The sequence below is a fragment of the Artibeus jamaicensis genome, unplaced genomic scaffold, assembly GCF_021234435.1.
Source record: "Artibeus jamaicensis isolate MK-2021 breed Jamaican fruit bat unplaced genomic scaffold, CSHL_Jam_final contig_944, whole genome shotgun sequence".
In the NCBI taxonomy this organism is placed as follows: Eukaryota; Metazoa; Chordata; class Mammalia; order Chiroptera; family Phyllostomidae; genus Artibeus; species Artibeus jamaicensis.
The window spans coordinates 4,791,322-4,860,547 of NW_026522020.1; the positions used below are offsets into that span (position 1 = coordinate 4,791,322).

Genomic DNA, 69,226 nt, shown 5'->3' on the forward strand with positions numbered 1-69,226 from the left:
GGGACAAGTTTGAGAAAGAAGAGCGAAGCCGGGGACTCCCGGCACCTTCTCCCAGGACCTGCTGCGGAACCACAGAAATCAGGATCGTGCGTGGTTTTTGTAAAGACAGACAGCTACGTCAACGGGACAGGATAAATGGTCCAGAAACAGGTGCGCACCATTTTGGTCAATTGATTTTTGACAAACCTGCAATGAAAGCTCAATTGGGGAAAAATACTCAGTTGGGGTTGCAGCGACTGGACACCAGGCAGCAGGAACGACCTTCACCTCTACCTGGGACCTCGCCTGGTGTGCAAAAGTGACTGTGGGTGAGTCACGAACCCACCCGAGGGGCTGCAACAACACAGAGTCCGGGGGGCGGGCAGGAGAAGGTCTTCCCGACATGGAGGCAGGCACGGATGTCTTAGGCATGACGTGAAAGGCACAAACCATAAAGAAAAGTGACAAATTTGACTTTCTCCAAGTCGAACACTTTGGAGCTTTGAAAGACACTGTTCAGAAAATGGGGCGACAGACTAAAGCGGGGAGATAAACCCTGCAAGCCACAGATTAAGGGAAGGGCTTGTATCCAGAATTTATTAAAAATTCTACGATCAACAATAAGGACCCAGATGACCCAGCAAGGAACCGGGCAGAATACCTGCGCACACACCGCCCCAAAGGCCACCAACGGCGGGTGGGCGCATCGAACGAGGCCCGTCAGGCGGGGCGTTCCTGCAACGACCGGCGTGAGGAGGTGCCGAGGGGTGGTGAGGCCTGCGTACCGTCCGAGCTGGAAGAATGAACCCTGCCCTTTGCGACCGCACGGACGGCCCTGGAGGGTGTTGCTTGAGCGAAATACGCCAGACAGAGAAAGACAAAGACCATGTGATGTCCCTCACGGGTGGAAACTAAAACACAAAGTGAATAAATGAAAAACCAGCTCTCGGATATGAAGAAAAAACGACGGTTGTCAGAGGGGTGGGGCAGGGGCGGGGACCGAGTGACACAGAAGGCTGGGTTACATAGCTCCTGGGATGTGGGGTTCAATGTGGAGAGTACAGTCGCTGACACTGGAGACCGTGTGTGAGGTGCGGGGACGGGCCCCGGACTTCTCCGGGGAGCCCTTCACGGGGCACAGCGACGGGTGATTGCTCCGTGGTGCACCTGAAACTAGCACAATATTGTCACCACCTGAATTGCATTTGTAAGTTAAAAAAAAAAGAGAGAAAAATAGGGGCACGTCCCAGGAACGCAGGCGGGAGCCCGTGGACCGCCCACAGGGGGCGCTGTGGTTTGTGAGACTGGGCCCCCCTGGGCAGAGGGCACTCGGGAGCCCGGAATGATTTTTGCAACTTTCATGTGATGCTAAGGATACTTCAAAGCAAAGGTGGCGTTTGGCAGGAGAGAAGGCCATCGTCCTTAGTCACTGTGAAAACACAAATGACAAGCCCAGCAGGGCCAGGCGTGCGGGCCCGGCAGGTGCCAGCCAGGACGCACACAAACCGACTTTTCCGGCGTGGTTGCGGTCATTGTTGTCATCGTGCTAGAGGACACTGTGACGATGAACTTCATGTGCTGACCCAACTGTGCCGAGGGGTTCCCGGGTTACACACTGTGTCTGGGTGTTTCTAGGCGAGCTCAGCATTTGACGTGAAGGGGTCGGAAAAGTGGCCGCCTCCGCTCTGCCAAGAACAGGAGAGGCCGGAAAAGAAGAGTTCATTCTGTCTGCTTCCTGTCTGCCTGCCGTACTGGGACACCCGTCCCCTGCCTTTGGACTGAAGTGACACCAGCAGCTTTCCTGGGTCTCTGGCTGGCAGAAGGCAGCCGGGCTGTACTCACGCTGGCCAGTTCCTCACGATAAATCTCTTCACACCCCCCCCGGCCCGCCCAGCCCTCTGTCAGGTCTCTCTCCCCATCTCTGCTTCGTTCCTCTCTCCTGCTGGTTCCGCTCTCTGGAGACCTCTGACACACACACACACACACACAAAATTTACCGCTGGGACAGTGAGCACGCTCACAGTGTTGCGTGGCCGCTGCCACCACCTCATTCCAAAACGTCTTTAACCCCCCAAATGCCAACCCGACTCTCCCCGCTGTTGACAATGTACCTGGGGTTTGTCTTAATCGGCTGTGGTAAGGCACACAGACACAGAAGTGACTGTCCTTTGAAGACGTTTTTATGCTTGCTCACAAAAAGAAAGAGGAGGTGGGGGTGCAGGGGAACCCCGGGCTGGGGCAGGAGGCAGAGGGAGAGGGGACGTGTGGGCAACACTTTCTGTGGGTTTCCTCAGGCGAGGCGGGCAGGGGAGCGAGCCGGGCTTGGGGTGGTTCCGTGCTTCCAGCTCGCTCCGGGCCGCAGGTGGTTCCCGGTTGTCACGACTGGCCCTGGGGTGACTTGGGGTGGGGGCGTGTGTCCCCCGCTGCGGGGCCAGAGGGTATGAGCTGGGCGAGCTGTGCGGACCAGGGATTGGTTAGTTCGCCCATCAGGGGCGTGTCCTCGGCACGTTGTTAGCCATCTCGAGGCATCAGGGAACTTCGGGAGGGCGACCCCTCTCTCCGTCTATGGAACCCCAAGATGTCACAGCATCGTAAAAACCAGAAACCGAAACGTGTGATTAACACCCCCTTCTCTCAGCCCGCACTGTCCTGTGTGCTTTCAGTTTCTGCGGATTTGCCTGTGTGTGTGTGGGGGGGTGAATATTTCACATAAAAAGAGCCAGACAATATGTTGCCGCTTTTCCGCCTCGTTTTATTTTGCCTGCTTTCAAGATGTGCCCGCCCGCAGTGCACATCGGCAGGCCGTCCTCTTCCTGGCAGAACGGCTTTCCGCCGTGCGGAGGTCCACCCTGCTGCCCACTGGGCCCCCGGCGGACATGGGGGTCGTGCCGCGGCCCGGCGATCGCAAATGCGGCCGCTGCGAACGTTTCTGTTTGAACGCCCCACTTGAACATCGTCTTTCACTCTTTCGGAAGCGGAGTGGAAGGGCTGGGCCCCGCGGTCATGCTGCTGGGGAATCACCAGACTCGCTCCGAGTAGCCGTGCGGGTACTCCGAGAATCCAATTTTAGTCTTCGAATGGGCGCATGTCACGCCTTCAAAACGTGGTCGATTGAAAGCTATGAGAAGACCCTGTTCTCTCTCTCCCACAGAGACCCCCCTTGCTGGTGGGGTGGGCGCGTGCTTGCCTGCCGGTGGCTGAGGCCCAGGTGCCAGAGGCAGACACCAGGGAGCGGCGAGGGACCTTCGAGATGCTGCGGCTCCTTCTCCTTCCTCTTCATCAAGCTGTTTTCCTTAAACTTGAGCAGAAAGATAATATAGTTATTGGAAGATTCCCACGACTTGCATTGTTATTGATTATATACCAAAATATTACTTGTGGCATTTTCCTAAAAGAAAATATGATTTTTCAGATTTCTTACACAAAAAAATTTTAAGAATTAGACTTCTGGCCAAGGTGGAGGCGTGAGTAGACACACCGTGCCTGCTAGTACAACCAAAATAAGGACAACAACGATTTAGAAACAAAATAACAACCAGAACTGACAGAACATTGAACTGTATGGAAGTCAGACAACCGAGGAGATAAAATATACACATTCATCCAGACGGGTAGGCGGGGCAGAGTCGGGCAGCCAGGTGGAGAGGGGTTGGGGCACAAAAAGTGGTGGCACCAAGTGTGAAAGGCACTCCGGGCGTGCAAGACAGTAGCAGGCGGACCCTGGGCAGGCAGGCGGCAGGTGGAAGACTCTGGGCACCGGGTGGCAACGGGCAGACCAGCGAGGCGGCGATTGTGAAGTGGGGCACTGTGTGCTAGGCGCTGACCCAGCGGTCCCAGTGCTGGGAAATACAGCCTCACAACACCGATTGGAAACACCTGTGGGGGCTGAGGCGCAGGGAGAGACTCCCAGCCTCACAGGAGAGTTCGTTGGAGAGACCCACAGGGTCCTAGAACGTACACAAGCCCACCCACTCAGAAACCAGTACCAGGAGGGCCCAGTTTGCTTGGGGGAAGCAGCGGAAGGGACTGAAGTCCAGCAGAGAGCGGAGCAAGTGCCATTGTTCCCTCTCGGACCCCGCCCCCACATAAAACATCACAACCCAGTTATGTAGTTGCCCCGCCCTGGTGAACACCTAAGGCTCTGCCCCTCATACGTAAAAGGCAAGGCAAGACAAAAAAAAAAAAAAAAAAGTGGACCAAATGAAGAACAGATCAAAGTTCCAGAAAAAAGACAACTAAGCGATGAACAGATAGCCAACCTATCAGATGCACAGTTCAAAGTACTCACGGAATTGGCTGAATTTGGTTGCAAATTAGATGAAAAAATGAAGGCTACTCTAAGTGAAATGAAGGAAAATGCACAGGGAACCAATAGTGTTGGGAAGGAAACTGGGACTCAAATCAATGGAGTGGACCAGAAGGAAGAAAGAAACAACCAAACAGAAATGAAGAAACAGAATTCAAAAAAATGAGGAGAGGCTTAGGAACCTCCAGGACGTCTTTAAACGTTCCAACATCTGAATTATAGGAGTACCAGAAGGGGGGAAAAGAAGAGCAACAAGTGGAAAACTTATTTGAACAAATAATGAAGGAAAACTTCTCCAATCTGGCCAAGGAAATAGACTTCCAGGAAATCCAGGAAGCTCAGAGAGTCCCAAAGAAGTTGGACCCAAGAAGGCACACACCAGGGCACATCATCATTACATTAGCCAAAGTTAAAATGAAGGAAAGAATCCTAGAAGCAGCAAGAGATAAGGGGACAGTCACCTACAAAGGAGTTCTCATCAGACCGTCAGCTGATTTCTCAAAAGAGACCTTACAGGCAAGAAGGGGCTGGAAAAAAGTATTCCAAGTCATGAAATCTAAAGACCTACAACCAAGATTGCTCTATCCAGCAAAGCTACCATTTAGACTGGAAGGGCAGATAAAGTGCTTTTCAGATAAGATCAAATTCAAGGAGTTCATTATCACCAAGCCCTTATTATATGAAATGTTAAAGGGACTTATCTAAGAAAAAGATCAAAAACATGAACAGTGAAAGGACAGCAAACTCACAATTATTAACAATCACACCTAAAACAAAAACAAACTAAGCAAACAACTAGAGCAGGAACAGAACCGCAGAAATGGAGATCACACGGAGGGTTAGCAACAGGGAGTGGGAGGAGGCGAACAGGGGAGAAGGGACAGAGAACAAGTAGCATAGACGGTGGGGAGAAAATAGATGGGGGAGGGCAAGAGTAGTGTGGGAAACGGAGAAGCTAAAGAACTTACGACACATGGACATGAACTAAAGGGGGGAATGTGGGTGGGAGGGGTGTGCAGGGTGGAGGGGAGTGAAGGGGGCGAAGGGGACAACTGTGATAGCATAATCAATAAAATACGTTTAAAAATTTTTAAGAATTAAAAATGAGTCCAGACGTTTTCTCCCTTTTCCATTGCACACCTCCGTGCGGCCCAGACAGGCCCGAGTGAGGTGCCTGCTGCCGTGGGTTCCGACATGGACAGAGGGCTGGGGCACGGTCACCAGTCACCCTGCCACTGCCGACAAAGTGCCCCTGTGGGGGCAGGGGAAGCAGGGGACAGTGTCACCCTCTGACGCCGGCACTCACCGACCTCTCCTGGGACCAGCGCTGCTTCCCCTGTACTCCCGAGTTTGGAGAGCACCTCCTGGGAAGGTGAAGGAGAGGGAGCCCCCGGGGCCCGGGAGAGGACAGACGGACTCTGAGGATGGAGCAGGGAATGGTGCACGGGGTGGGGACCCCCGGGCTGCTATGCACTCACCTTCCTTCCCAGGAGCTAAAGAGTTAAAGTAGGAAAATGGAAGCAAATGAAATAGTTAAAACCCCTGTAAACCCCGTGTAGCCCAGAGCAGCACAAGCCCCCACATCCGTACGGAAACATTTCCTTCTCAACTAGGACCTCGGAGCCTCTGTCCCGGTGGGCGCGGCGGGCCGTGCCCACTGCCCCGAGACCCCTGTGAGGGAGGAATCGCCGCACACCCCGAGTGCGCCCCGAAGGCCGCTTTGATGCGTACTCACACCGAAGATATCATCAGGATTTCATTGATAATTCCAGGTTTATCCCCTGAAATGACTGGGTTAAACCTGTACATGTATTTAAATACGTGCTGGGGATGTTTTAGGTCCAGGTTTCGACAGACGAGTTTGGAGCTTTCTGAAGCACATTTAAAACGTGCACTGTATAGCTTTAGATTGAGATCTGCTAAAACTCAACAGGGTCCTGCGGCACAGAGACCATTACTTCTCAGTCTAAAGGGCGGCAGACGATAAATTCCCACGACCTTTTCAGGGAAGTTTACGAGCAGGCCACAGCCGGGCAGGGGCTCTGTGAGGGGTCGGGTGTGAACCCGGAGCCCGGAGTCCTCGCCCCCGCCCCCGGGTCTGTTTCTGCGCAGCCAGATGCCTCAGTTGGGTCCTGCGGGTGTGTTTCCCTACAGGACAAAGCAGCATCTAGTCACGTGTCTCCTGGGCCCCGAAGAGGGCACCTAACAGCGGAAACATAATGGGCAGAGATGGACGGCTGTGCCCCCCGGTGAACCCCAAGCCTGACTCCAGGTTCACGGTTGCACTAGGAGGAGTCAGGCCCCTAAGCTTCTCTCCCTCAAGGGCCCTCCCTCCTCGCAGGCCTGTGCACCGCCGGGCCCTGGCCCCTGGGCCCCTGGTTTCCTGTCTCGCAGGTCCCCTGGCTCCCCGGTCAGCCAGCTGGGCTGTGAGACTGCTTCCTATGTGGCTGTCATCCTGCAGCTTCGCACGGTAAAAACGTCAGCTGGTCATCGTGTGCCCCAAGAGCACCCTGTCCTCCCCCGTCGCCGTTAGAAGAAAACCTGAACTCAGCGTCTGGTCCTACGAGACCCTTGAGAGTCAGGTGTCAATCGTCCTCCTCGGGCCTTTGCCCACCGTGGGACTCGCCTGGTTCCGCAGCCCGACATTTTCCGGCGGGCACCTCCCCACCCGCAGGGCCCCAGCCTGCCCTCCGGCCCCGCCCGCCCCGGGAGCAACCCCACAGCACAGATGGCTGCCGGGGCCCCCGCGTGGGGGGCTGCAGCCTGTCGGGGTCCCAACTCCTCTGCTTTTCCAGGGGGTGGGAGGGCCTCCTGCTGCACACGAGGGTGAGGCCTCCGCGCAGGGAGAAGCCAGCTGAAGGGCGGGGTGGGAGGGGGGCACAGGTCCTCCAAGCCCCTGACGCCTGCTGAGCCTGGGCCCACGTGGTCCCGTTCCGTGCGGCAGGTGTGGGTTGCTCTCACCCTCTTGGTTGCTGGGGACACACCCACACCCGGCAACAGAGAGGGTCCTGGCCACTGAGCCTGAGCACCTGGAGTGACCCCCTGTGGGGCACCACTGCCCTCTGGGGCTCAGCACTGGCTCACGGGCTCACTGAATGTCCCCCGACTCCTCTGCCCCAGGACGGGCTCGTCCTTCGGTGATGCCTTTCCCAGCATTCGGATACTGCCCTGCTGTCCAGCCTGCCCCGCAGCTGGGCATCCGAAGTCTGCCCAAGCCCCGGCAAGCAGTGTGGCTCCTTCTGCCCTCGTCAGCACCCGCGAGACACTCCGTCGGTGACGGTGAGTGAAACGGCACCGTGTTCACCGCTCCCTGGCTTTGACTCCCTTCTCCCCACCGCGTGCAGTGAAGCGCGAGTTCTTCTCAGGACAGAACCGCAGTCGCGCAAGGAGTGAGGTCGGCACAGAGCCTGCCTGAAGGTCGAGGGCGGGAGAGAGGGCGAGAACCGGGAACGACAACTTGAAGGCTGAAAACGCACTGGGCAGGGCAGTGAAAACTGGGAAGCGCATGTTCAAATCAGAGGAAATGACGGAAACGAGGTGTCCATTCGGGTCCTCAGGACTTGGGTGCATTTGTTGCTTTTCTTGCAAAGGGGTGGGGGGCGCAGAAAACGGCCTTCCTGGTTCACAAGTCACGGTGGAGCTAAACCGGGTCCAGCCACTCCCAGGACAGCGCTGGACGAGCCGTGGTGAGGCCTTCCCAGCAGGACGGGGCCCCGGGCGTGCGGGGCCCAGCACCAAGCCTAGGGGCACGGGAGCTGCTGTTGGACTAGGAGCAGGCCTGCCGGAGAAGCCGCGTGGCAGACGCCCGAGCTGCCCCAGCCCACGGCCTTCTGACCACCAGGCCCATGGCTGAGGCCTCCCGGGGCTGGAGCTCTGCAGATGGAGGTGCTCTGGGCTTGTCTGGTCCGTGTCCGGCCCAGGCCGAGAGCCAGCGTTTCTCCCAGGAGGGTCCACGACCAGCCAGGACAGGTGCTCGTCACCGGGCCGCTCGGCGTTGCTGGTCTCTCCAGTGGTCAGGGACAGGAGGTGCAGGGCTCAGGAGGGAACGCATCAGGTGTTCACGCCGATCTTTGCTGTGAGTACGGATGCTGGGGCCCCCCTGGCCCCCTCACTGCGTGTGGGCCTCTTTTCTCTCCGGCGGGGACCTCGGAGGCGGTCAAAGGTGGAAACGTAACGTTTGTCTGCTCCCGCCTCCAGTTCCGGAAAAACAACAGCGATGCTGTTACGAAAATGCCAGTACAGTTAATACTGTTCAGACCTTTTTCTCTCTTTTTTTGCCTGTGGAGCGTGGCCCATTCAGGGGGTGCAGCCACGCTGAGGTGTTTAAACCTCTCTGAAATTATTCCTGTCTGCAAGGGGAAGCCACCAGAATGATACACAGTCAGGTGCTATTGTTGGGTTTTGCCTTTGGTTCTTCAGGGACTTCCACTGTGTTCATTTTGATTGACTTCTTTGTAATTACGTAAAACACTTACGGAGTCCACGGTCTGCACATGCTCACGCAGGGGCCTGGCTTCCCTGCAGCCCGCACCCTGCTCTCTTCCGTTCGCCTTGGGCCGCGGGTGAGTTTCCATCATCGCTGAGTCAAGGTTTGGTATATATTCCAAGCCCCGCCCCAATATTCGTAATGTGAGTTTGGTGCAAGAACAACTTTGAGGAGATCTTACAGGCATTTGTAAGCGTGTGCAGAAGGCCGACATGGGTTGCACGTTATGAGTGGGACTTGGGGTGTCAAAAAATGCACCCTAGGGAGGGCCCTGGTATGCACCTCCCGGGTCACGGTCGGGTGGGTGCCCCAGGCAGGTGCCGCTGCAGTGGGCAGGACCCCGCCGGCCAGTGCGGGGGGGAAGCAACCTGCTCTGGGCCGTGCTGGGGCGGTGGGGCACTGAGCGAGCAGCTCCCGGCGCAGCTCCCGGGGCTGACGGCCGACAGAGCTGCAGCAGAGCGGTGACTCCGGGAAAGCCCCTGACCAGGCAGCAGCCGCCCCAGCCGTGCCGCGCCTGCTGGGCTCTACTCAGAAAACACTGGTTCCTGCCTCCAGATCCCGTGGCCAGGTGCCGTGTTGCCACGGAAACCACACATCCCGCCGTGGCCTCCATGAGGAGGACCTGGCCGAGCGCTGGGTCCTCTTCCCCCACAACAGGCCAGGGCTGACTAAGAAAGGCCATTTGGAGCCTCCTGTTCCCTGCAAGTCAGGCAGGGATGGTAGGGGACGGATGGAAGGATGGTGGGCACCCTCCCACCAGACACCAGGGGTTGGAATGTCACCGTGACACTGACCTCTGTGCAATGGCACCAGAAAGCTTGTCGCATGCCACTCGGCTATTTTTAAGGGGAATCTTTAAAGGGGGTTTTAAAAGAGAACCTCGCCCACATGTGGCCTGGGCCTTGGAGGACCAGTGTCAGCCCTTTCTGAGCGCCTGGGCTCCGCGCTGGCGTCACTGCCGTGTCTCAGGCAGATGACTGGCCCCCGGACCTGGCTCTCAGAAAGCCCTCTGATGCCCATCGCCAGCAGGAGACGCGGACTCCAGCCGGGAGTGGGCGGTCTGAGACCCGGTTCGTGGGGGCGGGTTGTCACTGCGCTCATTTACAGTGGGCGGGCAACGGGGGTCTGGGTCCTGCATCTCCCCCACCCAGTGACCCATACAGTCGGTAAAAGACCCTTGACTGGTGGCTGTGAGCAGACTGTGAGCGGCTAGTGGGACATGCAGGCCCATCTGTGCCGGCCCAGGAAGGGCTGAGCCCCGGGGTGGGGGCGGGGGCAGGGCCACAGGGGAGCAGGCTCCTCTCACTTCCTTTTTGTTCTTAAGTTTTTTACTTCAGAAGGTGAGAGAAAGGGGCATCCAAAAGCGATTTCGCTGCGCCGGTACCCGGGGCCTTCCCAGGGTTCAGGCGGGGGTGGGGGGCAGGCAGGCGGGCTGGCTGCAGGGACTCCAGAGGACCCTTAAGTCTTAGGGTCGCAAGACCAGGGTCAGGAAGAATCCGGAAACAATGGGCTCTGTTACGTGGCCGTGTTTATGCGAGGGCCTGCTCTCCTCTCACCAGACTGTGGGGAAACGTCCCCTCGAGCGGCCAGGGGCCCCTCGCAGGCCGCCCTTGAGTTTCCTGAGGCCAAGTCCCGCCCGCAGGCCAGAGGAGCCCCTGAGGCCGAGCGTTCTGCCGGCCTGGAGTTCAACTTCAATAAAGAGGGCCCAGCCCGCCCTTGATCTCGCGGCTGGTCTGACAGCCCAGCTCAGGCCCCGGCCTAATTGAGCCAGGGCCACCTGGGAATAGGTTCAAAGGCATCGAGGCCGTAAACCACCTCCAGGCCCCGAGCCAGAGCAGCCCTGGAACAAAGAGCCCCCCCCAACCACTTCAAACGGCCCGCGCTCGGCGTCCAGATGGCGCGGGCCGGGGTCCACCGTGATGCCCGCCGAGGCCGGGCCGCCGCCGCCCTGCGCCTTCCTGCCCGCGGCTATCCGTGGGTGCCCAGCGAGGGGGAGGTGCGCGGCCGCCCCGCACACCCTCTGTCCACTGCCGACTGACAGAGGGAAGGGGGGGCACGGAGGCTGGGGCCCTGCACCGTGGGCCTAGCCGGCGCCCTCGGCTCCCAGCCTGCACCGGGGCAGGACCATGCAGGTGGGCGAGGTGGGCACCGGCACTTCGCACAGAGGCTCGCTGCGGCGCTGAAATGTTGAGGTACTGAGGAGGAGGGTCTGCGAGGGGGTCGGCGCCACGGCCCCCCAGCAAGTCGTGGTGAGAAATGCTCCCCCCACGGGGCCTGGGCACAGCAGGTGGAGACTCCGAGGGCCTTACGTGCTTGGGGAGCAGCATCTTCAAGGGCACCCGAGTGTCCCCACACCCTCAGTGGGGGCTCAGGGATCCCCGCCCGCGCGGGTCCCAACCCAGGCTGAGCGTTCGCCCCGGCGAATACTCGCTGAGCGCCCAGGGGCGGCCAAGGCGCACCCAGGGTCCCCAGAGGCTCCCCGCCGTGTCCTCACCTCCTGGGAGCGCATCGAGGGTACGACTCGCCACCGGTGCCCCATGCGCCCCGGGAGAGACCCCGCAGCCGGTGGGGCCCGCTTTCCACGTCAAGAAGCAGACAAAGCCCGGTCGGCTGAGCCCAGGAATCGGAGCAGCCGGAGAGCGGCCAGAGCCCGGGGTGGAGGCGCGGGCGGTGCGCGAGGTCCAGGCCTCCGAGGTGCCCGCCGCGGTCAGGGCCGAAGGGGGAGGCAAAACTGAAAGTGCCGCGCCTGGGGGCGGGGGCGGCGGGCGAAGGCCCCAGAACTCGTCCGGCCCCCGGCCGCGGCGGCCAATCAGCGCTCCGCCCCCGCTCCTGACAACTATTTAGCAACCCAGCCCGGCTAGAGTTTCCAAAAAAGTTAGAATAACTTCCTCTCCCGGAGACCTCGGTTTCGCACAAGCCGGCCTTGAAATCAGAACCTCTCCAACAGCCCGGGGAGCGTGCGCTCGGCGACCGCGGGCTCGGCCAGCGGCGCGCGCTCCGCGCCCGGCGCCCCCGGCCCCACGCGCGCCGGGCGGGCGCCATGGAGGAGGGCTCCAGCTCGCCCGTGAGCCCCGTGGACAGCCTGGGCACCAGCGAGGAGGAGCTCGAGCGGCAGCCCAAGCGCTTCGGCCGGAAGCGGCGCTACAGCAAGAAGTCGAGCGAAGATGGCAGCCCGACCCCGGGCAAGCGCGGCAAGAAGGGCAGCCCGAGCGCGCAGTCCTTCGAGGAGCTGCAGAGCCAGCGCATCCTGGCCAACGTGCGCGAGCGCCAGCGCACCCAGTCGCTCAACGAGGCCTTCGCTGCGCTGCGCAAGATCATCCCGACGCTGCCCTCGGACAAGCTCAGCAAGATCCAGACGCTGAAGCTGGCCGCCAGGTACATAGACTTCCTCTACCAAGTCCTGCAGAGCGACGAGATGGACAACAAGATGACCAGCTGCAGCTACGTGGCCCACGAGCGCCTCAGCTACGCCTTCTCCGTGTGGCGCATGGAGGGCGCGTGGTCCATGTCCGCCTCCCACTAGCGCCGCGCCGCCCACGTCCGGACCGGCGCTCCAGGGTAGGTGCCCAGCGCGCGGAGGGGCCCTGCGCCCCCGGGGGCGGGGGTCGGGGGTCGGGCCCCCGCGTCCCTCCTTCCGAGGCTGAACTGGCGTTGGCGGCGGCGTGGGGTGCACTTTCCCTCCGGCAACAGATGGGGATCGTTGGGAAGGTCCGGAGTCCCAGGGGCACGCCGAGTCCTTTTACAAGCTTCTAGTCCGGGTGTCAGACGGATAAAGGCAGATCGGGGACAGTCGCATTTTCCATTCTTGGTGTCCCGTGGGGGCCCCTGTGGGTGAATTTTGGGGCAATAAAGCATCAGAAGAACGGACTGGGGAGGTCCAGGGCAGAGAGGCGGGGACCAGCTGCCCGTTGGGTCCCTCTCAGTGGTAGCCTGGAAGCTGCCCTCACCGGGTCCTGCTGGGTTGCGGCTCCGCACTCTTCTGGGAACGAGCACCCAGTTCTCCCTGGCAGCTCCTGCGTGGCGTGCTGGCCAGTGCGTCGGCCTATCCGGTGGGTCCCGGGGCGCGCACGGGGAGCGCCCAGGTCTGCCTGGAGAGGGCAGGAGGACAGTGCCCCGTGCCGGCGGCTCCGGGGCCAGGGGAGTGGGGACAGCCCCGCAGCGGAGCGCAGGGGAACTGCCGAGGCTGGCGTGCGCCGATCGCAGCGCGGAGGCCGGGAACCCTGGCTGTCCGTGGGCAGGTGGAACAGACCTCCGAGAAGCTGGGGGCGTCTGGTCCAGCCTTGACCTGAACAGTGGAGAAGGGGCGCCTCCGCGCCGCGTCCCAGCCTCTCACACGGCGGGGAAGTGCCCGGGGTCCAGGCTGGGAAACAGGTTTGAGGGGATCGGAGCCCATGCTGGTGGGTCCGCGGCGCAGGCAGAGGGGCACGGCCGCCCTGGGAGCCCCGTTCTCTCTGAAGAGCGCGCAGGGCTTCCCGCGCCGGCGCCCTGACCTCAGACACCTTGGAAGTCCCTTCGGTTCTGACCGCCTGGCGCCTCCTTCCCAGAAGACTCCGAGGGGCAGTGACTTCCGCGGGTGATGGAAGGGCGCAAGAGTTATTGGGGGGATGTTAAAAAATCCTTCCTACGCAGGACATTTGGTTTCTTGTTCACCTCGCAGAGTTTCCCCGTGAAGTCTCCACATTCATTGCACAGCAGGAGTTGAGATTACTCAGGAGCTCGCGGCCGCCCACTCTCCCGACAGACTCCTTTCTTTTTCACCCGGTTCTAGATCCGAAAATGGTTTTGTTGTGCCCACGGAGAGCTGATCTAGCACCGGTGGGTTTTATGTTTTAACTTTTATTTTTATTTCCGTGCCACTGAAAATTCTCCCGATGAAATCGCCTTCTAAAATAGAGATGGGCGCTCAGATCCCGAACAAAGAATTTTAGCAGGAGAATAACCGAGGGGAATCTCCTCCCGTCCCTGTCAAACGCAGACGGGAGGCGTCTCGACCACGTATTTCTCTAGGAAAGCGGGTGCGGACCAGCTGGGTACGGACATGCTGGCGTAGGCAATACGTGGATTCTGGGTGTTGCTGCCTCAATCACCAGCTTCCATTCGGCCAGTCCCTCTTACCCATTCATACACCCGCAGTGGATGGCGCATCTGAAATAAGAGCAGAGGAGGAACATCCTCTGTTAAAAATATACACGTACAGCTTTGTGTAAGGAAAACACCAGCAGAATTACGGTTAAGATTTCCCTCGAGAAAATTACTGAAAACAAATACCAGGAGATAGGATTTAGTGCAGAGTTTAGTAAGTTCATTTAAAATTCATTACAAAACAACGTCATAGCTAGAGCTACGAGAATCAGACAGAGGTCACAACGAGAGATGACATAAAAATAAAAAGCCATGCTCGTAATAAGTAAATGATGCGTTAAAGAGTTTGTTGTGGAAAAAATCCTTAAATCGCAACAGGTAACACATTCAGCTGGAGAACACATGATCTCCAGGGGGCCCGTTTATTTTTATTTTTATTTTTATAAAATTGTATCTAGTGAACTAGTTCCAATGAACAGGTTTCTTTAAGTAGACGGATACTCACTCTGCCTGGGCGGAGGGGGCAACAGGATGTCCCCGATGTAGGCCCGGCCCGGCAGCCCTCCTGTTTGCTCCTGAGGCCGACACTGCATAACCCTAGTGTCTCTTGTGCGATCAGCATCGGTTCTATTTCCTGAAAGTGTTGCTAAATGGCATTTGTTACTTATTTGCTGACATGTTAACAGATTTGTAGCAGGTTAAAGAAACATTAGTTAAGAACTGCTAGACCTTTCAGGAGACGGTGTGTGATTTTACTGACTAACGTGGGGAGTCTGTGTTTCCCCCAACACACGCACACACGGAACCGCATCTGGGTGAACAGCGGCCGCGGTAGAAGGTCGAACACTGCCCTCTGAGTCACAGAGAAACACGGGAGACCGTAGGGCTGCTGCCGGTGCTTATCCCGACTGTCCTCTCTGGCCTGGTGTTTGAGAACACAGACAGACAGTAAATCTGACAGACAGACAGTAAATCAGGTGTCTTCGGGCCGTCAGCTGGGCTCGTCCAGCGGAAAACTCTCTGAGGCCTTTTCAGTGTTTCCATTAAATGCCTGAGCTTCGAGAGCAGCGTCCGAGGCACCCGGTGTGGAGAGGGGGAGGGAGGCGGCGATTACTTATCGCACCGTTCTTTCTTCTTCTTCCCTGCTTTGTGGTTAAAAAAAAAAATCTCTAACTTCTGCAAAGTCCGCGCAGATTTTCAGCGGGTTGGCATGCTCAGCACACGACCCCGTTTTTCTCCGGGGGCTGGAGTTTCTTCCGAGAACGGAGCGTGACCCTCTCAGCACCCAAAATACGCCCGAGTGTTTCCTCCCTCCCGAAAATTCGCTTCTTGGAGGTGTTCGTTCATGGCTGTGATCTGAATGCCAGCTGGTCTCAAAAGAAACTGAATTCCCCGTGGAGAGCGGACTTGCAGAATCTCAGCCGAGCTTTTGATTGGCCAGGAGCAGCAGAATGGAGGGCCGAGCTACCTGCCCTAGAAGCCGTGTTTTGGGATGAAATGCCCATCAGTGAGAACAGATGCGGGGAGGTGACCTCGGCATGTGGCTATTGTTCCCTTCCGAAGCCCGGGGACCCGTCAGGCCGGAGCGGGGCCGGGGCTTGGAGGCGGCGGTTGGAGGTAGACTGAGCCGGAAGGCTGTGCTGAGCTGCGTGAGAAACGGCACCCCTTCCGGGCAGGCCGTGAACCTGAAACCCCGAGTCCTCGGCATCCCCGCGCCGCCGCGTTCCTGACAGCGGCGCAGATGCCAGATTCCCGTTGCCTGGCACGAAGATCGTAAAGTAAACTCTGCGAGCAGAGCACTATAACTCAGAGTCTCAGTTTAAGTCTGGGTTTTAAAAAAACAAATATTTTAATAAGCCAATTTTAAAGGCTGAACTTTTATGACAGTTTTTAAGCTCCGTATATATATTAATCTATTCTCACTGGTGTCTTTAAAACCCCGCGAATGTGCGCTGGAATGTCTGTTTATATTTGTGTCTTTTCATGGGAAAGGATAAATGAGCTGCAGAAGGCAAACCAGAGACACAGCTCTCCCCAGCAGAGAGCTCGGGGATGAGGCCGTAAAGCTACGAGACCAGACGAGCCTGTTACCGGAGCCAAGAGCCAGAAAGCCGCACAGGAGAAGTCGATTCTAAGAGATACAGGCACGGATACATTCAAAGCCAAGCAAAGATGAGGCGCTAAAAACAGAAACTGCTTAAAAAGATGTTCCCCGTGGCCGCCCGAGTCCACTCCTGCCACAGGGTGGTGGGCCGTGTGCACACACAGGCGGATAGCGCTGGTGGACTCGGGGTGCGGTCTGCAGATGGCAGGGGTGCTCGCTTCCCGGCTGTGACCCTGCACCGCGGCTGGGGAACCGAGGCTCGAGGGCGGTGGGTCCCTGGATGTTGCTTCCCACACCTGTGGTTGAGTCCACAGGGGTCTCAGAATAAGTTTTAAAATGTTCCTAACCCAAGTAAATTATACCAGGAATTACTATGCGTTATCTTAGAGTAATGCACTAAAATATGTATTTTTGAGCAAAAGTCCAGTTTTCCCTGATGTCATTTGTATCGTTGCACTTGTGTTCAGAATCTGAGAAATCTCGACCTATGTCTTATGGGGAATTAATTAGAGGTGGCTCTTTAAAATCCCCAAATAGTAGAATTCCAGAAATCTGAGAAAAATGCCAATCCATACATTTATTCCCATTCTAATGAAGAAAATGATTTTTCGAAGAAATTTCGGGAAGTGTTTACTCGAAGCTGGCACAGTTGCTTTGCGCGGAGTCTGTACGCACTCACCCACATGGCGGACACACGCCCTCCTGCAGGCGGTGGGTATACAAACCGCTCACTAAGCAGTGTGCACTCTGAAGGGTTAGCATTTAAAGTGATCCCGAGTCAGAGGGCGTGGGTGGGGCAGACAGAGGGGGAGGTGGAGGGAGGGAGAGAGAACCCTGGACTCGGCCGTGGTCACTTTAAATTAACGGCTGTCTGTCCTCGGGGCTTATTTTGTGTTGGGTTCAATAGTGAACCTCTGTGTGCAGTTCAGTTTGGGGAAGCCTTCATTTCGCGTTGGTTCCGGAATGAGATACAGTGACACGGGATTGGGACACAATGTGGCTTGCACGCCGAGGTGGACCAGAGCGTCGTGCGGTTTCTCTTCAGTGACTACTGATGGCTGTCACGTTAGAAGGAGATCGGACTCAGAAACTGGGAGGCCACCGTGTAACTTTATCCTGACATGAGAGGAGCCCTTAGCAGTTAGTCGAAAATAGAGTCATTTGGAGTCAGAACTGTTTTACGTGCTTTGAATGTCTACACCGCTGGCCCCGAGACCTGACCGTGTAGAACCCTGAGGTCCTGGGTTGCGTGTGAGAGGGTGCGTGACCGAGCGCTGTGCGTGCCCGCCCACCCTGTTTCCTGCCACGACATCCTTTTCCTCCGTCACTCAACCAGGGAACGGGTCCGGTGCCCCAGTACAATCGTAATCTCGCTTCTCGAATCCTAGGAGTCGCCAGTGCCTGCAGCGTGGGCACGTCCCTCCCTCCTTAAGGTCAAACTTTCTCTATCAGTTAAACGAAGGGTAGGGTTGAACCCGAAGAACTTTCAGTTTTCGAGTTCAGTGATTCTGGAAAACGTTCTTTCTTCTTAGCTCACATTCAGCCTTTAAAAAATGGCCTTCAGCGTCTTTTGGGGGGAAATTATAAATTCAGTTATGTTGTCTGGCATTAGATCTGTGTTTCTCACAAGCTTGACGGGGAGTTCACATTTGTTTTTCTGGCTGTGCAGCTCTGGTGTGTGACGGATGGGAAAGATTTTGGGGGAAAAAAACCTCTTGATTTTTATTAACTCTTCGATGGCCAGCAAGCATCAGGCCCCAACCTCGAGGCGCAGGTTCCTGGTGTGGTCACCGAGCAGCTTGATCGCGACGCCCGACAGTCAGCTGGTCGCAGCCTTGGGCTGGTGGGGGGGTTTGTGGGGAGCCTTTGTCTGACCCCCCCACGGAGAACAGATGCCCAAACTTGGGTTGTAAATGCTGGTTTCCTGTGCTGTACAAATAAAATGCCACACTAGCCTTTTTGTTAAATTCTCCGAATGTCCCTCTTCTGAAGAGATCTGAGAGAGTCCTGCCTGCTCCAGAGGTGAGCGGAGGCTCTGGGAGAGAGCGCTTGTAAAAGGAATACACTCCCTGAAAGAAAACAGGAGCCGTGGCCTCCACAGTCCGCCGGGGCAGCCGGGCGGGCGTCACCGTGTTCTGCTGCGAACCTTCTGCCAGTCCCACCGCAGGCAGGGCAGGGCGTGTGTTCCCCGGGCTGCAAGGCCGGGAAGTCAGCGCCCGGTTGCCCCCCTTCATGAACCTTGGCGCGGTCCGGCTGGCGCTGCGCCCTGCAGGGGTGCAGAGGGGTCAGCAGGGAAAAGCCAGGCGTGGGCCACTTTCTGGCCCTGGGCGTGTGAAGGGCATGCCAGCTAGTCCTCGGTCCCTCACTTGAGTTCGGAGGAGCAATAACCGGGCAAGCCGGCCCTGCAGGGTTAGCCACATATGAATACTCTCGCTGGGTCACTCGTGGAAAGCCCATGTGAATTTAAAGCCCCATCCTCGGTGAGATGGCCTTGGCCTTGGTGATTCCCAGCCAAGCGCTTCCGGTGTCTTGGGGACACACCCGCACTGCTGGAAAGGGGCGGCGGGAGGGAGGGTGAGCGTCTTGCGTCTGTTGGGTTTGGCGGGATGGAGCGTCCTGAGTCCTCAGCCTTCCAGGTCGTGGGCCCCGTAGACAGCGGTCCGGAGCGATTTCCCAGAACGCGCAGGGCCACGTGACGTCCCCTCACTCACGACGCCTGTGCTGAGGTGGAAGCCTGGGACAGGAAGACGGGACCTGGTGTGGGCTTCCCCGTCTGGCTCGTGGCGCCTCTCCAGCCCCACCCCGTCTTCAGCCGAGACCTCATTTTGTCCGTGGTGGTGGTCACAGAGGTCGGGTGGGCTTTCTCGGTGTAAGAAGTGACAAGGGACGAACAGGAAGCCCAGTGTCAGGTCCCAGGCGCAGCCCCGTCACAGGGGGGAGTTGACAAGCCATCGGGACTCTCTGGGCAGAACGTTTCTGGGGATTCTGGGGTTGGGGGGCTGCTCAGGAATGGACGTGCCCCACCTGTGTGCCCAGTGACGGGTGCTCCTTAGTCGCCTCCACTCGTTTGCTAAGAAAAGCGTTCCCTTGTCACCAGGCCAGAGGGTCCCCAAGGGAAACCTGTGCCCGGGAAGCCGGTGTGCTATTTTTGTGGATTTCTCTTGTGCAGAAGGACCACTTGTGGCTCGTGTGGGGACCCCAGGCCTGTCCGGGGTGCCTACCTCAAGGGGCTTGGGGTCCCTGTAGCAAAGGGTCCCGCAGGACGGCCCTTTCAGGGCAAAATTAACGGAAGGCTGCTTTGCTGGATGTTCCATTATTACCAGTTCCAAACCCCAATTCGAGGGTTTGTTTTTCCAGGATCCAGGTTTTCCTTTAATTACACAACAAGCAGAGACGAGGACTGGGGAGCCTTCCCCTGCGCGTCTCAGCTGCCACTGTTACACAGCGCGCACCTTAGTTCTCCCACGTTCTGGACGTGCATGGTCCCATGCAACTGTGTCGTCAAGCACCGTGACCTCCGTGTGTGTCCCGGTGCCGCTGAGTGCGGGCCTGTGACGTGCGCAGGGTGCTGCTGTCAGGAGGACAAAGCGAAGGAGAGAGGGAGGGTTTGGCTGGGAAGGGCAGTGCAGAGAATTCCGCCATTGATGGGTCAGGGCAGCCTGCTCCCTCTGCTGCCCATTACGGGGAGGGGGGGCCTCGGAAGAGAGAGGCTTAGCAGGACAAGTGCCCTACCTGCCTTCCCAGAAAAGTGACATTTGTAAAAATTCCAACAGGGCCACCTCCGCGCTGCCCTGGGCCACAGCTACTGCACAAGGACCCACAGCGCCTTTGCTGCTCCTTTGTGCCCGGGTACCCCCGCCACCCTGTGGGGGGCAGCCGAGAAGCTCCATCGGTGGGTGGCCCCTGCCTGGGGGGAGCGGGCCGCAGGCACCAGGGGCCGCAGGGGCCAGAGCAGGCAGAGCTCCCTGAGGGCAGGGTGGTGGGGACAGAGCAGAAAGGCGCCTGGCTCGCCTGGGTGGTCTGGAGGGACCCCCGGTGGCAGGGAGGAGAGCCAGAGGGAAGGGCCTGCCGGCCCCACTGCCCTCGTCCTCCCGGGGCCCCCAGTGGACGGGCTGGGATCAGCCCGCAGGCCCCACCGCGAAGGCTTGAGTGGGAGCCCCTGGCGGCTCTGCATTGGCTGAGGTTAATGAAAGGAAGCGATAACTCAGCCTTTATTTCCTCCTCCTGGAGTTCGCGGCTGCAGAGAGCGCCCCACAGCCACATTCCTCTCCGAGCCCTTCGGCTCATCTGCGGACGGTCAGCTTCCAGGGGAGACCACGCCGCCCACCCGCGGCCTGCGGGGAAGCAGCCACGCGGCCGGTCTTGCACAGCGACCCTCTGCGGGAGCAGCGATGGAGCGCGACTTCCGCAGGTGACCGGCTGGTCCCTCCCAGCTCGCTCTGGGACCCATGTGGGCCGGGGAGTCTGGGGCCAGCCTGGGCCTGCAGCGCCTGTCGTGCGCTTCGTGAAACCCACAGCCACTGTCCTTTCACGCTAATTGCGTAATTTCCCTTTTTCTAACTGGGAAGAGGGAGGCTGGCTCCCGCGGCTACGCCACCATGCGCAGCATGACGCTGCGGTTCACGGGGCTGAGCGCTGGCCCGTGTCCTGACGACGCGTCGTCAATGTCACTGTCCACAGTGGATTTTGCAGCTTATTGAAGTCATTGTTCCCAGGACAAACCACATGTCACTCTTTCCCTTAGTAATAAGCATCTCCAAGGGGCATCTTTCTATTTCAGGAAATTTTAATTAGACAGAAACCAAAGGCTGTGGCCTTGGCAGGCGCAGGCTGGATCCCCAGTGGATCTGGGGGGCAAAACGTGTTGCCCTGTGTCTGGGGCGTCCCTTCTGGGGAACGAGACTTCACTGTGTGGCCCAGAGTGGGGCACACCGCTCAGTTCCATCGGCCTCCGCAGCCCGAGGCAAGTCGGAGCCTCCCCGGGCCTCAGTGTCCCCACTGAGCCGTGAAGGGCAACTACGTTTCTGGTGGTGACCAGGGAGGACTGCTCTCGGAGCCCGCAGGACCCTCTGCCCCCTCGGTAGCTGCCCCTCAGGGTTGCAGACAGGGCCCCCCCACCATGGCCGCCTGGCGCTGCGGGGGTGCTGCTCACTGGGGCCAGACGGGAAGGCGACACCAAGTTCGCCCACTGAGGAACGGGGACGGAAGCCCTGGTGTTGCCGCCGGACAGGGGACTGCTCCTCAGCCAGAAGGCCGGAGGGGGAGCTCATTCCCTCTGCGACCCGGAGGAGCCTGGGAACATCGTGCCGAGTTCGAGACGCCAGGCCCAGAAGGCCCAATAGCGTGTGGTTCCATCTAAATGAAGTATCCAGAGAAGGCAGAAGTGAGTTCGCGGTTGCCAGGGCCTGGGGGCAGGGGGCGGGCGTGATCGCTTCTCCGCTGTGGGACTTCTGTTTGGGGCCATGAGAAGGTTCTGGAACTGGATAGGGATGATGTTTGCACAACAGGGCCACGGACTTCCACCGACTCGTGCACTTTAAAATGGATGTGAGGATAAATTTTATATCATGAGTATTTTACCACCGAAAAGAAAAAGAGCCCGTGACTCAGCCCCGGGGGCCTCCCCGCTGACCGTAGGCGGGGTCACGGGCCTCCAACTTTCCCCCAGTTTCCAGAGACGCCGTCCAGCTGTCCACGTGATTCAGCGCGGAGCAGCGCCGCGCACTCTCCGGCCCCCTCGTGCTCCGGGGGAGCCTTTTCCTGTGTGTTCACTGAGAACGTGCCCCAGGCAACTGTGAGAGCTGCTTCTTCGCTGCCCCTGATGCCAGGGGTCTGTCAGTGCTGCCTCTGAAGTCACCCCCCACCGCCTCCCGTGGAAGACGGTGTTTTCATACCATGGGGGCTGGGGACAGGGGAGGGCCCTGTTCTGCAGGTTCTGCCTCCGCCCAGCAGCGGGCTCCCCAGAGCCAGACCACGCTCAGGAGGTTGACCCTCCACTAGGGATGGCGCAGAAAAGTGGGGCTCAGAACCCTTCAGGGCCCATCGGTGGTGGGGTTTCTCTCCTCCGGCCACGCTCCCCGAGCCCCCAGTGCCCTCGGACCCCCTGTGAGGGGCGGGCAGGACGATGCCCACTGCCCCTCGGTGCTGTGTGGGCCGCCCCGTGGGCCCCTCGCAGATGCACCCAGACCGAGGGCCCAGGAGGACTCTGAACAGCCCCGCAGAAGCTGACCGGAGGCCAGCGGTGGAGAGCGAAGGGAAACTGGGAGGCGGAGGTGGCTGCCGTCACCTGCTCCTGGTCCTCTGGCCCCGGCACAGACACCCCCAGGGAGGGAGGGACAGGCCCCCAGGAGCTGCTGAGAGGCCCTGACGGAGGCAGAGGACAGGACCCCGGTTGCCGCCGCTCCCCTAGTTAATTTGTGCCATCGGCCTGACCAGGGCCTGGGTCCCCCCACGAGCCAGACGTGTCTTATCTCAGTCTGTCAGCGCCACTGGTTCCCCACGATGGCAGAGCCATTGTCCTGTCCTGGCACACATATGTTCCTGGGGGTGCTGCTGTCCTCTCCGGCCACTCTGGTTCCTAATAGCTGAGTGTGACTTGTCCTGGGACCCTGCGGCCAGCATGCCGATCACAGCGGGGTGCGTGGAAGAGCTGGTCTTCAGAAATGCCATCGAGGGGACACGAAGTTTTCTCCCGGGAGTTCACAGCCTGCCCCCTCCCGCCTACCCCCATCCTCCTCTCTGTCCCTGAAGCTGGCACCCTGGGCGTGGGTGTCACCCGGTCATCCACCCAACTTCCCCCTTAAAACAGCTGCACCAGAACCAGTCCGGAGCCAGGCTTCCCGGGGAATCCTGGTGGACGCCGTGGCTTTGCCCCAGCGAGGGCCCGCGGCCCCGTCGGCGGGGTCCACCCACAGCCTGTGGCCCCGCCAAGGATGGACTGCAGAGGGACGCCCGGGCATTGCTGCCGCCCCACAGAGTCCAAGGGACATGCAGGACACTGCTGTGACATTCACTGGGGTCACTTCACAGCCTCTGGTTTCTAGAGCTGGTCCTTCCCAGTACAGCAAGCCCAGATCAAAGAAGACTTATTCTGACTACATTAAAATTTTAAACTTCCAAACACCAAAAGAAGCCTGATCATCGAAATTGCTCAGGAACCGGGAAGGAAGTATTTACAGTCTGTGTTACAGTGGATCGATCTCCTGACCAGAGAGAGCGCCCGTGAAAATTCAACAGAAAGCCAGACAATCCAGTAGAGAGCAAGGGAAAGTAGGGGCCCACAAAGGAAGAGACTCAGTTGGCCAACAACTATATAGAGTGTTGAACTTCAACAACAACCAGCACATTGAAAGTAGAGCGGGTGGTGTTGCTCTTTTTCTTTTGGAAAGACCGTGATGATGGCCCCGCGCTGAGGGAGGCGTGGGCCACCGGGCCGTCTGGCCTGAGAGCAGGTGGAGGGTGACATCTGTCTCAAGGGGTGCTGCTGCGTGAGCAGAGGACACACCCAGGCAGTCCCAGGTCTCAGGAGCCGTCCTGAGTGAATGGTGCCGACCCACCTCGCCGAGAAGAAATGCCGTCAGCTTCGCCAGCACTGACGAAACGCCCCAAACGGCCTGGGAAGCTGCCTGTGCACGGAGCAGTTTTTCCAGGCCCCGGGATGCGACGCGGTTGGCAGGTTCGTGTGTGATAAACCAACACCTGGTGCCGTGAAGGGAAAGGTTGTTGGGGGCAGACCCCACGGTCCCAGGCCGGACACTCGGCGTGGGCGGCCTTGTCCCGGAGACGTGGTGGTGGGGGGTACTACCTAAGCCAGCGATGCTCACCCTGTTCATCCTGCGGCACACAGACTAATTACTAAAATCTGCGGCACACCCAAAAATATCTTTTCTGTCAACCTGGGCAAAAAAAAAAAATAGATGTGTCTGTGACTTGTTCACACTGGAGGGCTCTTGCCACTCCGGCCGAGGTCCGGTTTCCCCTGGACACGCCCCGGGAGGGAGGTCCGTGCCTCTGACCATGGGTCAGGTGGGGCCGTAGTAAGGATTCTTGCGGCACACCGGTGAGAAGCCCCGCTCTGGACCGAAGTGCCAAGGAAAGTTCTTCCCATTCCCTCTCAGCAGTCCCATCACTTCCTTTCTTTTCTGAATCTCTTGCCCGGTCTGACTTCTGCAGTTGGGAAAACAAAGCTGCCGCATCCCGGCCGTCCCTCCCTCCGCTCGGGGACCCCCCACCTCCCCCAGCCCCCAGGCCCCCCCACAGTGAGGCAGTGAGCGCCCCCACCCCTGAAATGCCTTCCCAGGGAGCTTCCTCACTGCGGTGACTTCGGATGCTGGGGAAGGCAGGCAAGGAAGCGGCCTTGTGAACACGAGTGTGCGTCTCCCGCACTGTGCGTGGGGGACCCTGTGCGGCACCACACGGCACTTGAGGACCGCGTGTGCCGGCCCCGCCCCCCAGTCCCACACCCCATTTGTCTTTGTTTCCTTCTCCTCCTAGAGGCTCTCAGGGTTGCATGTTCTTGAGCACAAACCACTTCCAACCGGCGGGAGCACAGTGAACTCACTCTCTTCTGCCAACCCGCCCAGGCAGGAGGGGCGGGGAAGACCCCTCCCAGCCTCTGGGGGCATCTGTGTTGTTCCCCGGTCCCTGGGAACACATTCCAGTCTCTCCTTCCTGGCTCCCGGCCTCCTGGGTGCCCAGCGAGGGTTTCGGGCTGAAGGGAGAGGTGGAGCCGCCAGTGGAACCCACCCGTGCCCACCGGCTGGGGCCAGGTTCCCCGGGCACGGCACCTCCCGGGGCCCCACCGGCCGCCCTCCCCAGGCTCCCAGCCTCGCACTCCCTCCCAGATCCCAGGCACAGACTGTGCACCAGGCCTAACTGCTTTCACACCCCCTGCTGCCCCGGATGTGTTGTTCTGGCTAGTTCTGGGGCCGTGCTGCCAGATGACTGAATCCTCCTCAGAAAGACAGCTGAGATGTTTGTGCAGCTCCGTCACCGCCGGGCCAGGCCGGGGCTCCCAGGAGGGAACCTGCACCCGCACCATTCCAGCCGCGCTCCTCCACCCGTGGCCCTCAGCGCACTGGGCGGCGAGCTGTGCGCGGCTGTCAGCCTGCACCACCGCCACCTCTCGCTGCAGAGACGCAGAGAAACCGAGAGTTTAGGTTCGGGCAGGCCCCTCGCGGGCCCCCCGCCTGGATCAGCCCGGTGGCTCTGCAGTGACTCAGAGCCCAGGCGTTTTGTCTGCTGGCTGCAAGTAAGCAGAGCAGGGAGGCTTCAGTGGGCCGCCAGGGCTCCCGGCCGGCAGCTCCCTGCCCCGGAGTGCTCGCCTGGGCGCAGGCGAGCGGGACCGAGACCATGTGGGACCCAGGCCGAGAAGCTGGTACCCACTGGGCACAGCAGGGCCAAGAAGTGGGTGGGATGGGGATGCAGGCCCCAGCTGCTCTGCAGAGATGCTGGGCCAGGTCCCCCTGCCCAGGTCCGCCTGTGTTGTCCTTCAGAGGCACACAAGGGGCACCGTTCTGTACCACCTGCTCCGGACGTACCTGTCAGGTGGGTTGTCACAAGCCGCTGCCCTTCTCGGAGCACCTGTGCTTTACAGAAGGGGGCCCTTGGGGTCTTCCCTCCTCCAGACCCCCTCTGCAGTTTGGAGTGGGAGGGGCAGGGCAGGGCCGGGCCTCGGGGTCTGTGGGAGCCCGGAGAGGCCCGTGCGGGAAGCCGGGGTGAACGCTCGGTGGGCTGCCCTCAGCGCCAGGCGGAGTGAGGACACCCCTCCTTCCCCTGCAAACTGTAAAGGGCAGAGAGAGGGGGGCAGAGCCTGCCGCCTGGGGACAGCGTGGGGCGAAGGTGAGGAGAGACGATGCCTCTTCCCTAGTCCCAGCACTCGGCACAGTTACTTTAATCCTGAGAAGGGCCCACGAGGTTGCTCCTACTCCCATTCCCCAGGTGGGGAGACTGAGGGCTGGGAATGCTCGGCTGGAGGCGTCCAGCTGGCAGTGGGCGGAGCCCAGGCGGCCTGTGCCTCTCGCACATGGTCTGAACCCAGGGCTGCCCCCCGAGTCAGACGGGGCACAGCGGGCACTCCCTGCACCCCTGCCCACCCCGTGCGGCAGCCTGGCCAGTTCTGTACCAGGTGGCGGTGCCCCTGCCTCCCGCTCCACCCCATGCGCCTGTGTGGTCGGGATTCAGCGAGACGGGCCAGGCATGTTCAGCCAGGACACAGGCGCCCTGATATCTCCTGGCTCTGGTGGTCCAGCCTGAGAATTTGGAGGGCCCAGGGCACAAGATGACCCTCGGCTCCTGCGGGATTCGGAGTCTGTTTGGTTTGGAGCGCGTGTTCCTGCCTGCCCCGGGACCCCCGCTGCCTCTGAGACGTGTGCTGAAGGCAACAGGCAGACGTAATGCTCCCCAGCGGGAAGGACCCCCCACCCCAGCGTGAGTGTGCGAGGTGGGCGATTCCCAAGGGCGCAGCGTTGTGGTCGCCACTTGGTGCCCGGTGGGGGCGGGGCCCCTCCTCCTCCCGGCCTGCCTCTCGGACCTGCGCCCCTTCTCTCCAGGTCACTCTTCTAAAAATCTTATTTGTTTTTTAACTTAAGACTTCACACTTTTTTAGAGCAGTTTCAAGTTCACAGGAAAATCGAGGGTCAGGTACAGAAATCCCCAGGCACCCCTCACCTCCCCACTGTCCGTGTGCCCCTCCGAGCGGAGCATCGTGGCCACCCGTGGCCCCAGACAGACACCTCCCCGCCACCCGGAGTCCTCAGCTGACCTGAGGTCCACTTGTGGCGTGTTCTGTGGGTCTGGGCGAATGTGTCACGACACGGGTCCACCGTCACAGGACCAGGGAGAACAGGTGAGCTGCCCGAGAACCCCTGTGCGCACCGGCCACCCACCCGGCCCTCGGAGCCCTGGCCCCACGGAGCTCCTCACCATCTCCACGGCGCGGCCTCTTCCAGCTGGTCGTGGCGTTGGGTCCTCGCAGCCTCCCGGACGGCCTCGTTCACTCTGCACCGTGCACCGGAGGCCCCTCCACGCCTTTTCGTCGCTTCAGAGCTCGTTACTTTTAGAGCTGAACGAACGATACCCCACCGTCCGGGTGGACCACAGGGCATGTGCCCGTCACCCACGGAGGGACAGCTCGGTGGCTCCGAGTGTGAGCACCCACCGCTTGGCCACCTGGGGACCACGTCTCGGTCACACGCACGTCGCCCGGGAGGCCTGCAGCCAGGCGTGCGGTCTGTGCGCCGCGTGTGTGCCCGGTGTGGACGTGGGGGTGGTGGGCGGGCCCTGTCTTCCCGAGCACACGAAGAACTTGCGTGGTGTCTGTGACACAGAGACGCCCTTTCTCTGTGACAAGGAGAAGCCCCTGTGGTGGGTGACTGCCTGGGGGACATTTCTGGCAACTTGGGGACCCCGGGTGTGCGGGGGACAGAGCCCGCCTCATCTTACAGGGCCTCCTCTGTTCCAGAAGCCGGTGGCTGTCAGCGGGAAAGGAGCCAAGACACGCAGGGAACACAACCTCCGAACCGCTCTGAGGGGGAGAGGGGACGGCCACCGTGGGGACCGCGGAGGGCACAGATGCACCCGGACGGCACTGGGGGCGGGATTTGGGAGGTGGAATCCTGTGCACCGTGGGACGTGTCCCCTCTGCCCCTGACTCCTCAAATACCCATTTCCCGCCAGGCTGTGTGCCGGGGCTTTGGGGGGGGGCAGCACTTGGGGGCACGGCCAGCCTCACCCCGGGGACCCTAGCTACCCCAGGGGGCAAAAGATGCCACTGGCTGGATGGCAGCAGATGGGCCGAGTGGGATGTCGTCATGAGACCACCATGCTCCGGGCCTGGGACACTGCGGGACCGCGCCCCACGCTGGCCTTGGCTGGCCACACAGCTACCTGGGCTCAGCCGGTGGGGGGATGGGCTGAGTGACCGTCACAGTACGGATGGGACTCGTTCTAATGGCTCGGCAGGCACTGAGGGAGCCTCAGCCGGCGGGGCCCAGGACAGGGACTGCTGTCGTCTGTCCTGTCCCCCAGGTGGTGCGGTGGCCGGCGGGCATTCGTGGATTTGCTAGAGACAGGCCTGGGCCGCAGAGGGCTCGCCGTGCTTCGGGTGCAGCAGTGTGGGCTGGGGCCGGGCGGGCCCCCCGCGCCCTCCGACCCTGGGATGGCGCTGCCCCCGCCGAGCCCCATGATCCTGAGGGGAGAACAGTGCCTGCTCCCCAGGGAGTCTGCCCTGTGCAGGGTGCCGGTTGGTTTAACGATGCAGGGGACGCAGTGGGGCCAGAGTCGATGGCCTGGCCCCAGGGAATCTCCACAGTGAGACACAGGCATGTGCAAGGCTCCCTCAGAAAGTGAGTGAGCGGTGCCTCCTGTTCACACAGGGTGGGGAGCGATTCGGGGGGGCTCCCGAGAGAACAGGCGAGCTGCCCAGGTGGCAAGAGCGAACGCACACAGTGGGGCTGTGGCCAGCGGGGGTGGCCTGTGCGTCAGAGAACACAGGCAGCAGCATGCAGCAGCCGCTTGCAGGAGGGGAGGAGGGAGGTGCGAACCGTGCGGCCGAGGTGCGGTTTCCACCTGGGACTTCGAGGGCACGTCAGCACTTGGCAAAGAAACAGTCTCATTCCCAAGGGGACCAAGGGCTGGAGCAGACCTCTCTCCAGAGATGGCCCACAGGTGGCTGACGCTCGGCCTTGCTGTCAGACATGCACGTCAGAGCCACAGGGAGGTGGCCTCACCCACGCCAGGGCGGCTGCTGCCACCACACCGCCAACGGGAGTCCGCGCACTCCGGGAAGCCGGTGGTGCCCTGGGACTGGGAGGCCGGCCGGGCAAGGGCTGGTTCGGTGTGGGTTTGACCTTGGCTTTCCCCGAGGGGTGGGGTTCTGGCCGCCACGAGGGGACCCTCGCTGGACTGTGGCGTGGGCTGCAGGGCTGGGCCCACCCGGGGGTCTGGAGAGTCAGAGGCGCGTCCTTCTGGGCTCCCAGCACCTGTTCCTTGGAAGCGAGGCTCACACATTTCGAAGAGGAGCCGGAGGCCGAGACTTTGCGGAAACCGGAGCCCACGAGTGTCGTTTGTTTGTCCGTAGTGAGATCTGGTGGCCTTACAGCCAGGCCCATGGAGGAAGGAGCGATGCTCTTTTCTAAGACTTGAGTGTACTGTCTGCTAATCTGATACAGATACGAGTCTTCAAGGTCATTCAGACGAAGGGGTTCAGGATGGTGAGTTTTATGTTCGGAGCTGAATTATGAAGCAGCGTGTGGCCTGGGAGGCAGGCAGGCCCGGCCGGCCTGGCACAGGTTCAGTCCCTTGGGGCATCCGGGCAGCTCGCTGGACAGGTGGCCGGCGGTTCCCGTTCTGCTGACGCAGGGCCTCTGGCCCGAAGCCCCCACTGCGGGGCTAGTGCAGAGTTGCTCGGATTACGGGCAGGCTGGCAGCCCGGGCTTGTCCTCCTCATCTGCTGCCCTGTCCCCAAACCCTTGCATCAGCTCAGCTGGACTGCTGGACACGCGTCCCTAACATGCTGATCTGTACTTCTTCCGGGAAAAGTAACGACCCACTTGGGTTCTGCAGCGAGCTGAGACATGGTCCACGTCCGGGAGACGTTAGGGACTCGCCTGGGGTGGTGGTGGGCGGGGCTGTCTTCCCAGATTTGAAGATCTCAGGGCCGGTGACCCAGGGGCTTAGCAGCCACCACTTCTCCCAGGGAAGCTCGGCAGTTCGGAGGACACGAGCGCCCAGATTCTCTCATTAAAAGCCGTGTGTGGCTAAGTCCAGAAAATGAGAACCTCATTTGCTTGAAAATCGGACCTTCCTGCCGCGGCTGCTTGTCTGGATCGCCCTTGGGGGTCCACTTTGGCTGGGCTGCTGCGGCTTTGAGCATCCCACCGAGTCCTCCGACCTTCTTCTTTTGCAAAAGAACTCGATGCAGACGCAGGCCCAGGGGGCTTCCGCAAGCACAGGCGGGCTGTGTGTGTGCGTCTCATGTTTGGGCATCCGGTCCTCCCAGTCCCCACCCAGCCCATCCTCGACCACCAAGGTGGCTTTCTAAGGACTGACCCTCGGCTCTGCCGCCCTCCCCTGAACAAGCCGCAGAGACTCCGGGCCCGTGAGGGAGGTTGAGGCGGCCTTCAAATGCCCTTGGGTAGGGGAGAGAGGCTGCCCAACTGGGGGTCGGGTGTCTCTCCCCGTCCGCCCCGCCCCCACCTGCACCCACTGCCCCCGGGGCGGGGCAGGTTTGTCTCGAATGTGCAGAAGATCTGAAATGGAGCGAGGGCGGCAGAGCCCACACGGCTGGGGTGGGTTTGTTTTCTCTGACGGCCAGGAGTCTCCGGGCCCAAGGGACACGCCATCGGCGCTCCCACCTCCTGAAAACTCTGACACCTGGTCAAACACGGGCCAGGAGATGGGACACCTGGAGGCCGCCATGGTCTCGGGCTGCAGTCGGCAGAGCTCTGTCCCTGCCCCGGTGGATGTGGCGGACACTTGGCCCCCCGAGGAGCCCCAAGGTCAGAGCGGGGGAGGGACCAGCTACAGGCTTCAGCCAAAGACGGGCAGGCCACTTCCGAGACTCCCTGGCAGCACCGCCCACTGCCCCAGACCCTGCCTGGCCTTCCACGGCCCCCACTGTGGGGAAACTCATTCACCCAGAGAGCAAAGCCCAGACAGTAAGGTCTCCGAGGCAGCCAAGCCAAGGGTGGGTCCCCACCGCTGTGTCCCATGTGGCTGTCATGTGTTGGTGAGGGAGCCCCGGGGCTGTGCAGCCCCCTGGGCAGGGACCGGCTCGCCGTGAGCTGGACGTTCAGGAGCCTGTGGGAGCCCAGAAATGCCGTGAACTTCAGCTCCCTGACCGGGTCACGGGACGGCTGTAAATCAGGCCAGGCAGGTTCCCCTGTTGTTAGTCACTGGGCCCCGTTCCTGGGGGTCACGGGGCTCGGCAGATTTCTCCCCTGCCCCCGCCAAGGACCAAAATAAATAAACTTCTAGATAGATGGCAAGGTTTGCTCAGAGTCTTGGCGGAGACCCCTGGAATCACACTCCGTCTGGAGGGAGAGTGCGCTTCACAAGACTCTGATGCAGCCGGGAGAGTAAACAAGAGCTCGAGGACCTGCTTCTCCTGGGGCTTCCCCACCTGGCAGGGCCGGAGGCCCGGGAGGAGCCCGAGGAGCCCGGGCCGGCCAGGGTCAAGTCCTCGTCCACTCGCTGCCCGTGGGCTCTGGGCCTGCAGCCTGCCCCTGGGGGGTGTGGGAGGGGGACCCTCGGCCACTCAGGAGGCGCAGCGGCAGCCCAGCCCTCACCAGACGGAAACCGGGTTGGGGACCCTGCCGCCCCGGCAGTGGGACCAGGGCATTCTCGGCGCCTCATCACTCTCCTCGTGCACAAGAATTTCAAAACGGGACGAGCCAGGCCTCAGGGAAAATGACTGTCCTGTGTCTCCTGAGCTGCCTCCCGAAGAGACGCTGGGCTCCCAGGGCGTCCTGTCTGGGGGCTCCCTTCTCCTTTCAAGGACCATCCGGCCATCACGAGGCACCTCTGGGGTGTCGGCTCCCAGGGGGACTAAGGAAGAGCCCCTCCTTTTGGGGACAGTCCCCAGCACAACCACACCGGTGCAGAACAAAGCGAACCGCTGGTCATAATCACGATACTCAAACTGGTTGGAGTTTAAAAAAAAAACCAACCAATTTCCTTAGGAGGTAGACGACATTCTAGGTGAAGTATAAGAAGGATAAATTCAGCGATGCTTCCAGAGCGTAGGGCACACGCCGAGGAGGCTGTGTTCGCCGACCCCAGGAGCGGCGGACACCAGGCCCCCGTGCAGGGGCTCCCGTGTGCCCTGGGCTGGCGTCGCAGGCACTGCTCTTGCTTGTGATTTTCCCCCTGAGTCAAGCAGCCCACTGTCAACACGAAGAACCGCGAAGCGTCCCAGTAGATGCTGAAATACCTTGGGGAAAATTTAACGTATTTCTGGTATGAAAATTCCTTCCCTGGCTTCTAAGTCTGCAAGCCAACATGGACTCCCCGCCAGCTTCCTGGGCAGTGTCTCTTCCCGAGTCGTTCGCACAGAAGTCGTGAGCGTGGGCGACACACTGTGTCATGACTGTGACCTGGCCGTTTTCAGTGATTCTGAAAACCAGGAACGAGCGGTCCAGGGAGGACTATACACAGAAGAATATAAAACCGGATTATTTGGAAACAATGACGCAATTGTTTACCAGCAAACTTGTCCCCACCTCATCACCAAAAAAGAAAAAATTCACTCAAAACCATCGAAGCTGATAACACCATTTAGAAAGGAGACCCATCACTGTCAAGACAGTTTTTAAAAGACCCTCATACACGTCAGCAGTGACCAGCCAGACCACGTAATGAGAGGTGAAGATGACTCAGGGAAGCAGGAATATCTGAGCCCCACCCTGGCCCTGGGCCTTCCTCGGGGCTGACCCCCGACCCCTGTGGACAGCCCCCCTCCCCTTGCAGAACTGCGGTGATGCTTAAACTTGCCCCTGTTCTCACCCCCAGTTAAAGAGCCGTCGGACTCCACCTCCAGAGCACCGTGTGGGAGCCGGATGGGGCCCCGGAGCTGGCTCAGGCCCTGGGACCCCTGACCCCTCTGTCCAGCGCCCTCCAGGGGGTCCTGGGGTCAGTACCTGGAGCGGGGAGTGGGCCCCACTGTCTCAGAGGCTGACACAGAGCAGCTTTTCCAGGGGAAGCCTCGGTCCCCCGAGTAAGCTGACGACAGGCTTCTCTGGGACCACCGGCTGCTCAGGTTCCCCGGTGCCCCCAGCCCGAGGCCACATGGTGGTGAGCTGGGCGCTCGGCTGGACACTCAGCGTCTCTGTCCGGACAGGCGCCGACCACGTGTGGGGGCTGATGCGCCTGCGCAGTGTTCCATTTCGCTCTGAGGCTGCAGGAAGGGTTCGCCCACAGAGGACGCCACATGCGGGCGCCTCCCGGCCAGTGGGGCCCAGTCGCCCACTGACAGTAAGTGAGGCCACAATTACAACAGAAGTCCAACGGTGTGACATCACGTCGAGGTGTGGGCTTTCCGCCTGAAAGGACCCCAGCCGGCCCCGGAGGCAGGAGGGTCCTGCTCGGGGTGGGCCTGCCCTTGTCTTCCCGGACCCCGGCATGGAGGCAGGAGCAGCGGCCACCTTTCCTGCGGCTCCTCTGTGGGGGGTCCCGCTCATGGCCACAGAGGTCTCCTGGGTGGAGGTGAGGACAGGGGGTCTCAAGCCCCAGGCAGGGAGGAGCCTTGGACAGAGCCCTGGGGCCACCGGCACGCTCGGGCGAGGGAAGAACGGGGTGGGACTCTCAGTATAAATGAATCCAATGAGCGGCGGGCACCAAGGTCAGGACGGCGGGCTCTGTGGACCTCGCCTCTTTCCCGTGAGCCCTGGCTGAGTGTGGTCCTGTCAGCTCATGGGGGGCGGGGTGGAGAGCCGTTAGCGCCCCTCACGGCCTCCCCACCCATGGGCCAGGCTGGGCTGGCCTCTCTCCCGGCAGCGGGCTCTCCGAGTCTCAGCTCAGTGCCTCCGGCAACTGACCCCTGGGCACGGCCTCTGCCTGCTGTCCTGTGCCCCCTCCAGGGGAAGCTCTGCGTCTGTCAAGGTCGAGGGCACTGTCTGGGGGCCTCCCAGTGCCGGGCAGGGGAGCAGTGGGCACTGCCCGGGTTGGGGGCCCACCCACAGTCGGCCTGGACTTAATGGGCACCGGAGCCCCGGGCCCCACGGCAAGTACAAGAGCAGGAAGTGGCCGTGCCTCCCTCCGTCCCTCCCTCCGGCTCTCTCACACACCCGCACACACACACACACACCCGCACACACACACACACACACAGAGTCTTGCTCAGCGGGCACACAGCCAGTCAGGATTTAAGTCCAGGCCTGGCCCGGAGTCCCAGGTCACCCACCGAGCCTCAAGTGTTCCTTCCCCGGAGCCGCCCAGGTCGCCCCAGTCCTCAGGGCGCTGTCGGAGAGCGGGAGCCGGGCCTCGCCCCAGCCCTGCCACCGGCCCTCTCACACGGGGCCATGACCCAGGTGGCGGCCGGACAGCCATCAGGCGGTTTCCGCTCCGAGCTGCACGGAGCAGCAGTGCAGACACGAGCGTGCGCCCCTCCCAGGCCAGGGCGCGTGCGGTCCCTTGGGCCGCGCTGACTCAGGCCATTGTCACCTCACAGCCCCTCGGCCCGGACGCCAAGACAGCAGCGCCCCGGCCCTCCTCCCCCCGCCGGCCCCGGGCCTGGAGCCGAGGGTCTGTGGAAACACTTAGACTCCTGAGGAAAACCCCTCGAAAGGAGCAAATTGGTTTGTAAGCCACACGTCCACTCCGCCCCACGGCGAGGGGGCCGGCCAGGGGGTGGTGTGCTCGGCGTCCTGTGAAGGGACGAGTCAATTTCAGGGGTTCCCTGCGGCCGTAGCTTCACTCACAAAACGGAGGGGTCCTTTCTGAAGATCTCTCCTGGGACCTGGGGCCGTCCTGGCCGCTCAGAGCCAGGCAGCAGTGACGGCAGCCGAGGGACAGGTAGGCTCAGCCCAGGTGGGCACCCAGGATGGGCGGGACTCGGTCCCAGCCAGGGCTCCAGGTGACCGACGTCTGAGCCCTGCTGGGTCTCAAGGTCCACTGGCCGAGTGCCCGGGGGCAGAGCCCAGGTGCTGGGCCTGGGAGGTCTGTCGGTCAGAGCTGCCTGGAGGGCAGAGGGTCGTCCGTCCTGAGACCGTGACCCTTGAGGGTGCTTAGCCTTGGCCGGTGTGGCCCTGAGGGACTCAGGCAGGAGCACTTTCTGGGACCGTGCCTTGCCTCCACCTCCTGTTTTTCCACGGATTCTTCTAGAGCCCAGGGCGAGACCCGTGCATTCCGCACTCTCCTCTGGTGCTGCCGAGGGCCTGGCAGGCCCCGTGGAGGAGGGTCCTGCTCCGTCGTGAGGACAGGGCCGCAGACCGAGTCCCCAGAGGTCCCCCTGGAGTGCCCGGGGGCCCCGCAGAGCCCCTCCTCCGTGGAGACCAGGGCCTTCGCTGTGTTGCTGGTCCTGAAATTCTCTGCCAGCCTGAGAGCTGCCGGTGCTCCGCTCCGCAGCTGCTGGTCTCTGAGGACGGGCCCGGTGTCCTGACATTGCCCGGGAAAAGCGAGGACAGAGAAACAGCGAGGGGAGAAGGGACAGAGGTGGCCGGTCCATCCCTTACCCCTCATGAGCCTTTCATCCCAGCAGAGGAAGGAGCAGGGTTTTGAAGACAGACCAGGGGAAGCTTTCAGCATTTTCTGGAAGGCCAGCCAGGGAGGAAGCCCGTGCTCGCTGAGGGCGTGGGAGGTGGCGCCGCCCAGCGCCCGGACGTCCGAGAGGCCGGCGTATGTGGCTCGGTGCCTGCGGGGAAGGAGGCGGCTTTGGGGGATGAAAAGCTCTGAGGGTTACGTTCGCTCATTGTCCAGCTGTGGGGTGCCCACGACCGTGACATTTCTCTGCTTTTGCAAGACTTGGGGGACCGATGGCAGGAGGCCGAGAGTGGGTCTGGTTTCAGTGCATCGTCCGGAGGCACTAAATGCTGGCGGCCCTCCCCTGGGTGTGGCCTGCCTCCCTCCCGGCCTCCTTGTTCCCTTCCGAGCTCTGGCCGTGACCCCGGGCCCCTCCCCAGGGAGGGCCGTGCGTGCCCACGGTGCTGAACATCTTCGGGGGGCAGGAAGCACCAGCTCTCGAAAGAGACTTGCCGGACTCCGGCGGTGCCTCCGGATGGAACGTGTGAGCGAGTGTTCCATTCTCGAGATTTTAAAAACTCACAAAGACCCCTGAGCCAGGTCCCTGCTTCTGCTCGGCAGAAACGAGGTCCGGTTTGAGGACAAGATGAGACCAAGATCACTCAGCCAGCAGGTGGCAAAGGGGAGCTTATGCCTGAGGGCGCGTCCTCAAAGTGGAGTCCTCAGACTCCTCCCAGTGTGGGGTGCCTCCCTTCCCCCACTGGCCACACCATCGGGGGCCACAGGAAACCCTGGGCAGTGGCAAGAGGAGTGAATGGGCTCGAACTCGCCACCAGGAGGGCGGGTGGGGGGCGTGAGCAGCACCCTGGTCCCTGTGTGGGTGCTGGGAGGAGACAGGCTTCGACTGACCAGAGCCTGACCTCTGTCACAGGCGAGGGACGCCATGGAGGGCCCTGGGGTCAAGCAGCCCGCCCCGAGTGCTGGCAGCGCTGGGCCCCCACGGGTCCCACAAAGGTCCGTGATGCTGAGTTCAGGTGAGGGGGGAGGCGGACAGCTGGCCCCTTTGGGTGTCTGGCGCGCATCTGACAGAGGGAAGAACAGGGTTCTCGTATAGAACAGCCGAGCAGGGTTCTGTACGACTCTGCCTCTTGGGCTGCCTGGTGTCCTTCACGTATCAGCCCACGGCCGGGACAGAGATGTCGAGATCGGGGCGCCGTCCCTGCCCTGGGTCCTGTGGGCTGGTGCCAGCGGCGCTGGTGGGGCTCTGTGGGAGGGCGTTGAGGGCGAGGGTGAGAATCACCGTCGAGACCCCCGAGAACCCTGCACACCTCCTTGTAAGCGCTCTGTGCAGCCCTGGGAGGTAAAGGGCACGTGACTGGAACACTTCAGGGTCATTTCCAAAAGGCGTCTCCACATTTAGGAGTGTGCCTGTGATGTTGGCTGCAGTCTCAGTGCTAATGACTCCCCCCAAGACGTAAAAACGTGCAGTGAACTTCACGCTCAAGGTCAGCCGAGGCTGCCCTGTTTGCTGCCTGCCGGGACCCTGCTCGGGGTCTGCGTCCCCAGCTGCTGGTGAGAGGACATTAACCCCTGCCCCCTGCAGATGTTCAAGTTCACAGACCGACTTGGTGTTAACTACGTCTTCAACTGGACGATGGGGAAGCCCGGGACCCCAGCTCGACTGTGTCAGGAGAGGGTGGTCCCTCCACACCCGCCGGTGCCCCGACACGCTGTCACTCGTGCTCTCCAGGCCCCCAGGGCCTGGGGCCGAGTTCAGATTTCATCTCGGAAGAGGCCGTGGGGTCGCCAGCCCTGTAAAGATAAGCCCAGTGTAGGTGGGCACCCACCAGCCTTTCCGGGGCTTCCGGCGGGTGTCGGAGCCGGGCCGTGGGCGTGAGGGGCGCCCTGGGCCACCAGCTCGGTGCGCCACACCTTCCGTCCACAGGTGACTCTGGGTGATGCGGGCCGTGTGGGGGGGGGGAGGCAGGGGCGTGGCCTCGGAGGCTCCTGTTCCGTCAGTGAGTGAGACACTCAGTGAGTGTTCTGAGCCCAGATTCCCAGCAGCTAGAGAAGCTTCCCTGTGGGGAGCTTGCAGGTGGCTCGGCCGCGGCTGCGTGGCCCACGTGGTGCTGGCAGCCCGAGTCTCAGTGACTGCGTGGGGCGGAGTCCCGGCCACGTGAGTGGGCAGGGAGCCCGAGGCTGCTGCCGGGTCCTCGGACGGGCCTGCCTCGCTGTGTTGAGGAAACTGTCTGCAGTGAGTCATTTCAGATCCACGTTTAAGGAGCTTGGCTTCGAAAGGCCTTTGCACTACAGTTTCTTCACGAGTCATGAAGCTTCCTCAGGGTGTAACGTGGCCTCCTCGGCCGGTCAGTGAGTCACTGACCAGCAGGCTTCCTTGAGTCACTCAGGAGACGGTGAAGCATCGGCCCCTCCCGCTCCCCTTGAGCGTCGCTCTGGACTCCGAGCCTGGGTGCAGGGTGTACCCAGAGTCCTCGTTTTTGGGGTTCTGCCTTTGTGTCGGGGTTTGCGGGGCTCTCCCTGCTGGCTTTTCTCCTCTGTATTGGTTTACGAGGTGGCGTTTTATTTTAACGTGAACTTCGAGCTGAATTGTTTCAGATGACGTGGCACATCTGTATGAGGTCTGTTTATTGGCAGAGCCTGACTGGGGGGCCGGGAGGGAAGGCAGGGTCCTGGGTGCGTCTGGGACGGAACCAGATGCGGGAACCGAGGCACCGGCTCCGCTCTCCGTGCTCACTGGTCTGTCTTGGCCAAAGAAATTCCTGTAGGAAGTTGAGCTGGAGTTCAGATGGTAATTGAATGTGTTCAAAACGGGCAGAAAAGGGAGGAGGATCCCCATTTGAGGAGCGGTGGCCCGTGATTCGGCCGGAATGTCACAGCGAACACTCGCAGACCTGCCTCCTGGACCTTGAGAGTGACGCCGAGTCTCGGCCCGAGCCTCCCGGGCTTTGCCCCGCTGCCCTTCACGGGAGGCAGTGGTTTCCGGCGTCCACACTCAGGAGCATCGCTGCAACCCACTAAACACGCCCAGGGACGTTTGGGAAGACCCATGACTCAGCCTGCCACGTGTCACCGATTCCCGCGAGAAGGGCCAACTCCACAGAAAGGAAGGAGCCAGAATCTCCTTCGAGACGCGAGTTCTCCTAAGAAGAGGGACCCCGGCGCCCTCCTTGGGCACGTCCACCCTGCGGGTTTCTTCCCCATCGGCGTCCAGTCCGTGGCCACCCGGAGCTCCTGGGGTCTCGGGGCTGTGGGGGAAAAGGAGAGGTCGCGCCGAACTGCCCCTCAGCGCCCGGCATCCACACTGACCTCCGTGTGAGGGGCCGGGAGAAACCGTGTGTGCGGGGCTGTCGCCCCAGACCGCCAGTTCAGTCCTGGCACAAACTTGGGACGAGGTGACGGACGCCTCGTAGGGAAGAATGTGTGCCGGGGGTGTGGCCTGTGTGTGGACGGCGTGTGTGTGTGCGCACCTGCATGTACACTCCCGTGGAGCGTGTGACGTGTGACACACGCACGCTCACACACATGCACACCGCGCCTGTAAAATTTGGAAACACCGCGGCGCGGAGGCCAGCGCCCCTGCCCTGCCGTGTCCCCGGCGTTCCCTGGGTCCGGAGTGGGGCGCCGCGCCCGCTCCGTGCGCGGCAGGCGTGGGGGTGGGGCGGTTACGCTTCGGAGAAACCTCCGTCCGCGTTTACCACAGGGAGTCGGGCCGCATGGGGATTACTCAACGAGCCACGTCGCGTCACCCGGTCCGGGGCGGGGTTCGCACGTGTGGCCCGGAGCAGGGCTGCGTCCTGCACGCCCCAGAGGCCTCGTGTCCAGCGCTGCTCTGGGCCCGAGAGTGTTCGCTGCTTAACGCGCAGTGAGCGCCTCTTCGGGCAGGTCGTCTGTCACCTGCCGGCGGGGAGCCGGCCCCTTTCACAGAAGGGCATCCTGAGCGCCCACTTGGTCTTCAAAGGCTGTCCTGCCCCCGTCCCCCAATGGGAGGGGTCAGGCCAGTGGACTCGGGCGCCCATGGGACAGACGGGGCGCGTGCCGGGCCCCCCAGCCCAGCAGGCGGCCCCCCAGGCGGGCGTCCCTCAGGAACGTGGCCGGAGGTTCGCGCCCCCACGCTCCCCTTCTCAGCAGGTCGCTTTCCATGAACTCTTGCGGTTTGGGAAAACACGGGTCATTCAGGTCTTTTTTTTTTTTTCTACTCAAAAAATTTTGAAAACAAAGTAAATTCTGTAAGTTTTTTTTTTGAGTAAGCTATAATTTGCAAATGTGGGGTTTCGATCCAGGAATGTTGCATTTTTAGAAGTACCCAAATGAACCCAGTTCTGCTTCTCCATCCTGGACCCTGGGCGGAGAACCGTCGGGACGGCGTGCAGCTCCCCGAGCCGAGGCCGCCACCGCCGCCGCCGCCGAGACAGTTCAGGGCCTCTGAGGACCTGCCTGCGCTCCCCCGCTGCCCCCAGAGGGGCCCCTTGGGCCCCAGAGTCACCACCAGGCGCAGTGAGTCGAGTCCTTCTCGGACGGATGCCGGAGGTCGCCGGGACTGGAGATTGGGTCACAGCAGAGTTCTTTCCAGAGCTTAGTGAGGTTTTTGCCTTCTTCTGAGAATTCACGGGTATATGCAAATACTTCAAAAGTAGCATATTTTCTCTGGGTCCTTCACAGAAAGGGTGCCTGAAAAGATAGACTTAGGTGTGATTGTGTCTGCAAAGCGTTTTGAGTTTTAAGAAGTGTCTGCATTTCTGAGGTTAATGCGGGGAACTAGAGCCAGCCACGGTAGTCGGGGCTCGTACTCAGAGCCGACTCACTACTGAAGACAGTTTGCGCCCCTTCCTGCTGTTCACAGACACGGTCTCGGAGCGCCCTTTCCACACCCTGAGGACCCAAACCCCGCGAGGGACGGGGCTGCTGCACCCCGTGGGGCCGGGTTAATTCTTGTCTTCGTCTTCTCGCTCTGTGGCCCATGGAGGTCGGTGTATGTCTGTGGAACGCGTGGGAGGTGAGGGCGCCCCCTTCAGGAAGCGTTGGGGAGTCTTCAGAGAATTCCCCGTAAAACACACAGGGCCTGGCCCTCCGGGCGCGAGAGTTGGCCACCGTCAGCCCCAGTTCCTGGCATACTCACTGTCTCTACGTGTACGGGAGACTGTTCCTATGGAGCCAGCCCACGCTGGTCTGGATCTGCCCTCCCAAGGTGGCCCGGTGACTCCTCGTGGCCAAGGCCAGGTCCTGGCTGCCCGCTCGGAGGGCAGTCCTCCCTCCAGCAGGGGGCACTGCCCGCCAGCGACGCATGTGCCCTTCACAAACCCTTCCTGTGCAGCCCATCTCACATCCTCTCCCCGGGATGTCTGCGTCCCCAGCTGTGTCATGGGCGGGAGCTAACGCCAGTCTCCCCACTCACCTGCATCTGAAGCCCTGCCCCTCATCTGGGGCCTCCGCTATGTGTCCTGCTGAGTGAACTTGACCTCAGGACATCCGGAAACCACCTAGAGTGCCCCCCCACCCCCAGCACGGTCTTGTTCTTTCCTCCAAAGTGCCTTCCCTCGAGTCTGTTTTCAGTTCCCCGGGGCCATGGCCCCGCCGTCTCCTGCCAACCCCTCAGTGCCCTGGACGACTCTCCAGCACCGCCGTTGTCTGTCCCGCCTGCTGGCAGCCCCGCCCCAGGCCCCGCTGGGCGCCTTCCCTTCCAGCTGGCCCGCGCCCGCCCAGCTATCTCTGAAAAGCCGGTCCATCAGGCCAGAGCCCCTCACACTTGGCGTGGCTTCTGCTTCCTTGTGGGGTCCCCCCAAATACTCACCTTCCTCCAACCCACCTGCCTGGGGCCCTGGGCCCTCGCCTCTGTCCAGGGGCCCTTTACCCCACACCCTGGGGACCAGACACCCCTGAAGACCCAGCTCCCACCCTGGAAGCGGTGAAGAGCTCCCCCGAACCCCTGGGGACCTAACTGTTGTCCCCTTTGTGCTTCTATTATGTATTTTTTAGACCTTTATGATAACACATTGCATTTTGCTATAATGACTTACACTGATAGCGTACAGTTATATTTTATAGTGAAATAGTTGTGGCTGTGGTGTACATCTGCTACACCGTCATCAGAACACATCCCATTTTTGTGATGAGAGTTTCTTGTCTGCCCCCACCCCCGTGACTGTGACTGGGTGAGGACAGGGACTGAGCCTGCTCGGCGTGACACGCCAGCACCAGCACAGCCCGTGACTCGGCCGCCCTTCGCTCCCTGCTCTCCTGAGCTGGCGCTGCTGCCCCTGGGCGCCATGTCTCCAGATTCTCACTGGTCAGCGGTGTGAGGACATCAGGGCCGCTGGCCAAGGACACGGGGGACAGGTGTCAGGGGAAGAGGCATTTCTGGCCCAGGGCCAGCCGGCCTGTATTCTGGGGTGACTGTACCTGCCTGGGGACTTGGGGTAAGTCACCACTGACCTTGTCCCTGACGAGACATCACCGAAGGCACTTCCTGCTGCACCAGCGGGGGGCCCTGGGGGGTGACTGCGCTCCCCACTCCCCACAGGGGGCTGTGTTTGGAAGCTGGCTGTGGAGACATCTGGAGAAAGCATCACTGGCCGGCAGAAGTAGCTCCAGGCTTGGAGGCCCATGTCCCAGGAGCAGGCTGCGCCCCACTGTCTGCTTACTCAGGGCCGCCAGCCTCCCTATCTCGAAACCCTTCGCCTCGGGCTGTGACTCACGCAGGAGAGCTGGGAAGGCCTCCCTGGAGCGAGGCCGCGCGGGTCAGCGTGGAGGCCCGCCCACGGGAACACGGGCTCCCTGCTGCAGCTCCCCGGGGACCCCGGGGCCACCTGGCCACCGTGGGCCGGGTCTGCAGGGCAGGTCTGCCCAGGGCAGGGCACCGGGGAGAAGAGAAGTGCTGGCCACGCAGAGGCCCGCCCGCCCTCTCCCCAGGCTGTTCTCAGGCTGACTGCTTGGCAGACAGGCCGCTCCAGACCCAGTCAGGCTGAATCACTGAAGCCCAGACCCTGGGGAGGGGGGCGGGGTGGGGGATAGCAACGCTGCTTCCCCGAGGGCGTGAGTTCTGCCTCCCTGGCCCAGAGCCTGCAGGAGCCAGTGGGCGCCCCAGGGGAGCAGCCCGGCTTTGGCCTCTTAACACAGCCGTTCAAACAGGATTCCTCTTTCTCACACAGGGCAGGAGCCAGGGTCTTGGCCTGAGTCGTGGAGCTCCGGGAGAGGGGCAGCCTGTCCTTGCTGTCACCCTGCCCCACAACCCTGGGCCTGCGGACCCTGAGTGCAGGGGCCCCGCTCAGGTGACACCTGCAAGCTTGGGCTGGTCATGGAAGCAGAGAGGGTCCACGGGCGTGGGAGCATCGGCGGAGCTTGGCAGTGGGAAGGGTGTTTCTCGGCGGCCATCCTGGCCGAGTCAGAGCCCAGCTCCCTTCCATCTGGACGTGGAACATGAGAGATGTGTTTTCTGAGGCCGTTCACGCTTAGATGTGTTCCTGTCCCCACACACACGGTCCCCGATCTGCCAGGGTCTAGTGGTCCAGAGATGCTGCTCTTTTTCCACGGGGAGTCTGCATGGCCCGGGCTGTCCATGAGCGGGTGGACAGACTGTCCATGACAGGATGGATGGGTGGATGGGAGGGAGGAAGGGACAGGGGAACGTTTAGGAGATGGGTGGAAAGCCGGGTTGCTGGTTGGGTGGGTAAGTAGGCGAGTGGGTGGATGGATAGCCCACCCCTGCCTCACTTTCTGGAGACTTTTCACTGAAGTTTCACGCCCTGTGTTAGGTCCCGGGGACGGTCTACAGCAGGGGAGGGGAGAACAACGGCTCCAGCCCGGTCCAGCCGCCCCCACCTGGGCCTGCAGGCAGCTGCGGAGCCGCACGCACAGGGTCTCAGGTGGCGCTGGTCTGTGGGAGGCAGCCTGGGCCCCAGATGGTTCACATCTGTGGCTGAGAACGCCGTCCGTGTCAGCAGACGCCGCTGGGGTCAGGGTGACACCACGGGGGCGGGGGCCGCGGCTCTGGGTCAAGAAGACTAATGGACCCGCCCCAGGCCCCTGCCCGGGCCCGGGGAATGTGGGGTGAACCCCGGAACCCATCGCCGCAGGGGGACGGCCCTGTCTTCTCGGGCTTCTCTAGACGAGCCTGCCTCGCGCCGGGAAGGGCGGTGCAGCTCAAATATCAGAAGCCGCGGTCGTGCTCCTCCCACCGCGGAAGGGTTCTATTTAGCCTTCTCCAGCCCCCCATTAATTATCTAATTACAACCACATTCTCCCAGAGAGCAGTCTTGACTCGCTGCCCAGGGACACTTAAAAAGGCCGCCCCGTCCGAGCTGTAAAGGAGACGCCGCGGGTGGGTGTGTTGTGCGCACGTGAGTTTTAGGGAAAATGTGTCTCAGCCTCTTCAGATCTTTGTCTCAAGTCGACACCCTGAGAATCAGGGTGTTGGTGTGCAGCTGGGGGTCCTGTGGGAGGACCTGTAGCCACCCGCTGAGCAGCCTCGGGGTCGCACGCTCACGCTGAGACGCACTCAGGTGGACAGACACACTGACATGCAGACACACACCGGCCTGCTCACACTGACACACACATTGCCGTCACTGTTTCAAAAACACGCCTGCACCCCTGTGCCCCCACGCACCTCGGATGCCCCGGGGGGGGGTGGAGTCTCACTGACCCTCCTTGTCTTCCAGACGCTGCCGTGGGGCTGAGGGGCACGAGGAACAGGGACGCGTCCATGGCTGTGACTTCTGAAACCCGAAAGACCTCAAGGAGGCCCCTCGATCTTCTCTGCGGCAAGAGCCCTGGACCAGGGGACAGCGGTGACGATGGACGGACGGAGACCAGGCCCGGCAGCCTCCTCCCCCAGAGACGGTCCCCACGGAGGAGGTGGCACTCACGGTCCCTCTCACCGGTGACATGCTCATTGTTATCTTCGCCACTGTTTGGATTTTTCTTCGGGGTTTTATTGGGGGGGAGGGGGTATTTCTTTCTGGAAAACCTCTAGATTCAAGAACACATTGACGAGTATTTGGATTTGTATTTCCCTCTAAATGCATTTTTAATGTATATTTTTTTAATAAAACAGAGATGCTTTCCTGTACCTTCTGTTTAAACTGGACCAAGGCTCTCAAAGAAGGACCCCCCCACCCCCCCCACCCCCGCATGCTTATTTTCAGTAAGTCTGGGCCGATTCTGCGCCCTCTGCTTCCTTTGCTTTCTCCACGATGCGCTCAGTTAACCATTTTTTATATTTCCGTTTCAGTGTATATGTTGCTTATTTGTTTTATTTATTGAGATATTTTTTAACAAGCTCAGTGACTGCAACGTGGCTGTGTACCCTCCCCTCCCCCCCCCCCCCCCCGGGACCAATAAAGACCGAGCAGCCCTGGGCCTCGTCTGTTCTCTCCTCGATTCTGCAGCCTGGGGACGACCCAAGAGAGGCGGACGGGCCGCTGGCGTGCCTGTCGCTTGGCTTTAAAAGGAACAAGAAAGGGTGTGAGGCATTTTGTGCCCCACGTGATCAGAGAGCTTTCTAGAAACTTCCACCTCTGCTGCATCAAGCTTGGGAGGTCGGCCTCAGCCCCACCCCGCCCCCCACAGCCTTTTCCTGCTCCTGGGATCGGACAAGCCCCTCCCATGTCCCACCTCTGCCCTCCAGGGTCAGCGTTGGCGAAGGCCAGGTCCATAAGCGTCCCCTACTGCCTCAGCCCAGGTGGGACTCTGCCCAGAGGTGACATTTATGCCACCCCTGCCCCCTTCTCCAGACGGGTCACTGTCTGTCCAGCATGTGTGCGCACGTGGCCGTCCAGCCCCTGGCGCCTGCGCACAGCCACGGGAGGCTGCGGGGGCCGTGCCCGTGTGCGTGGGTAGGTCGGGGATGGAGCCCTGGCCTGGAAACCCAGCAGGGCCACCGTCCGCCGGGGCCGGCAGGAGCCCACGGCTGCTCCGGGTGGTCCGGGATGGTTCAGACTCGACTCCACGGGGCTGGGAGCCCCACGCCCACCTGCTGGCACCAGGGGACTGTGGTGGCCCCGAGAGGAGGGCTTCCACTAGGGAATGGCACGTCACCAGGTCACCACCTGGGCCACTGGAAGCATGTGTCTCGGGGGCGCCTTGTACCTGGGCCTGCTGGATGCAGCCGTGCAAGGACCCGAGGCCGCACCGACACCACCCACTCCCAGACAGGACGGACTCCGGGGAGGGGCGTCCCCGGCAGGGTTGTGGAGGCCCGGGCCCCCGCCCCTGTCCCTCCTCCTCCTCCCTGGCCCACCGGAGGGCAGGAGCTCCGGGAAGGCCAGCTGACCGAAGTGCCCACGCCCCGCTGCCCCCAGGAGGGGCCTCGATGGAGCTCGGCCTCCCTGGGTCACTCCCCTGGGGCCGGCACCACCCCAGGCCCCCTGCACGCATCTGGGGCCCAGCCCCCACTGCACACATGTGAACACACACGCACACGTGTGCACAGACGCACCTAAACCCCATGCAGCTACTCGGGAAGACCTGGTGAAGGGAGGTCTGGCCCCACCCGGCGCTGCCCTGGAGGGTCCCCCAGAGGCCCGGGAGCTGACGTGGCCTTTGCCTGCGGTGATTCAAAGGAAAACAGCACAGAACCCTCTCACCGAAACTCACCGATGGGCGGCCCCAGCACCTGCTCCGGAGCCAGTCTGCCTGCGCAGTGGCTGCCCGGGGTCCCCGCAGCAGGGGACCAGGCCCAGTGAGCCGCCCACACCCAAGCACAAACCAGATGCTTGGCCACGCACGGCCACAGTGGGGGACAAAAGACAGACCCCCACGGGAAGAACTGAGGTCCCACCCTGGGACCCAAGACCCCCTTTGCCCCTGGGCTCCGTTCTGCCCAGGCCCAAACACACCCCCGGGCACACTCGTGCCCCACGGGGCCCAGCGCTCTCTGTGAAAACGGTCACGCTTAGCCGCATGATACCAGCTCTCTACATGGGTTTTCTTGGAGTTTGCCCCGCCACGGGCCTCCCTCCTCCACCAAATTGTACGCTTTCTTATCAGGGGCCCAAACTGTGGCCCAGGAAGTGTGCGCGGGGAGCAGGACTACGTGAGGGATGAGAGCATTTTCCAGAAGATGCAGCGGCTTCCGCTGCGTCTCCGAGACCAACGAGGTCAAGGCTGCCATTCCAGGAGGTCACCGGAAACACGTCATAGAAAAGGCTCTCCGACCAGGCAGAGACTCGGGACAGAAGGACGAGGGGAGGGGAGGCACCCGTGGAGGGAAGGGGAGGATGGGGGCTTCAGGGGGAGACTGGGAGAACGGAGATGGGGGGACAGCGGTCCTCCAGGGCTGGCGAGGGAGCGGCGCTCAGCTTCCCGGGGGCTTTCTCCCCGCGTGTGCCGTCCGCTTCCTACGTTAGAGGCGAAGAGCGGAAGCGGTCCAAACCCAGGCGCAGGCCGCGTCCGGCTGGGCCGTTGGGGGCAGAATGCCGCACGCCCCCACCCCCCGCCCCGTCTGAGCTGTAGGCTTTCCTACATCACCAGCCTTCTGGAAGGTTCACTGCGGTGTGCGGGTTCCTTCCAGGCCGGTGAGCGGAGTGACTCCAAGCCTCTCAGCTGCGTGTTCAGAGCCGCCGGAAAGTGGACCCCTGGTGCCTTCAGGTCAAGGTCAGTTCACTAAATTCAGAGCTTCAAACCAAGGAAGGGAGGAAAAGCCCAGTGACGGGGGCCATAGACACTCATTGTCCCCAAAGTGCCACAACCCAAGGTGACTGGGCGCTTCGCCATCAGCCTCTAAGCCTCCAGGGGTCACACTGCCCCTCGAAATGGTCCAGCTGGAGCCCAGTGGGTTGGCTCCATCTCCTTGAGGAACAGCAACGTCAAGGGCACTTAGAGAAGAGTTTTCGGGAGTCCCAACCCTGCGTCAGAGGGGGACGGGGGAGGCGGGGGTTTTCTATTACAGGGCTGTGTTAGGCGGGCCCTTTCCTCCAGACCTCGCCCATCCCGGTGCGTGTACCACGCGTGGGGATGCGGTTCCCTCGGCTGCGGGGCCGGACCCCGCCGAGGGTTTGCCGGCAAGAAAGTCGAGCCTCCTCTCTGGACCTCGCCCTGGGCGTAGCCTCCCACCTTGGGGTCTGGTTCTTCTAATGGAACCTCCCGGGCTCCGAGGTGTCCGGACGTGATTCCCTGACAAGAGAGAGAGTGGGGGTCTCTAGGAGGGGCCTGGGCTGGGAAGCCCCTCTGAGGATCTGGCTGTAGTACCTCACGAGGACAGAGGGAAGAGCCCTCCCCGGCCCCGCCCCCACGAGGCGCTCCAGATACCCCTCCCCCCACCGCCCAGCCTCAGCAGCCCGGACAGGCTCCATCTGGGGAGCCCCTCGGCAGGGCCTCAGCGCCGCTGGCACTGGTAGGTGGATGGGGACCAGCTCAGGGGCTCCTGGCTGGGCTCCGAGTGCCTGGAGCTCTGCAGCTGCTGGCAGGGAGCCGGCACCGGGTGCATCGCGTCCCCACTCACCCTCCTGCCCGGTCCAGGTGTGTGGGTCTCTCCCCAGCACTGTGCGAAAGACGCAGGTGGGAGCAGGTGAAGGAGAGGCAGGTGGAGCCCTGAGCTGGAGGCTCTGCAGGGTCCGTGGCATGGGTGCCCCGAGTTCTGGGCAGTAGACTTGACAGTCAGGGGACAGGGACCTCTCTGTGCTTCCATCAGGGCCCGGCGGCCGGGGCTGAGGGGGCCGTGCCTGCTCCCCAGGGCAGGCTCACCCAGGGCTGGCCCCACAGGAGCGAGGGGGCCGGGGGCGGCCTCTGCAGAGGCACCGACGCCCCGGCCCCACTCTGGCCTTCCCGTTGGGGCTGCATGCGTAGCCGAGGGCAGCCGGGGCCCGAGAGAACGCAGGCGGCTCTGGTTCTGGTTGTCCTGGTGGCTCCTTTCTCCTCCGTGGTGGTGCCGGGCCGTCATTTCGTGTGTCAGCTGCTCCTGGGGCGCCCAGGGCGGAGTCCCTGTTGGAAACTGCATCTGGGCCTCAGGTTTCTTGGCTGTAAAATGGGGACAAACCCATCGACCTCTGAGTCTACCCTTCGTGACCATGAACAAGGCGATCGCAGTGTGCGCCCGGGCCAGGACCCGCCTGTGCCCCCCTGCAGGTGACCCCGGGACCGGACACACGCCTGACGCCCCTGCTCTGTTACCGTGGTGCTGAGGGCAGGGTGTGTTTGGTTGTTCGGTTGGCTGGTTTTTAGCCACGTGACGGATTTAAGAGCTCGGAGACCGAGCAGGAGGGACCCCGTGCCTGTCACTTTTCACGAGCTCTTCCCACCCATTTGGTAAAGAAATCCACAGAACGTGCGTCTCACACACACCCAGCTCCCACGGGCTCTTTCCATCCCGTTTCACGACAGGGAGCCGCCGTGAGCCGAAGCCTGGCCATGCCAGTGTCCTCGGCCCCAAACAGGTCACCCGAGAGTGTCAGCTGCAGACACTGAGGCACCGCAGCCGCCCTGCGTGCCCCTCCCCCCAGTTCTGCCCCCCCCCAACTGCCTTCAGAAACAGCCCAGCAGCTCCGCAGAACCCCGCCGAAATGGAAATAGGATTGTTTGCTAATAATTGCCCCACTTGTGGAATGTTATGAGCCGGGAGAAGAGAAATGGTCTTTGATATATTGACGTCGTAATAACCCACGTAGCAACAGGAACTGGGTCTCCCAGGAGGGTCGAGGCTGTGGCCAGGAGCCAGGTCCCAGGGACGCGGGTGGGCCTGAGCGTCAGCGCCCCTGCCCGCTGGGGAGGGGCCTTCCGCCCCCGCTGTGGGCCCCGGAAGAACAAAGAGCCAGGGTTCCGATCTGACGAAGCTGAAGTGCGGCAAACCGCCACCACTGTCTTGTTTTCCTCACTGCCCCGTCCGCAAGGGGGGCGGCCAGGAGCCCCGGTGTGAGCTCTCGGGAAGTGTGAGTGGGGCGGCTCTAGGGCAAGCCCCCTCGGGAGCCAGAGCTGCACAGGGTGCCCCAGTTTGCTGCCTCCCATGGGGACTGGGCGGGGGCTCCTGGCGGCACCCAGGGACTGGAAGCAACCTGGGGTCGGGAGCTCAGCGGCCTCCTCCGGGCCTGAACAGGAATGTCCCCTCCCCTCGTACGACTCAGGGTCCAGTGCGGACAGGTGGAGTGGACATTCCTCCAGCAAAGGCCCCCAAACCTGTGCTTGTGACCTTCCTGACCTGTGGGTGACACCGGTCTCTCTCGGGAGGGTGGGGACAGTGGGTTCCAGCCGAGGCGGGCAAAACCGCGATCGTGTGCCTGTTTCCAAACTCAGGGGTTTGCGCTCGCGTCAGATGGAGGCCCTCGGCCTTCCAGCAGGGGAGCGGGGGTCGCACAGGCGCTCAGCCGGGGGTTTATTCCGCTGACGGTGTTTGCTTTCTTACCAGACTTCCCACCAAACAGCCGGTTACTTCCCTCTGGCTGTACTTCCTTCACTGGTCACTTCTGCAGTTTTGTTCAGACTTTGAAAGCACATCATTTTGGTGCCAAGATGAACAAAACCTGGCTCTTTATGATGCTGGGAACTGACTCAACAATTCACAGATTTAAAAAAAAAAAAAAAGGCAAGGCTAATCAAATTGGAAGAAGTTGCACATTCTGTTCGCTGATGGTCTCGCTGACCCCTCGGACTGGTCCCTCCCTCCGCCCGTTCAGGGAGTTGTCAGAATGAATAAAAACCAAAACGAGGCCTGTCCGCCTTCATGTTTATGCCCTTTGCACTGACAGTGTCTTCCTGCCCACAGCCCTTCCGGGTCAGTAGCCGTGTCTCAGCAGCCACCCTGGGCCTCCCGTGAGGCCGGAGCCGGAGCCGGAGCCGGGCGGGTGCTGGCCCAGCAGCGGCCAGCCGCCAAGCTGCCCAGGGCTGGGGCCTGGGTGGCCCGGATCGGAAAGCTGAGCTGGGCGGAGTGGAGGCCTCTCGGGGGCATTGGGAAACACGGAGGCTGATCTCACTGTGGGGGGAGACAGTGCCGGAAGGATGTGTATCTGAGGGGCAGTCGGGGTGGGGGTGGGGGGTGGGGGCCCTGAGTGTGTGGACAGCTACGGCACAGGCTGCCCAATGCGGTGTGGAGAAGCCCTGCGGGGAAGCAGAGGGGACCCCGCGGGACCAACTGTGTTCAGGTGCACTGGGCGGGTGAACCCCGAGGTTAAAAGTAAAATGCTGTCTGTAATTACGCAAAACCGTAGACATTTGGGGTGCAGATGTACGGCAGCCGCACAGGACTTGCATGCTGAGAACCGCCTCATGCCGGGGAAAGGAATCCGAACGCCACCCCACGCTGCCCAGCCACGGGGACACGTTGAGGGGACGCGTTGGTGGGATGCATCTTCGACCGCGTCATCTCCGTGCGGACACCACAGAGACACGCACACAGACCACAAGGGTGCGCCCGCTCCACTCTGGGCTGCGGGGCCCCGCCCGTGGCCCTGCAGGGGGAGGAAGTCACTTTTCCTCTGCCCCTCCGGGGTTTTGGCTGAGACATCCCCATAACGAAGGAGAGACTTAGACAAGGAAAGAGGCACCGGGCTGACGTGCTCACCTCTCATGTGCCTGGGAGACACCCCGAAAATGGGGCCACTCCCCGAAGTGGCAGAAGCTTGCTCTTAAATGCCGTCCTCACCCATGCCCAAGGAGACGTGGGGGTGGGAGTGGGTCCTGGGAGGTGGGCGGGAGAAGTCCCGGGAACAGGGGCCTCGTGTGCCGACTGAAGGCCTGGTCTTCGCACGGGTAGGAGGTGTGGAGGGAAGGCAGTTGCCTCACTCTGTCGGGGGAGGCCCCTGCGGAGCGACCGCCACCCCAGGTGTCTTTTACACAGGGTGGGCTCCACTGGACCCCGGAGCTCCTGCCACGTGTACTGTTTCTTAAACATGACCAGCTTGAAACAACCCTCATGTCAAACATAGATGTTTTGGGGTGACGAGGTCTTGTCCCCCACAGCTCCTAGGGGGCATGCTATTCGCTGAATGGGGCAGACTCAAGGGTCTTTGTGTAGTGAGCGAGCCACAGCGGTGTGAGGCCGGGGACGGGGGCGTCCCAGGCAACAGGGATTTTCCGCCTTGTTACCGCCCTCTGGGACTGCAGTGGTAGCGCCGGCCATTGACGGCAGCGCGGTCGGGCCGGTGGAGAGACACCCCTTGTTCACAGACTGGAGGACTCTGTGGAGACACCAGTTCATCCCCAGACCTGTCTACAGGCCACACACAGCTGCTGTCAGGACCCAGAAGATTTTTTTGTAGCTATAGATAAAATTATTCCAGAATTTATAGGGAAAGGCAATGTAACCAACAGCTCAAACAATGCACAAAATGAGGAAGTGGAATGAAGCCGTCCTCCTGATCTCAGCCCTTGTGCAGCTGCGGCCGGCGGTTGGCGGGGGGACAGACCAGACCAGACCAGCGGGACAGGGGCCGGCTGCACACAGGGGCCCGAGGCCTTGCAGGTGAAAGTGAAAACTCGGTTTAAGGGAGGAGGGATGGTCCTCAGGTCCAAATGCAACCGCACATCCAAGGCGAAGAGTGAGCCTCAGCCCCCGCATCCCTGCTGCTGAAACGCTCGCTCGGAAGGGGGCCCGGGCTTCCCTGTAAAGCCCGAAACGACACGCTTTTAGAGAAAAAGAGACATTTTCAGATCTAGGGCTCAGCCGAGGGTTCTTAGACTTGATACCCAAAATGCAATTTATAAAAGGAAAATTTGACCTTCACCAGAAGTTAAAAAAAACAAAATTGCGTCCTGGGAGAAAACACATGCAAATCTCACAGACGACAAAGGGCTGGTGCCTAGAACAGAGAGAGAGCCCCCGGACTCAGTAGTGGACACATCGAGCGATTCAGTTAGAAAGTGGGCAGAACATGCAGCAGCCGTGACGCCCGAGAGGACGGCCACCTGGGCGGCCGGGAGCACGGGCCCCGTCGCGGGCCGGAGCGGCGGCTTTCGACGCCCGTCACCACACAGCACACGTAATTACTAAGTACTGAAACTGCAGAGCACCAAAAAATATGTATTTTTGCCAAACTGACAAAAAATAGGTATGACTTTGGCTCATTCACACTGGACGCCTACCGTGGTGTTGGCTGTTGTCATTCTTTTGTAGGACAGTCCGAGGGGAAAGAGGTCAGCGCCCTGACTGAACGGTCAGCTGCGGCACCTTTCAAAAATGCCAGCGGCCACCAGGTGGAAATCGTTGCTCTAGTGAAACGCGAATCAAAGCCGAAGTGAGTTGTAACCGCACGCCAACCAAACGGCTAGAATAAGGGTTCTGGCAACACCGAATGCTGGTGAAGGTGGGAGAAACGGCTCATTTTGATGGTGCCTGTGGGAATGTGAATGGTACAGTCACCTAGAAAACAGTTTTCCTTAAAATACTGACCATGTGCCCTGACAGGTGTGGCTCAGTGGCTCAGGGGGTGGGCATCGTCCCGCCAAGCCAAAGGTCGATTCCCGGTCAGGGCACGCGCCTGGGTTGCCGGTTCTGTCCCTGGTTGGGGGCATGTGAGCGGCAACTGACTGATACTTCTCTCCTTTCTCCCTCCCTCCTCCTCTCTCCAAAAATAAATAAATAAAAAACAAACCCCCAGTTGTGGTACTGTATGGCCCAGTAAGCCACTCCGGGCCTCCATCCCAGAAAACAAACACGCCAACGACACACAAAGCCCCGTGCTCATATGCAGCTGTGGCCCCAGCAGGAACAACCCAGACCCCCCTCCAAGGGGGGACAGATGGCTGTGGCACCTCCGCGCAGGGGGCACGACTCGGCAACCAAAAGGAACGAGCCGTGAACACCCACGCAGCCGTCGGCGGGTCCCAGCAGTCACGGGGAGCGCAGGCCGATCCCTCACGTTACCGCTGTGAACCCCACCGGCGGCAGATTGTTCTCCCAGGGACAACGTCTCGGGGATGGAGGAGCAGCTGCTGTGGGGGATTGAGGAGAGGAGGCAGGGGGACCGCCCTCAGCCGCTCACGGGGACCGGGAAGAGGCGTGGGATGTGGACGGCACCCACGTCACGCTCTGGGCCGCGAGACTGGACTGAGGTTTTGCGGGAGGTTCTCCTCAGGGAGACGGGGTAAAGGGTGCGTGTGGTCATCCCGTCACTGCTCGCACCGATTTAGTTCCTAGAGTCTAACTGGCGCGCAGCGAAACGCACCGGGTTGCCTTTTATCGAGCTGGTGACTTTTGAGCTGGTGAGTTTTATTGGGTTGGTGAGTTGTGTCGTGTTGGTGAGTTTTATCGAGTTGGTGAGTTTTGTCGCGTTGGTGAGTTTTATCGAGTTGGTGAGTTTTGTCACGTTGGTGAGCTCTAGCAAACGCTCACATCGTGTGAACGCACCCTGTGGACACACGCTGACCGTTCCCCTCCTCTCCCTCCTGGGGGGTGACGCCCGCCCCAACCCCACCTCGAAAGAGGCAGGCGTGGCTGGGGCGTCACCGGGCCGGGGTCATTCTCCGGCTCCAGGACGTCACGGCAACAGGGTCCCACGGTTCGCACACGGCCCAGCCGGGCGACCCTCCCTCGGAGCCTTTGGGCCTCTTCGCCTTGCGTGTGTCAGTCTCGTACAACTGCAGGTGAACCAACAATCATCTCAAAATAAAAAGTGGGATTAAAAACGAGTGAGAACGTGCACAAGAATAAAAGTGTGTGGCGAGGACACGCTGCCTGGGAGGGGTGGTGACCGACACCGACCAGCCGCAGTCCCTGCGTGTGTCCGTAGCTGTGCCTTTAAGAGTCTGTGACCTTTGCTGGTCACTGACCTGCTCTGGGTGTCCCCGCCCTAAGTGAGAGATGAAAGGCCTCAACGTTTTGAAGCCCTCCAAACATTGTTCTTCTATGGTGAAAGCACCGTTTAGGGACCTCTGCCTGCTGGTGTTGTGGCAACGTCTGCGTCACGGTCTGTGATTGCGACGTCATAGCAACGCTTCTTCATTATGTATGTTCTGTTTGTGTCATGAAAGGACCGGGGGTGGAGCCGGACGGTGCTCTTCTGTCTTGTTTGTCTGTCTGCTGCAGCCTGACCCTGCGGGTCTGGCCACACCTGCCCTGGCCCTACCACGGAGCTTACCGTGTGGGGGCTGCTCAGTGAGCGCGGTGGGGGACCGGCCCACCTGCGTGGCAAGTCCTCGGTGGCTTGGTGTGCCAGCCAGGGCTGCCAAGCCACGTGGAAGGGCGCCACCACCCAAGGGATCGCGACAGCCTCCGCACCCCAACACAGCCCGCCCGGCTCTGCACGGGCTCACCCGATGTGAGGTGGGAAGCGTGTGGGGGCCTGACGAGTCCCCCGGGCGCCTGTCTCACTTCTCCCCACATGCTGGTCTTTTGCACAGACTGGCAGAGGGCAGAGGGCAGAGGGCACAGGTGAGCACCGTGCCTCCTGGAGGGACACGGTGCGGGTCAGGCCCTTTCACCCCGAAGGCCCCTCGCGGCCGCGTGTCCGCAGGTGCTGCGTCCTAAGTGCTTCCCATGTGTTCTCCGTCTCGGTCCTCGTGCCTGGTGTCTGGCGGCATTGGCCCCTCTCACGGGCCCCCATCAAGCCGCCTCGCCATCTCTGATGACCTGCTGCGATCGCTGCAGTTTCTGTATCATCCGGGCTCAGACAGAAGCAGAACCGCCAGGGAGCCCATAGCCACATGCAAGGACATGGGTGGTGGACATAGGCCCCCACGGTGGCGGAGTCTAGAACTCCCACAGCCCGCCACGTTGGCAAGCTGCGGGCCCAGGCAGGCGGGGCGGCCTTCAGTCCGGGTCAAGGGCAGGAGGACCGGGACGGGTGGAGCTGGTTGTCCCAGCTCAGGTGGGGCGTCCACCCTCACTCTGCCTCCAGTTCCACTGCGGCCTCAGGGATGGACGCTGAGCCCCTGCCTGGTGGAGGGGGGACCCCACTTGGTCTCCCAAGTCACAGCCACCCTGCGCCCAGTCAGACTGCCACAGAGAACAACCATCATGACGGCTTTACCTGCTAAGAACTTAGGACGTCTTTGTAACTGTCACCTTTACCATCATCACCATTCCTTAGTCAGCAGTGCCCTTACGGAGCCGTAAAGGGCTTGCGTTTGGAGCATGCTTCCGCGGGGACGGTCCCCAGCGTCCCCAGCGGCCCACACCCCTGTCCGCCAGGTCCACCCAGCCTGGAAATGCCCCCCCGGAGCCACGTCTGTCCCCCTCCGGTGCCTGGGCTGTCCTGCCCTCCTTGTGTCTCGTCCCTATTTCAGCCCCCGTGGCCAGGGACTCTCGCCATTCCCATCCATGGGGCGAAAACCTGGATCTCACGGGTTGAGTAACAAGCCCAGATCTGTCTGACAGGCAGAGCGAGATTCAGAAAGCCCTTGCTCTTGACGCCCGTGTGCTCCTGCCTCCATTTTTCTCACACGCACACACATGCACACTCACCCCAGGGCCGTGAGAGGGAGCCGCCCTTCAGTCATCCACTGGTTTGGAGAAGAGACCTCTGCCCGAACAAAGCTGGGTCTTCGCTGCACCCCGGCCGCCCCACAGGGCGAAGACAAGGAGGTCCATGTGGGTGTAGAAGCTCGTGTTCTGCTTCCTGCCACCCACGCGGGGGCCGTGAGTGCTGCGCCCACCAGGCAGCTGCAGCTCTGAGCTTAGCAGGAACGTCTGTGTGGGCATGTGCTTGGTAACATGTGACATTTGTCTACCTAGCTCTGGACAGGGACCGTGGACATACGGGCCCTCAAGGGAGCCCGGAGCTGCGGGCACTTGGTTGTCCCACCCGGTGGCCGGCCCCTCTGCAGCCAGTGTCCAGCACAGCAGGACCTGCAGCCACCTGGGGAGTCCATCCTCTCACAGGCTCCATCTCTGTGTCAGGGGCAGATGGCGTCTGCCTGTGCTTGCTCTCCTCCGCGTTCCAGGAGAGCGTGACTGCCCGTCCCCTGCCACCCAGGCTTTCAAACAAACGCTTATTCAGCCGACGCCCTGCACGGCCAGGCCAGCTGGACGAGGAGACGCCCAGCCCACGGCGGAGGCCGAGTGCGGGCCCAGCAGCTCCCTCAGCACCAGCTTCCGCTGCTTTCCTGGGAACCTCAGCCCCGGGGCGTCCGGCCATCCATCTCCTGCAGCTCGACCCCACCAGAAAGCTCGCCTGCCAGACGTCTGTGCCAGCGTTTCTTGGGAACACACCCCAGAGCCTTGCACGTGTGTGCACACACACTCACTCACACACCCGTGAATCAGAGCCTGCCTGTGTTATCTCTCCGGCTGAAGCCGGAGCTGCCTTGATCAGGGCAATTCCCAGCGTGTGAGGGCCGGGGATGCTTTCCGAGGGCTGGGAGGCCTTCGTCCGCTGGGTTCCTGCCAGCATGAGTCACCGTCCGCCTCTTCTCCTTCATTAGCGCTCAGGGAGTTGCTGCTGTGACCCTGGCGAAGTCCAGGGAAATTCATCAGCCTGCATGTTACACTTGAAGCACAGAATGACCACCGGCCAGACCTCCCAGCCCTGGCACTCGGACAGTCAGAACCTTCCCTCCTTTTTTTGCTTTTTCCTTTTGGAAACTGGTTGGCAACCTCCCAGTTGCTCAGCCGCCTTTTCTCCCTCAGTCTGGTGCGTCCCTCTGCAGTGTTTTGTTCTGGAAGCTTCCCTCATTGTTTTCCCAACCAGCGCGGTTTCTCAGTCCAAAACATACCGTTCGTCTCCACAGAACAGTTCTCACGGAGCGGGATCCCAGCAGCACTTGGGCACGGGCCTGCCCCGGACACGGCCCGTACGCCCCGTGCACCCCAGCCCGCCGCAGCCAGCCGGGACGCGGCCCCTTGTCCACAGCGACCAGTCACCGCACCGCCCGCCTGGAGTCCCACCCCACCCGGTGACAGCGGCCGACCCCCGCCCCCGTAGCAGCTCTGAGTGAACAGCCGTGTCTTCTCATTTGGGTGGTCTTCGTCCGCTTCCACAACTTTCACATCTGAATGAGTCCCACTCCCTCAGACGCGTGCGTGGTGGGCATCCCTTGGGGACACGGGCCCTCGCCGCTCTGCAGGGTTCATCAGGAGCCCGCTGTCCCTTCCCGGAGCCGTTCCGAGTCTCTGGGGGGCCTGCTCCCATGTATTGTGCAGCCCTCTAATCCAGCCTGTGACATTTTGGGGAAGTAATCCGTGACTTTGTAGGTGACCTCACTTGGTGGCTTGAGGCCAGACAGTGGGGACTGAGGCTCCCAGGCTCTGGGTTCCTGGGCCGCCTGGGCCTGCCGGGCCCTGCAGAGCACACGGGACGTGGGGTCCTAGCCTCCAGTCTCAGCCTGGCTGTCCCCACGCTGACTGTGCCCAGCCCTCCCACCCGCTCTTGCCTGCTGTCCTCAGTCTGGTCCCTCTTCCGGGATGGCCTCCTGCCGTGTGCACCTGGCCACACTCTCTCCCTCCCAAGACCAGCCATGGTGCCCCCTCCTCCAGGGAGCCTGCCTAGGCTTTGGGCTGCATTCAGCTGTGAGCCCCCCAGGCTAGGCCCGCACCCCCGGCCCGTGCCTGCATCCTCAGCCCCAGTGTGTCCCAGGCCCAGCGGCGTCACTGCACTGGCTCACCGGCCAGGACAGACCTCACAGCACTTACACGGAAGCGTCACCATGCCGCCCTCTGCGTCGGTGGTGAATGGAGGAGACGGGGCAGCGGAACGTTGGAAGGAAAGACAGTCTCACGGCGACCCGGCGGGTGGCAGGGGCCAGGCAGAGGTCACCATGGATCCGCCCCGTCCGTGAAAGCTCCTTGAGAAGACAGACTCCACGCGACCTTGGATTTCCACCCAGCGTGCCCTGACCATCCCCCAGGGCTGGTTCTTGGAAGGGCCCAGCAGGCCGGCTGCCTGGTGGAGGGTCACAGCCGCGGGCCCTGTGGGTGCCTTCGGTCGATGGGAGTGAGCACAGAGTAGTGGACACGGGGGTCACCAGGACAGTGAAAGGGACTAACAGTCACCCCGGACAACGGCCCCAGACTGAAACCGTGGGCCCCTACCTGTCTGATCGCCCGAGAAGTAGGTGAGCTGCTCCCTGAGGAGTTAGAGGCGCCGCGGGGCCAGGTGGGAGAACCAGCTCTGAAAAGCGAGACCCATCCTGACGCTGCTGTGCGCTTACACGAGAGGGGGCGGACGGGCGGGCACCGGAAGTGCACCGGCCACGGCACACTCGGCACAGCAAGATGCCTCCCTGCCGTCAGGGGAATGTGCCTCCGGGGACTTCCACGGACCAGGAAGCCCAGGCCCCCCGCCCTGTGGCCATGCGAGCTGGCGGTCTGCAGGAGCTCAGCCCGGCTCTGTCACCAGAGCCCCCAGACAGGCGTCGGAGCTCTGGGCTCCGTCAGCAAAGGCAACCGGGAGCACCCAGCCCCAGGGAAGGAGGGGAGCGTGTTGGAGGGCCCGGCTGAAGACAACAGCCTGTGACGCCTGTGCAGACAGACCCACCGGCACCGGGACCAGACCGGGCTCCGTGTCGGAGTGTGGGTCCCCGCAGAGCAGGGCACATGCGGGAGCAACTGGGCGCCTCTCGCTAACCTGGCTGCGCCGGGCCTGGAGCTGCTCACTCCCAGCCACACTGGGGGGACGAGTTCCTAGCCTTTCCCCCGAAACGCAATCAGTTTAGAGTGTGCCGTGTTACTGGAGATTCTGTTGTCCTTATTCACTAACAAGAAACCACTCCTTCCAGTCGCCGGATCTCGGAGCCGTGGGTCTCTCCCCGGCTGTGCTTGAAAAGGAAACCGTGGTCACCAGCCGGGCGGTCTCTGCGTGCGCTCTCTCCATCCACCCCGGCTGATCGCCAGACCCCCCAAAATGCTGACCCCATGCCCCAAGTCTACCCCACGATCTGCATCTCAAAGAATGTTTGGAAACAAACCGCCTGCTATAGAGATGGCTCCCTCCCTGACGGGCAGGGATCGACAGCGGACGCACACCCCCCTCCCCCCCGCCCCGAGGCTCCGAGAACTTCTGGTCTTATTCTAGAGCCGTGGTCACGGGGGCTGGGGGGGGTTTCTCCCCAGGGGCATCTGGCAACACTTGGAGACGGTTTTTGTCATCACACCTGGTGGGAGGGTTGTTACCTAGCAGAAGGGGGGGCACGCTGACACCCCCCAGTGTGCAGGACGGACCCGCCGCAGGGGGACCCGGCTCAGGGCGCCGGCAGGGCTCAGGCCCAGACGGCGGCTCGGGGGACGCGCACAGCCCTGAACGTGCCGTGTCTCGGTGAGCGGGGGCGTCGGCGGCTGACCTCAGCTCCGCTCCCGTGTCCGTGCGCTCATTTCTGCCGTGTCCACGTGGGTTTCTGCGGACGCGGGCCATTCCCTTTCCCACTGTTTGTCCCTGGGCCGCTTCACGATCATAGATCGTGGACTCAGTTTGGATGTTTTTTCCTTGTCTTCTTTCTTTTTTATAAGGTGTCATTTCAGACCTTGAGACCCGCCCCCCCAACCCCCGCCAAGTACTGCCGTGGCCACTTCGTTCCTGATTTTATGTGTAATTTTTTAACATCCTCCAGGTTAAGGCCTGTTTCACTATATTCCTCCTTCTCTCCCGAGCCCCCGCCTCACCAGGGAAGCGTCTTTCATCACCCGCGGCCGGGCGCCTGTTTACATTTTTGTCCCGTGTGTGTGTGTGGCGGCCTGGTGGCCGGAGGAAGGCATGAGTGCTGACAGCCGTTTGTTGATGTTGGTGCGTCCTGTAAACACTCGCTCAGGGACGCGTCTCGCCCCGGTTGTTCATTCTCCCTGAACATCTACTGATTCACCTCCGGCGGTTCATTTGGGTCCCACGAGGCTGCGCCTCTGGGGGCACAGACACAGGGCTCTGGGCCCTCTCTCCCGCCCTCGGGCCCCCCAGTGCCACTCCGCTGCCCCTGCTGAGCACACAGATGTGCTCACCAAGCTCGGTGCTTTGCCGCAGTGGGTCGAACGGTAGTGTCCCCCCGATTCCCGTCCACCCAGAAACTCGGAATGTGCCGGGATGCGGATGTTCTTTAGGCGAGAACCTTGAGGTGAGGTCATCCCGGACGCAGGCCGGGCCGGAAGCCCCGTGAACGGCGCCCTTTCACCGAAGGAGCGAAGCCGTGGCGCAGAGAGAGGCCCCGTGGGGATGGAGGCAGCGGCGGGGGTGCCGCAGAGTGAGGAGCGCCCGCGCCCCCGGGCGCTGGGAGAGACCAGAGGGTCCTCTCCTCGCGCCTTCGGGTGGGTCCCCAAAACCCCTTGGTCTCAGACCCTGACTTCCAGGTGACGGGAGAACCTTCTGTTGTCTCAAGCCACACGGTTCACGGCCATTTGCTGAGGCAGCCCCGGGACCTGGGGTCTGTCTGTGCACACACCTGGCCACCCAACAGAGCCGGTGTCCGCCGAGACGGCGGGGTCCCCGTTCCCGGTGCGGCCAGCCTCGCCCACCGGTGCCGGCGTCGCCCCTGCGCTCCACGACAGTCACTTCCCAACGGGCAGTCTTCTAGGTCAGGAAGGACACGGGAGGTGGGTCATTCTAGTGACCGCGGGAGTCCTGAGCGTGCTCTTTTCAGCACCACCCAAGCGGGCACGGGCTGAACTCCAGGCCCCGCCCAGCAGGCTCGGGGCCGGGGCTCTGCCCCTCTGAGCAGGAGGAGCTGGGAGGACCCCTGACCTGAGGCAGGGGCCGGGCCCCCTCCAACGGGGACCAGCGGCTGGGTGGCCACTTCCACTCTCTCCCACAGCCCCGCCCCACCTTCCCTGCAGCCTGGAGCTCGGTTCGCAGGGGCCTGGCTTTCTGCCATTTCTGTGTGGCTACTAGACGCTCTCGGGAACTTGTAAGACTGTAGAAATTGACTCTGCGGTTGTGACGGTGGTTTTATGGCGACCTCCACGCACCATCCCCTTGGGGCCACCGTGGAGGGCAGTGGCTCCCCAGCCCCGTGGGGCCTCTGTCCGGCCCGCCGTGGGCCCAGCGAGGCCCTGTCTGCGGGACGAGGAGCAGAGAAGGGGACCGGCTGCTGAGTCCTGAGCCGATCCTGTCGTAAAAAACATTCCTGCTCAGTACAAACTCAGCCACTCTGTTCCAGCTGACTGAGACATCCAAAGAACAGGATAAAAAAAGTCCTTCCTTACGTAAAGTTGAAATTCAGAATCTGCCTTAAAGTCCCACCAGGGAGAAGGCACTGAGCTCTTTCTAGAACATCATCCCTGCCCGGCGCCCCCAAGGGCCCTGCCCAGGTGGGGATTGGCTCCTCGAGGGCTCCAAGGGGCGCGGGTGCCATCGGGGGGCACTGTCGGGGAGTGCTGCTGCCTCGGGACTGGGTTAATTGGCCCCAGGCTGTGAGGGCCGCCAGCTGGCCTTGGGGCCAGTGCCCGAGGCCAAAGTTTCAGAACCTGCCCCCGCGCCCACCCTGCCTCCCCTCGGCCCTCAGCCCCCTGCCTGGATAAGAGAGGAGACCAGCCCTCAGGCACTGTGGCCCCTGTGCGCTCTCTTCTCTGAGACACCGAGTTCTGCAGATGCTGGGCCCCGCTGGTCAGCCCCCTGGAGTGGACTCGGGACAGCCGGGGTCCCAGGAAGCGAACTGACCCACTGGCTGGGCTCCTCCTCTGCCACGTGGCTTCCCGCTTTGGGCAAGTTCATGCACCTCTCAGGCCCTCCGTCGTTTTACTCTGAGCCGTGGGTGAAGCCCAGGTTCGCTGGTGGAGGGCTTCCCCTGCTCCCCGTCACGAGGGCGGGAACTGTGCGCGGTGTGAGGCGGCGGCCTCACGCTCAAGGGCACCGCGCACGTGTTCCAGGTGCCGCCCTGCCCGTGAATGGTCTTGACTCTGTTGGAAATCAAGTGGCAGAATCGGCCTGAGGCCTTCTCCGACTGGTCCTGTGCATCCGTGTGGCCGTCCTTAGGCCAACGTCACCATCCCGGTCGCTGCGGAAGTCATGTAGTGTGAACCCTACAACTCTCCTCTTTTCCCTTTTTTCCAAAGTGCTCTGGCTGTTGCGGGTCCTGAGGAACCAGCCTCCCTGGCCCCCAAAAAGCTGCCAGAACGTTCACTGAGGTTTACGGGGTCACAGTCAGTTTGAGGAGCCTTCACCCCCGAACGGCGAGGAACCTTCTGGCCAATGAAGGCGGTTCCCCGCTCCCCCGAGATGAGCCTTAATCCCTGTACATTGCGTGATTTTCGCTGCGCTGGTCTCGCCCTCCTTTGTGAAACTTATTTCAGAGCAGCTCAGATCTTCATGCTGTTGTAAGTCCCACTGGTTAGGATTCCGGTTTCCCTGAGACTCTTGGCCGGCTTTTGGACGCCGGCCGATCCACGGCTCTGCGGCCGTGACTGACCGACAGTCCAGGCAGCTCCACGTGGGCCTTCCAGGCTTTTGGGTGGGGGGTCTGCCACCCGGGCGTCCCGGTGGCCCGCCTTCCTCTGGGGAGCGTCACCTGTGGGAGCGTCGTTGGTTCTGGTTGCCGCACTGCCCAGCGTTACCGTGTGACGACAGGTGTCCCTGCCCTGTTCCTGGTCACGGACAGAAAGCATGTCATTTTCTTCCCGAAAACCATGGCGGCCATAGATTTTTTTAGTAGATGTGATTGAGTTGAAGAGCTCTTTGCTATCCCTAGTTTTCTGGGATTTTAATATAAGTATCACCATCAGCACACCCTGGGTTTTGCCAGATGCCATGTCTGCACCTGCTGAGCTGGGATTTTTGTTCATCTTGTCGCCAACCAGGGACCTGCCTTCCTCTGCTCCGACGCCCTGCTCCCCAACCAGACCAGGCTGGAGTGGGCTGGGCGACGTGGGGCAATCGTCTGGCCTTGAGGCTGCACTTGGGGGAGAGCCCCGTCTCTCAGGGGGCGGGCGCCTGCCCGGGAAACCTCTTCAGGACAGATGGGGCCCATCCGGGGCCCAGGCCCAGAGGCCGGGTGACAGAGGGCGGAGCTGGCACCAGCAGGGACGGCAGGCTGCCCGGGAGAGGGGACCCTCCTCCAGAGCAGCAGGCCGAAGCTTCGGTGCACCCTCGGGGGGGCCCGGCTCACACCGGAAGCTCAGACCCCGTCCCTCACTGAGGACGCAGCGGCCCCCACACAGGAAGGACCAGTCTGGAATGCGCCTGAGCGCCCGGGAGCTGTTCTCCTCTGTCACAAACCTAAGCAGGTGCACAGCCATCCAGGGTGGGAAAGAGTCCAGCCCCTCCACGAGGGGGACCTGCTGTAAGAGTTAATCAGGGAGCCCCCAGCCCCGGGACCCCGAGCGTGTCCCAGCCGGACACGCACGTCTGTGAAGGGCGGACGTGGATGGAAGGGTGCCTGTCCCCACGCACAGGGTGGCAGGACAATGGCCTTCGCCTGTGTCCTGCCCTCGCCTCTGTCATCCTCTGTGGGTGCTGACAAGTGCACACCGACAAGGGAGAGTCCCGGCGAGGCAGACTGTGCTGGGAGCAGCCATGTTCAGGCACAGCGTCCAGAACGCACCAGGAGCTGGTGAGGAAAAATAACCAGCTTTGAAGGGCTAATGGACCATGGAGGAGACACACCGAGTCTTTTAAAAAGGATTCTATTTACCTGTTTTAGAAAGAAAGGAAGGGAGGGGGCAAGAGAGGGACAGAAACATCTACTTGTGGTCAACTCTTGAGCACCCCCTACTGGGGACCTGGCCCACCACCCAGGCATGTGCCCTGACCGGGAATTGAACCAGTGCCCCTTTGGTTCACAGTCCGGCGCTCAATCCACTGAGCCACACCAGCCAGGGCCATGCTGAGTCTTTCAAATGTGACTGGAACCAAAAAATTTCTGGCAACATATATTCTTCCTTTATTAAACACATAGAACAAAATGAGCAGAATCTGTAATAAAATGTTACTTTTATGCGTAATAGTTAACATTTATACCATTTATATCATTTTGATTGTTAGAAACTCATATTAACCGCAACGTTGCTTTAATCCAGAAGAAAAAGTTCTAATACTTAGCCCTTCACAGTCATCGGAAATAACTTTCAACACTTTGTCGTAGGGAGGTGCTTCATTGTCGATTGGCGTAGTAGGAGCGCGGTAACAGAGGGTCTCGAGGGGCTTGCGTGAGGCAAAGCCCTGCAGGAAGATGGTGTGGGCGGCGGACGGTGTGGGTGGCGGACGTGGCGCGGAGCTGGGCTTGACGGGAGAGGGCGGGGAGCATGCAGAGCGCTCAGCAGGCGGAGCCCGTCGAGGGCTCCCCAGGTCGCAGTGTCTACATTTTAATGTATGCACGGAGGAGAGTGGGGCACGGGGCTGCTTTTAAACCCGTTCTTATGAGACAGCGGGGCCCCGGTCCACATACCCCTCCACAAGGCGACCCAGACGCGGTTTGAAAAGCGGATCATACAGGTGGCCGGTGGTCATACAGGCATCGGCGCACGAGGGTCGTGGGGCCGAAAACTCAAGTTTGTTCAGCGTCATTTTTCCCGTGAACGACTTGGTCAAGAACCAAATTAGTCGACACAGGAGACGTTCAAGAACTGAGGTTTGACAGCGTCCTGGAAATTAAAGACACCACAACTTTTTAGCAGGTGAGTGAAGTCTGTGGCTGTAAATCTCAGACGTCTGAGGAGTACGTGTGTTTTCCAAATACCACGGGGGGACATGTAAGGTCCAAGAACTCACAGTCTGCCTGGTGGTGGCAGAAGGAAAGGACCCAGTGGGCCGGCCTTTTACCCCGAGTCACGCACAGTCTGGCCCTTGAACCTGGCCTGGAACCCTTGGAGACAGTGTCCTGTGCCCGGAGGAAGGGCGCCCAGAGGGGCCGTCAGCATCCCAGTGACGTCTGCCCCCAGGCCTCTCTCCTCCCCACCCTCTGCCAGCCTCCCAGGTGCCAGGCCCTGTGTTGTGCTTAGAGCTCCAGGGGGGGCCCTCCGAGTTTCCCCGCCCTCCCCGGCTTCCCACTGCAGCTTCTTGTCCCCGGAGTCTCCCACCCCCGCACCAGCTGAGGTGAGGAGAGAGACAGTGGTCCGCACGGGCTGCGGGGGAGGAAGACACCCAGGAGGTGGAGGCACCGGCTGGTGGGGCCCGAGGGGCAGCCTGGGTGAAGGCAGGGCTCGGTCCACAGGGCAGGGACCGGAGAAGGGTCGCCAGCATGACTCGGGTGCCACCTGGCCCCGGAGATCTGACATCCTGGTTCCCACACACAAAGCTGTCCATGGTGATGGGCAGTGAGCCCCTCTTAGAACAGCCAGCAGACAGACGGCTCCTCCTGCCCCCCGAGCCCACGGGCCTGCACTCGAACAGCGGCAGCCCCCAGTTCGTGTGGGGGAGGCGCGTGTTCAGCACGGAGCCCCCCGTTTTGAACAGGAGACTGTCTGCCACCGTGTAGCTCCCGGTCGAGTCCCGCGATGCCGGCCGCAGGGGTTCCGCCTGTCTTGTCTCATTGGTCTTCTCGGCTTCCTTCGGACGTCGCGAACGAATTCTTCGTTACACTGTTCGTTTTTCCACTGAACGAGGGGGACCGGGCAGACCCGCTGATTTAAAGCCGCGCTGGGCGTTCTGTGAGGGACCCTCCCTGCTGAGGACGTGGCGTGTGTTTGACACACGAACAGCGTGGTTTGCACGCCTCTTACTTCCTATTCTTGGGCTGCCCCTCCCGGATGGCGTCCTCCTGTGGGAGCCATTCTTACCCGTCCGCAGAACCCAGTTCTCAGACTTCTGTAACCTGTTGGGAAACGCGTGGCCCTCTGTGCTCCGGACCGCGGCGGGGAGCAGGGTTTCGGGTCCTGCTGGTGCTCGGAGTAAGCCCCTTGGACCACCCGGGTGTGGCCCCTCTCTTGGAGGTGACGGTTCAGTTTTTTCCACTTTCTAATGTTTTTGGTTTATTTAGATTTTTACAGCTTCTGTTGCAATTTGTATATTCCTTTAAAATCATCCATTTCATTTAGATGTTAAAAAATTCAGCATACCATTTTCTACCATTTTCTCCAAACTTGCTGTTTTTCTCCATCCTTAGTTTTGCTTGTTCTTTTCCCTTGTCAGTTTTATTGGCCTTAGTTAAAAAAAAAATACCTCTTGAATTTCATCAAACAATTCCACTTTTTTTCTACTTGGAATTCCTAAATTCGCTTGATTGTTCTCTTCTGGGTCGTCATGTATGTTTTCTGTTGAGTTCACCAGCCAGCTCCTTCATCTTCGCTTTTCCTGTTTCACAGAGAAAGTGCCGGACTCTGCCGCCCCCACGCACACCTCCACCACTGTGTGCGGTGCACGCCCTCCCCGTCTCCAGGTCGCTGCCGCAGAAAGCGTTCTCCACCTCAGGAGGGCATCCATCGCTTCCTCCTCTGAAGAGGACAGACCCCCCGTTTGCCGAGGACGGAAACGAGCCTCGGAGCCAGGAGGGGCCCCAGGTGTTCCTGCTGGGAGGTGGACAGTTGGGACTCGGGCGCAGGCGAGGTCCAGTGGGTGGCCTCTGCCCACTGTGGGGCCCCCAAGTCAGCACACGCGTTTGCAGTCACGCCCCACACAGCAGAGGGTGCCAGCTCCTCGCCCGGTCATTTAACTGGCCCCCCAAGATCAAAGGAAAAGAACACCGTCCATGCACATTGTACGGGGGCTGGACAGAGGGGGGCTGGACGGAGGGGGCCCGCGTCCAGGGCTGTCGCCTCCTCTGTCCCAGCTTCCGAGGACGCAGCCCCGAGTGCTCCTCAGCGCCACTCTGTCCCCGCAACCTTCCCTCTCTGCCTGTTTCCTTCTCTCGCTGTCAGGCCCTGACTGAGGCCGTCTCTCCGAGGCCCCGGGCCCAGATCCTCCCCAGCAGCCTCCTGACGGGAACCACGAGTGCCCTCCCCAGCATCCCTGCACCCCACCTTCTCCCAGGGTGCTCCCCAGGGTGGCTTTGGAGGTTGAGTCGCATCGTGGTGGGAAGGGCAACGGACATGGGCCCTGCCACCTTGTGTGGTGACTCCAAGATCCTGATCGCACCACGTCCCCGGTGCCCCTCACGCCAGCTGTGACCCGCACTCTCCCTTCTGGTGACCCGTGCACTCGCCCCCAGAGCCCACACCACCCCCTTGCTCAGGCCCCCCCAGCCCTGCGAGATGAGCCCCACCCAGGACACCAGCCTCCCGTCCCCCAACCCTGCCACCTCCGGGCTCTGGCCTCCTGCCTGCAGGGTCCCATCCCCATGGCCCCTCTTCATCTGTGCCCCAGCACGAGGGTCTCTGTGGCGCTGTCTTCTGCCCCAGACCCCCAGGGGGGCCGTGCTGAGCCCCTCGCCTGGCCTCCAGCACACTCCTCTTTGTCCCCAGCCTTCTGTGCGTCCTCTCCCAGGTTGGGGGTGGGGGTGGGGGCGTCCTGTGTTTGTGGAAGACGAGAGCTGGCCTTGTTGTCAGCAGAGTGTGGGAGCAAATGATCGGACCCCTGCCGTGCCCTGAGCACATGACCCCTGCCTCCTGACTGCCCCTGAGCCTGTAGGGAGAGCCCAGGTCAGGACTCCACACCCAGGGCCACCCAACGCCCGGCTCAGTGGGGGGATGGGCCCCAAATTCAATGGCAAGTGTCTGTATGAGAGAAGGAACCCAGGAGGGGCCCAGAGAGGAGGCGAGTGGAGATGAGGCAGGGACGGAGCCGGCCCCGCAGGGGTGTCTATCTTGCCGACACCTTCATTTCGACCCTGTGGCCTCCAGAACCGTGAGAAAATTAACACCCGTGTTTTCCAGCCGCCCAGTTTGCGGCTGTCTGCCATGGCAGCCCCGGAGACTGACGTGTGAGCCCTCCATGGTCTCATCGGGACCCTATCTCCAGCCCTTCCCCACCATGCCCCTCCTGCGCACGGGGGCCAGCGTGGGCCCCGGGGTGCTCCCGCCCAGCACCCACACACGGCCACACATGGACGGCGTTTCCCCAGCCTGCTGGTCTCTGTTCACAAGCGACCCCCCACCGGGGTGGCACCAGCCCACCCTGTTCAAAGCACTGCCCGCCTGCCCCCTAACCCACCCCCGACGCCCGCCCACTCCCCTCTGTCCAGCTCTCACCACCGAAACTCCCCCGACAGCACACCGGTGCCCGCGGGACGTGAGCCCCACTGGCCAGGCTTCCCCTGACCGACGAGCCCCAGGCACCTGGAACAAAGGCTCGTTCCCAGTAGGTGCACCGCCAATCTCGGCGAGCAAATGAGTTGAAGGGTGAATGAGGGAGGGAGGGAGGGAGGGAGGGAGGCAGGAAGGAAGGAAGGAAGGAAGGAAGGAAGGAAGGACGGAAGGAAGGACGGAAGGAAGGAAGGAAGGAAGGAAGGCAGGCTGGCTCTGCGGGAGGCGCCAGAGAGGCAGGGCTGCCTAGCGTCAGGGCTGCTGAGGGGGTGACGTCTCAGGGACTCCGAGAGTCCTGGCCCATCCTACCCCACAGAGGAGAGGAAATCAGCCCCCGTGAGACTCCAGGAACCCTGGGCTCAGGCCGGAGCCCTCACTGTGTGAAGACGAGCCCGGCCGCTCCCACACACCCGTCTCCCGTGGGCCAGGGTCGGGTACTAAGTGCAGGAGCAGATGGGAGGAGTGTGGTGTTTTCTCAGTAAACACCGAGCCGGGCCGGGAGCGGCGTCCGTGCCAGCTGACCTGCCTGTGGAAGGGCCCTGAGGGCTCTTCACGACCAGAACAGCGAGGTGTAAACTGTGGGTGCCCCTGTGGCCGGGGGTCTGGCTCGCACGCTCCTCTCCCCATCCATTAATTACGTAGCTGGGGAGCCGGCTCAGGACGCCCGGCCCCCGAGGTGGCTCAGCTCTCAGGGCGGCCCTGAGGCGTTTTCTTATCCACGGGATCTGATACCGAAGCCAAGAAATTCCTGGGAAGGAGAAGGCGGGGGGCTGAGCGTGAAGCACAGCTTGGGGGCCTCCTTAGAACCCCTGTCCCAGCCCCTCCGAGCCAGCTCTGTGCCAGCACCCTGACGGTACCTGCCTCCCCTCTCGGGGACCTGGGGAGGGGACCAACCAAAGCCCGATGTAAAGTGAGGAGACAGAGGCCTCAGAGCCCGCCTTACCAATAAGTGGCCGGCCAGGCCGTGACCCCAAGTCCTCTGCTAAGGGGACCACTCCTGAGGGACACAGCCCCTGTCGGCCACCAGCAACCCTGCTTGTTTTTGGCCTCCAGGATCTCCTGGGCTCCTGCAGATAAGGGCTTAACCTCCCCCATATCTCCTGGGTCCCGGGTCCTGGGACTGGCCGGGGCCCCGGTCACCAGGGTGATCTGGCTGCCAGCCCTTTGTTTAATCTGGGGTTCCAG

General features: G+C 61.4%; 1 protein-coding gene across 1 annotated transcript; it reads left to right on the forward strand.

Moving 5' to 3' along the window:
* The first annotated feature begins 11,661 nt into the window (after positions 1–11,661).
* On the forward strand, positions 11,662–44,374 carry TWIST2 (twist family bHLH transcription factor 2). The gene is made up of 2 exons (XM_037161441.2): positions 11,662–12,329; positions 43,809–44,374. The coding sequence occupies exon 1, from the start codon at positions 11,812–11,814 to the stop codon at positions 12,292–12,294; it is 483 nt and encodes a 160-aa protein (XP_037017336.1). The 5' UTR covers positions 11,662–11,811; the 3' UTR covers positions 12,295–12,329; positions 43,809–44,374.
* The last annotated feature ends 24,852 nt before the right edge of the window (positions 44,375–69,226 follow it).

Bases quoted from the DNA above. Each gene is read 5' to 3' on its own strand.
- TWIST2 (XM_037161441.2), top strand. From the start codon at position 11,812: ATGGAGGAGGGCTCCAGCTCGCCCGTGAGCCCCGTGGACAGCCTGGGC.